The sequence below is a fragment of the Haematobia irritans genome, chromosome 5 (assembly GCF_050003625.1).
Source record: "Haematobia irritans isolate KBUSLIRL chromosome 5, ASM5000362v1, whole genome shotgun sequence".
NCBI lineage: Eukaryota > Metazoa > Arthropoda > Insecta > Diptera > Muscidae > Haematobia > Haematobia irritans.
This window is the reverse complement of record NC_134401.1, coordinates 39565417-39626364: the sequence shown is the minus strand read 5'-3', so window position 1 is coordinate 39626364 and position 60948 is coordinate 39565417. Positions and strand designations below refer to the sequence as shown.

At 31.8% G+C, this 60948-nt stretch overlaps 1 protein-coding gene across 1 annotated transcript; it reads right to left on the bottom strand.

Annotated features, from left to right (window-relative positions):
* Positions 1-4943: 4943 nt before the first annotated feature.
* Positions 4944-37403, bottom strand: LOC142238442 (sodium-dependent nutrient amino acid transporter 1). Its single transcript, XM_075310081.1, has 8 exons — positions 37239-37403; positions 24753-24886; positions 24389-24674; positions 12665-13161; positions 12460-12563; positions 5674-6140; positions 5329-5600; positions 4944-5265 (listed from the first exon to the last, which is right to left on the bottom strand). The coding sequence occupies exons 2-8, from the start codon at positions 24852-24854 to the stop codon at positions 5098-5100; spliced, it is 1896 nt and encodes a 631-aa protein (XP_075166196.1). The 5' UTR covers positions 24855-24886; positions 37239-37403; the 3' UTR covers positions 4944-5097.
* Between the last annotated feature and the right edge of the window lie 23545 nt (positions 37404-60948).

Sequence of the window (60948 nt, the reverse complement as noted above, 5' to 3'; positions counted from 1 at the left end):
CCCAGATTTGACCTCCGGTGCCTTTTGGAGAAGCAAAATTCATCCGATCTGCTTGAAATTTGGTACGTGGTGGTAGTATATGATATTTAACAACTATGCCAAAAGTGGTCCATATCAGTCCATAATCGTACATAGCCCCATATAAACCGATCCCGACATTCATCCGAGTGAGTTGAAATTTGGTACATTGTGCTAATATATGGTCGTTAACAACCATGCCTAACTAGGTCCATATCGGTCTATAGTTATATATGGCCCTCAGATAAATCGATCCCCAATCACACAAAAATAAGCGACCCCCATATTTCAATTCTGGCTCTCTACGTACAAAAAGTCCATATCGATTCGTAATTATTTGTAGACTTAACTATACATAACTTTTTTGTAATATATACCATGTGTGGACTAAATCTCAATTTAGAAAACGATGTTAAGAAGTTTTAAGATACCACAACCCAAGTAATTCGATTGTGGATGATAGTCTTTCGTAGAAGTTTCTACGCAATCCATGGTGGTGGGTACATAAGATTCGGCCTGGCCGAAATTGCGGCCGTATATACTTGTTTTTTTTTTTGAGTTTACATTCAATCTTCTATGATCGTAGTCATTAGGAAAAGAATTGGAATTATTTTAAATATTTGTTTAATGTCGTGGTGTTCCTGTGCCGTCGCTTTTTACAATTTAAAATTAATTGTAAAAAATATGACAAAAGACTAAATATTTCAATAAAAAATTTATCCCAGAAGTAGTTGGAAATCACAAACGAAACGTCGGATGTAAATATGAAATAAAGTCTTTTTATTTGGATATTGAGAGACCTTGAAAGCCCATTTTTGAACAGATCTAAAAATAACCAAAAAAATTTCTTTGCTTTAGGAAATTTTGTCAACATTTCTTTGCTATAGCAGTTTTATCTAAATTTTATTTGTATATGAATTATGTCAAAATTCCTTTGCTATACGAAATTTCGTCAGAATTTCTGTGCTATACGAAATTTTGTCAAAAAAAAAGTTTTTGCTATAAAAATTTTTTTCAAAATATCTTGCTATAGGAAATTTGTCAAAATTTTATTTCTATAAGAATGACTGTAAATTTTATTTATTGCTATAGGAAATTTTGTCCAAATTACTTTGCTGTAGGAAATGTTGTCAACATTTCTTTATAAGGACAATTTTATCAACATTTTGGTAGAGGAAATTTTTTAAAAAATTCTTTGCTATAGGATTTTTTTCAAAATTTCTTTGCTACAGGAAATTTTCTCAAGTTTTACTTTCTATAAAGAATTTTATCCAAAATTCATTGCTATAAAAATTAATCCTGCATTGTAATTATAGGATTTTAATCTTGTTGTGTAGGTACTCAATAAAATGAAATGAAAATTTTTAAAAAATTCTTTGCTATAGGATTTTTTTTCAAAATTTCTTTGCTACAGGAAATTTCCTCAAGTTTTACTTTCTATAAAGAATTTTATCCAAAACTCATTGTTCTAGGAAATTTTGTCAAAATTTCTTTGCTGTAAGATTTTTTTTAAATGTCATTTCTATAGACAATTTAGTCAAGATTTTGTTTGCTATAGGAAGTTTTGTCAAAATGTCATTGCTATGGAAATGTTTATCACGATTTCTTTGCTATAGGAAATTTTTCAAACATTTAATTTCTATAGAAAATGTTGTCAACATTTTTTCTTTACTACATTTCTTTACTACATGGAATTGTGTGAACAATTCTGTGCTATAAAAAATTTTGCTACAATATTTCTAAAGAAAATCTTGACAAAATTTCGTCGCTATAAAAATTTTTGTTGCTAAAGGAAATTTTTTGAAAACTTAATTTCTATAAGAGAATTTGTCGAAATTTTCTTTCTATAGTAAATTTTGTACAAATTTCCTTTCTGTGGGAAATTTTGTCAAAATTTCATTTCTATGGGAAATTTTTTCATCATTTTTATTTCTGTAGGAAGCTTTAAAAATGCCATTTATGGGAAAATATTTTTTTGCTAAAGGAAATTTTCTAAAAATGTAATTTCTATAAGAAATTGTGTAAAATTTCCTATCTATAGTAAATTTTATACGAATTTCATTTCTATAGGAAATTTTGTCAAAATTTCATTTCTATGGGAAATTTTGTCAACATTTTTATTTCTGTAAGAGCTTTAAAAATGCCATTTCTGTAGGAAAATTTCATTGGTATAGGAAAATATTTGTTTGCTATAGAAAATTTTCTGAAAATGTAATTTCTATAAGAAATTTTGTACACAATTCCTTTCTATAGTAAATTTTATACGAATTTCATTTCTATAGGAAATTTTGTCAAAATTCGTTTCTATGGGAAGTTTTTCCAACATTTTTATTTCTACAGGAAGTTTTAATAATGCCATTTCTGTAGGTAATTTCTTAAAAATTTTATTGGTATAGGAAACAATTTTTGTTGCTAAAGGAATTTTTCTGAAAATTTAATTTAAATAAGAGATTTTGTCGAAATTTCCTTTCCATAGTAAATTTTATACGAATTTCATTTCTATACACAGAAAAAAATATCACCAAAATATTTCCAATTAAAAAGTTAATTGAAGTTGAAAATTGTTTCAATTAATAAATTAATTGATACAATTAACTTTTTAATCATGGTAGAAACATTAAGTTAATTAAGTCAATGATGGAAAATTTTAAAATTTTTAATTAAAAAAATAATTGATACAATTAACTTTTTAATCAAATTCGGAAGACTAATTCAGTTAAAAACCAGTAAGGAAAGTCTAAAGTCGGGCGGGGCCGACTATATTATACCCTGCACCACTTTGTAGATCTAAATTTTCGATACCATATCACATCCGTTAAATGTGTTTGGGGCTATATATAAAGGTTTGTCACAAATACATACATTTAAATATCACTCGATCTGGAAGAATTTGATAGACTTCTACAAAATCTATAGACTCAAAATTTAAGTCGGCTAATGCACTAGGGTGGAACACAATGTTAGTAAAAAATAAATATGGGAAACATTTAAATCTGAAGCAATTTTAAGGAAACTTTGCAAAAGTTTATTTATGATTTATCGCTCGATATATATGTATTAGAAGTTTAGGAAAATTAGAGTCATTTTTACAACTTTGCGACTAAGCAGTGGCGATTTTACAAGGAAATTGTTGGTATTTTGACCATTTTTGTCGAAATCAGAAAAACATATATATGGGAGCTACATCTAAATCTGAACCGATTTCAACCAAATTTGGCACGCATAGCAACAATGCTAATTCTACTCCCTGTGCAAAATTTCAACTAAATCGGAGCAAAAAATTGGCCTTTGTGTTCATATGAGCGTAAATCGGGCGAAAGCTATATATGGGAGATATATCCAAATCTGAACCGATTTCACCCAAATTTGGCACGCATTGTTACAATGCTAATTCTACTCCCTGTGCAAAATTTCAACTAAATGGGAGTTAAAAATTGGCCTCTGTGGTCATATGAGTGTAAATCGGGCGAAAGCTATATATGGGAGATATATCCAAATCTGAACCGATTTCAACCAAATTTGGCACGCATAGTTACAATGTTAATTCTACTCCCTGTGCAAAATTTCAACTCAATCGGAGTTAAAAATTTGCCTCTGTGGGCAAATGAGTGTAAATCGGGCGAAAGCTATATATGGGAGCTATATCTAAATCTGAACCGATTTGGCTGATATTTTGCAAGTTTTTCGAGACTCATAAAATATTCGGATTCGAATTTGAGGAAGATCGGTTGATATACACGCCAATTATGACCAGATCGGTGAAAAATATATATGGCAGCTATATCTAAATCTGAACCGATTTTTTCCAAAATCAATAGGGATCGTCTTTGAGTCGAAACAGGACCCTATACCAAATTTTAGGACAATCGGACTAAAACTGCGAGCTGTACTTTGCACACAAAAATATATCGACAGACAGACAGACGGACAGACAGACAGACAGACGGACATTGCTAAATCGACTCAGAATTTAATTCTAAGACGATCGGTATACTAAACGATGGGTCTCAGACTTTTCCTTCTTGGCGTTACATACAAATGCACAAACTTATTATACCCTGTACCACAGTAGTGGTGAAGGGTATAAAAAGTGCTGATTGTTTTTTTAAATTTTTAATTAAAAATGTATTTCAAACAATCATTTGTTAATCCAAATAAAAACTCTAAGCCAATTCAGAAAGTAATTAAAAATAGTTACCTTTTTTAATTGATAAATTAATTGAGTTTTGCAATCAACATCAATTAAATTTTTAATTGAATCAATTAAAAAATTAATTGAAATTTGCTGAAAAATCAATTAATTTTTTAATCAAGAACTTTTTCTATGCCCAATTAAAACTGTGATTGATACTATCATTTTCGTGATTGAAGACATTTCAATTAAAAAATTAATTGGATCAATTAATTTGGTGATTGAATCAGAAAAAAAATTTTTGTGTGTAGTAAATTTTGTCAAAATTTCGTTTCTATGGGAAATTTTTTCAACATTTTATTTCCATTTCTGTAGGAAATTTCTACAAAATTTCATTAATATAGGAAACAATTTTTGTTGCCAAAGGAAAATTTAATTTCTATAAGAAATTTTGTCGAAATTTCCTTTCTATAGGAAATAATTTTCTGAAAATTTCATTTCTATAGGAAATTTCTGCAAAATAGATTTTTTTATGAAAATTTGCTTTTTATAAGAAATTTTCTGGAAATTTCATTCATTTAGTTTTATTCTTCTTGCTTGTTTACTTAATGCTTATAATTTAAAATTATCTTACATGAAAAAAAAAAATATTTTGTGTTAAAATATTTTTTTTTTAATAAGTTTTTATATCTACACATTTCTATATTAACATCAAATAAGTGTAACCTTAACTTAATTTTACTTATAACATCAAATAAATTTTAATTTAAACATTTCATGGGCATGAATTTAATACTTGTTGTTTTATCATAGGCTAGCATTTAATTTAAATGAGCTTTCAACTAAACAAAAATATATATAAATTTATTATCTAAAACTTAAAAAAAGTAATAAAAATATTTCTCTTATTTTATTAAAACACATTTTTCTAAATCATTTATATTGCCTTAATTAAATATATTATCATAAATTCTAGACCATATGGTTGTATGTTCTGCAATATTGTGACTTTCCTCCGAAGAGGGAAGATTTTTTCTAAATATTAAATATTCTTCTAAAAGTTTAGGATCTGAAGGTCCCCAGGATCTGGTAGGTCTCATAGAATTATAGATTTTCTAATAAATAAAAATTAAAATAATTAAATTATTAAATTAAATTATTTATTTAAGCTGACTCACCTCTTTTAATGTATGGCCTTTGGCTTTGTAAATGGTATATAAAGCCCATAAGGGCAATTGGGCAACACCTATGGCCCATAAAAGCCAAGCGAGACCATAAATTTTGTCCGGATAGCCCACACCATTGTAGGTCAAAGGTTCCAATGTTATAAGGGTATAGAGTAAAACACCAAACATTAAACCGGGTGTAATGAGGGCCCAACATACACGCCAATATAGACCAGTCTTAACACCCAACATAAATTCGATATCCTGGCACAAACGTTTGACTCCTAAAATTTATTATCAGTTTTTTTTTTAATTATGTATTAATAATTTCCCCCTTATAAATCATTCCGTACTCACCATACATCCATGCCACAGCAATTAATTCAGCTATAGCCAAGAAAAGAGCAATGAAAGAGCAACCAAAGAAATCCACCAAATTCAATATAAATTGTCCTCCAGGAGTCATGTAGATAATTCCGCAGAGAAATCCCACCACTGCTATTGTAGTGGCCAGCATCCAATGGGGTAGATGGGTAAAACGATCCTTTATCACTGTTATCACACATGAAGCCATGCCCACATTACTGCCCATGCCCAATACCAAAAGCATCAAAAAGAAGAGAACAGCAAAAATTTGTGGTAAAAATTTAAATTTTGCTATAGCCTCTGGATAAGAGATGAAGGCCAAGCCTGCTCCACCCTTGACCACACTCGAAATGTCTGGACTATTAGTCTCATAGGCCAAATTTCCAAGAATACCAAAGATAATACATCCGGCCAATATGGATGTAAACGAATCCACACTGGTAATAATAATGACATCTCTGAAATGTTAAAGAAAATGAGTTATGGTAATTATTACACGCAGAAAAAAATGTAAGTAATTTATATACGCCACACTGTGATTTAGTTATAAAATTTATATCTAACTGAATATGGGTCCGAGACCTATTCGAAGTTGTCTTGACACTACCAAGGTGAGTTCGAGGTTCTATCATCTTTTGGAAAATGTTATGCAATTAAATTTTTCTATATAGGTAAATCGGGATACTACCGCGGTTGCCAATCGAGCCAAAAATAATTTAACAAAATTTAGAGAAAATTTTGCCACAAAACTACCAAACAAAAAAAATTACTTTGCAAAATTTAATTTTATTTATATAGTGAATTTTAACACACCTTTATTTCTATAGAAGATTTTGTCAACATTTTATTTGTGTAGGACATTTTGTCATAATTTTATTTCTATTGTAAATTTGGTCAAAATTTTATTTCTGTAGAAGATTTTGTCAAAATTTTATTTCTAAAATTTCCATAGAAAATGTTTGCATAATTTTATTTCTGTAAAACATTTGGTCAAAATTTTATTTCTATAGAAAATTTTGTCAAAATTGTATTTCTATAAAAAATTTGGTCAAAATTTTATTCCTATAGAAAAGTTTGTCAAAATTATATTTCTATAGAAAATTTTGTTAAAATTTCAATTTTTATAGAAAATATTGTCAAAATTATATTTCTATAGAAAATTTTTTCAAAATTTATTTCTATAGAAAATTTTGTTAAAATTTTATTTTTTATTGAAAATTTTGTCACATTTTTATTTCTATAGAAAATTGTGTCAAAATTTTATTTCTATAGGAAAATTTTTCAAAATTTTATTTCTGTAGAAAATTTTGTCAAAAATATATTTCTATTGGAAATTTTGTCGAAATTATATTTCTATATAAAATTTTGTTAAAATTTTATTTTGATAGAAAATTTTGTCAAAATTTTATTTCTATAGAAAATTTTGGCAAAATTTTATTTCTATAGAAAATTTTGGCAAAATTTTATTTCTATTGTAAATTTAATCAAAAATTTGGTCTGTAGAAGAATTTTTCAACATTTTATTTGTATAGGAAATTTTGTCAAAATTTTATTTTTATAGAGAATTTTGTCAAAATTTTATTTCTACAGCGAATTTAGTCAAATTTTCATTTCTATAAAAAGATTTTGACAATATTATATTTCTATAAAAAGATTTTGACAATATTATATTTCTATAAAAAGATTTTGTCAAAATTTTATTTCTATAGAAAATTTTGTCAACATTTTATTTCTATAGAAAATTTTGTCAAAATTTTATTTCCATAGAAAATTTTGTCAAAATTTTATATCTATAGAAAATTTTGTTAAAATTTTAATTTTTGTAGAAAATTTTGCCAAAATTGTATTTCTATAGAAAATTTTGTTAAAATTTTAATTTTTATAGAAAATTTTGGCAAAATTTTATTTCTATTGTAAATTTGGTCAAAAATTTGGTCTGTAGAAGATTTTGTCAACATTTTATTTGTATAGGAAATTTTGTCAAAATTTTATTTTTATAGAGAATTTTGTCGAAATTTTATTTCTACAGCGAATTTAGTCAAATTTTTATTTCTATAAAAAGATTTTGACAATATTTTATTTCTATTCTGATTATTAATTTTAATTAATTAATTAAGAATAAACATAATATAGGTCAACAACACTCAAAAATATTTTTAATATTTTATTTCTATAAAAAGATTTTGTCAAAATTTTATTTCTATAGAAAATTTTGTCAAAATTGTATATCTATAAAAATTTTGTCAAAATTTTATTTCCATAGAAAATTTTGTCAAAATTTTATATCTATAGAAAATTTTGTTAAAATTTTAATTTTTGTAGAAAATTTTGCCCAAATTGTGTTTCTATAGAAAATTTTGTTAAAATTTTAATTTTTATAGAAAATTTTGTGAAAATATTATTTCTATAGGAAAATTTTTCAAAATTTTATTTCTGTAGAAAATTTTGTCAAAATTATATTTTTATCGAAAGTTTTGTCGAAATTATATTCCTATAGAAAATTTTGTTAAAATTTTATTTTGATAGAAAATTTTGTCAACATTTTATTTCTACAGAAAATTTTGGCAAAATTTTATTTCTATTGTAAATTTGGTCAAAAATTTGGTCTGTAGAAGATTTTGTCAACATTTTATTTGTATAGGAAATTTTGTCAAAATTTTATTTTTATAGAGAATTTTGTCAAAATTTTATTTCTACAGCTTTTGTCAAAGTTTTATTTCTATAGAAAATTTTGTCAAAGTTGTATTTGCATTGGAACAATAAGAAGGTATTTCTTTTTTAGCTTAATGTATACATTATAAAGAAGGTCATTAATTGTAATTGAAATGTAAAAATATGTATGTCATTATTATCAAATCCTAAACTAAATAACAATAAAGGTATATATTTATTAAATAATAAAATAAAATTTACAATCAATTTTAAAATTTGGTCTAGGTTATATGTAGTTTCAGAAATATGTAGCAAGTAAGAGAAAAACAAGTATATACGGCCGTAAGTTCGGCCAGGCCGAATCCTCCACGATGGATTGCGTAGAAACTTCTACGAAAGACTGTCATCCACAATCGAATTACTTGGGTTGTGGTATCTTAAAACTTCTTAACATCGTTTTCTAAATTGTGGGTTAGTCCATACGTGGTATATATTAGACAAAAAATGTATGTATAGGTAAGTAATATTGAAATATGGGAGTCGCTTATATGAGGGCTATATAGAATTATGAACTTGAAATTTTTGTGTGATTGGGGATCGATTTATCTGAGGGCTATATATAACTATAGACCGATATGGACCTACTTAGGCATGGTTGTTAACGGCCATATATGTTACTAGCAAAATGTACCAAATTTCAACTCGGATGAAATTTGCTCCTCCAAGAGGCTCCAAAACCAAATCTCGGGATCGGTTTATATGGCGGCTATATATGATTATGGACTGATATGGACCACTTTTGGCATGGTTGTTAAATATCATATACTACCACCACGTACCAAATTTCAACCTGATCGGATGAATTTTGCTTCTCCAAAAGACACCGGAGGTCAAATCTGGGGATCGGTTTATATGGGGCTATATATAATTATTGACTGATATGAACCAATTCCTGCATGGTTGGTGGATACCATATACTAACATCACGTACCAAATTTCAACCGTATCGGATGAATTTTGCTCCTCCAAAGGGCTCCGGAGGTCAAATCTGGGGATCGGTTTATATGGGGCCTATATATAATTATTGACCGATTTCGACCAATTTTTGCATGGGTGTTTGGTACACCACGTACCAAATATCAACTGAATCAAATGAATTTTGGTCTTCCAAGAGGCTTCGGAGTTCAAATCTGGTGATCGGTTTATATGGGGGCTATATATAATTATGGACCGATGTGGACCAATTTTTGCATGTTCTTTAGAGACCATATACTAACACCACATACCAAATTTCAGCCGGATCCGATGAAATTTGCTTCTCTTAGAGGCTCCGCAAGCCAAATCGGGGGATCGGTTTATATGGGGGCTATATATAATTATGGACCGATGCGGACCAATGTTTGCATGGTTGTTAAAAACCATATACTAACATCATGTACCAAATTTCAGCCGGATCGGATGAAATTTGCTTCTCTTAGAGGCTCCGTAAGCCAAATCGGGGGATGGGTTAATATTGGGGCTATATGTAATTATGGATCTATGTAGACCAACTTTTGCGTGGTTGTTAGAGACCATATACTAACACCATGTACCGAATTTGAGCCAGATCGGATGAAATTTGCTTCTCTTAGACGATTCGCAAGCCAAATTTGGGGGTCCGTTTTTATGGGGGCTATACGTAAAAGTGGACCGATATGGTCCATTTGCAATACCATCTGACCTACAGCAATGACAACTACTCATGCCAAGTTTCATGTCGATAGCTTGTTTCGTTCGGAAGTTAGCGTGATTTCAACAGACGGACGGAATGTTCAGATAGACTCAGAATTTCACCACGACTCAGAATATATATACTTAATGGGGTCTTAGAGCAATATTTCGATGTGTTACAAACGGAATGACAAAGTTATTATACCCCCATCCTATGGTGGAGGGTATAAAAATCAGCAATTTACAAAATATTGAAATACTTCAAACTTAAAACTGTTTTTTTTTAACATTGTCAAAAATTTATTCCTATAGAAAATTTTGTCAAAATTTTATTTGAATAAAATTTTTTTTTTCAAAATTTTATTTCTATAGAAAATTTGATCAAAATTTTATTTCAATAGAAAATTTGGTAAAAATTTTATTTCTATAGAAAATTTGGTATACATTTTTTTCTAAAGAAAATTTTGTCAAAATTTTGCATGAATTTATTCTGATAATTGGTTGATAGTTTTACTGCAAGTAGAGGATGCTGATGAGGAATGTGGTAATTCCGAAACGTGCGTCCATCCAACCATCTTGCAGTCTATAGGGCTTTGCCCAAATAAATTTGACAAACATTCTTTTCCTCTGTTGGTTAAGCTACACTTATAGTTTAGTCAATGTATGGTTTTAAGCTGAAATCAAAAAAAAAAAAAAAACACAAGAATGATTAAAGAACAAAAACCAACAATAACAAAACAAAACGAATGAAAAAAAATTATTTCTATGAAAAAATTTATTTCTATAGAAACTTTTGTCATAATTTCATGTGTATAGAATATTTAATCAAAATTTTATTTCTATAGGAAATTTTGTTAAAATTTAAATTTTTATAGAAAATTTTGTCACATTTTTATTTCTATAGAAAATTTTCTCACAATTATATTTCTATAGAAAATTTTGTCAAAATTTGATTTCCATAGGAAATATTGTCAAAAATTTGTTTCTATACAAATGTTTGTCAAAATTTTATTTCTATAGAAAATTTGGTCAAAATTTAATTTCTATAGGAAATATGGTCAAAAATGTATTTCTTTATAAATTTTTGTCAAAATTTTATTTCTATAGGAAATATTGTCAAAAATTTATTTCGTTACAAATTTTTGTCAAAATTTTATTTCTATAGAAAATTTTTTCCAAGATTTTATTTCTATAGAAAATTTTGTTAAAATTTTATTTCTATTGAAAATTTGGTCAAAATTTTATTTCTGTAGAAAATTTTGTCACAATTATATTTCTATAGCAAACTTTGTCAAAATTTTATTTCTATAGAAAATTTTGTCAAAATTCTATTTCTATAGAAAATTTTGTCAAAATTTTATTTCTATAGAAAATTTTGTTAAAATTTTATTTCTACAGAAAATTTGGTCAAAATTTTATTTCTATAGGAAATATTGTCAAAAATTTGTTTCTATAAAAATGTTTGTCAAAATTTTATTTCTATAGAAAATTTGGTCAACATTTTATTTCTACAGAAAGTTTGGTCAAAAAAATTTTTTTTCTATAGAAAAATTTGTCCAAGATTTTAGTTAGTTAGTCAGTTTAGAAAAATTTGTTAAAATTTTATTTCTATAGCACAGACAGTATGAAAATTGGCCCCTGGTAAATGTGCATAAAACGCGATCCCAAAATAAAATTAAGGATCATTTTATCTTTTGATTTGAAAGGCCGTTTGAAAATGAACCCTAACCGATGGAAAAAATATGGAATTTTAGGAAACAAATAAAATATGTGTTACTCAGTACGAATTTCTTAGGAATCGCGTTAGCCCCATGTTGGGCTCTGTCCAAAGGGGACATTTTTAAATTGGGGTTAATTTTCATTTGAAATGTTAGTGTTTATTTTCATAATCTAAACAGGGCTAAAAAATAAAATAAAGTTGCTCCCATAAAATGCATTAAGATTGGGTGTTGTTATTTTCCATATAAAGTTTACCGACTGAAAGTAGACACATTTTTTCTTTAATGGTTAACGGGGATATTCCCCTCTAGTATTATGGTTGTGCCACTTCGACACTTTTGTATAAAAAAAAAAAAATATCATCAACCCATTTATAATTAAAAGGCAGGCCATAGCGTTATCAAACAGACAATTCTGATGCCTGAAAATATGCCATGAAAATTTTCTGTACTAGGTAAACTGGGTTTTCCCATGAACTGTTAATTGCAAGGATTGATTTTTGATGTAAAGGAGATACAATGATCGTTGGGTTTAATTTGAAAAAAAAAAAACAAAAAAACAATGACTTCAGGTAGGTAGGTTTTTGAATAACATTTTCTCAGTGTATTCATAAAATTCCACAAATCCAAATAATGCATATGCCCACTACCATCTTCACCTCAACCAGTATAATTTTTATATATTCCTTTCACTTACCTATAAACATTTTTACGAAAATTATTAAAGGATGCATACATGACCAGCGTACCAAAACAGATGGCCAACGAAAAGAACATTTGAGTTATGGCATTATACCAAACCTGAAAACGAGAAACAGGAAGATGACAAAATGAAATGAAAATTCTCAAGGGCAAAAGCCAACAAATATTTGTTGCAATGGCTACCATGGGCTAAAACCTACTTGTGGATTTAACAGCTGATCCCATTGTGGTTTCAAGAAATACACAATACCATCCAAAGCTCCGGGAAGAGTCAGGGCCCTCCACAAAAGTATAAGCATTACGACGTAAGGAAATAAGGCCAGGAAATATGAGGCCTTGCCAGAACTACGAATTCCTTTGATGAGTATAATGGCAATTAATATCCAGGCAGCCAGCAAACATAGAACCAAATCCCAACTGGGTGAACCCAAACCTTCATTCAAATTTTCAGCTTCTCGCAAAACAGATTTGGTAAAAAATAATTCAGCTGATGAAACTCTCTTTATTGTTGCCGTATCGTTTAGTTCTTGTATAGTTTCAGATGTTGCTAGACAAGCCGCTCCCCATTCAGGACGACAATAGGTCCAAGGTAAAATTTCGGCAAACGAAGCAATCAAATATTTTATGGTAAGGGCCATGATACTGGCATAATATGTGGTGGCCACAGCTGTGGAATATACTTGACCATAAGCAATGCCTAAACGCAAATTAACAAAACATAAATAAATTAATGTATAAGATAAACTAAATAAAAATTAAATTATGAAAAACTTAAAAAAAAACTTAAACTTTTTATACCCTGCGCCACACTGTGGAACAGGGTATTATAAGTTAGTGCATATGTTTCTAACACCCAGAAGGAGACGAGATAAACACATGGTGTCTTTGGCAATAATGCTCAGGGTGGTTCCCTGAGTCGATATAACCATGTCCGTCTGTCCGTCCGTCCGTCTGTCTGTGAACACATTTTTGTGATCAAAGTCTAGGTCGCAATTTAAGCCCAATATCCTTCAAATTTGGCAAATGTTCCTTTTTTGGATCAGAATAGAACCCTATTGATTTTGGAAGAAATCGGTTCAGATTTAGATATAGCTCCCATATATATCTTTCGCCGATATGCACTTATATGGACCCAGAAGCCAGAGTTTTATTCCGATTAGCTTTACATTTTGCACTTTGCGTACAATTAGTATTATAGCCAAGTGTACAAAATTTAATTGAAATCGGTTCAGATTTAGATATAGCTCCCATATATTTCTTTCGCCCGATATGAACTAATATGGTCCTAGATGCCATAGTTTTGGCCAAATTTGGTTGAAATTTTGCACTAGGAGTACAATTAGTAGTGTAGTCAAGTGTGCCAAATTTTATTGAAATCGGTTCAGATTTAGATATAGCTCCCATATATAGCTTTCGCCCGATTTACACTCATATGACCACAGAGGCCAATTTTTTACTCCGATTTAGTTGAAATTTTGCATAGGGTGTTAAATTAGCTTTGTTGCTATGTGCGTCAAATTTGATTGAAATCGGTTCAGATTTAGATATAGCTCTCATATATATTTTATTCTGATTTTGATAAAAATGGTCAAAATACCAACATTTCCTTGTAAAATCGCCTCTGCTTAGTCGAAAAGTTGTAAAACTGGCTGTAATTTTCCTTAACTTCAAATACATATATAAGGAGTTATATATATAAATGTATGTATGTGGGACGAACCTTTAAAAATAGCACCCAACATATTTGACGGATGTGCTATGGTATCGAAAATTTATATCTACAAAGTGGTGCAGGGTATAATATAGTCGGTCTCGTCCGAGTTTAGACTTTCCTTACTTGTTTATTATTAGTTTTAATTTTTATTGTTATATTAAACTATGTTTTATTTATTATAACAAAATAAAATTTGTAATTAAAAATTTAAATTTCATTTTTCTACCCTGCGCCACACTGTGGAACAGGGTATTATAAGTTAGTGCATATGTTTGTAACACCCAGAAGGAGACGAGAGAGACACATGGTGTCTTTGGCAATAATGCTCAGGGTGGGTCCCTGAGTCGATATAGCCATGTCCGTCTGTCCGTCCCTCCGTCCGTCCGTCTGTCTGTGAACACATTTTTGTGATCAAAGTCTAGGTCGCAATTTATGTACAATCGCCTTCAAATTTGGCACAAGTTCCTGTTTTGGGTCAGAATAGAACCCTATTTATTTTGGAAGAAATCGGTTCAGATTTAGATATAGCTCCCATATATATCTTTCGCCCGATATGCACTAATATGGACCCAGCTGCCATAGTTTTATACCGATTTTCTCGAAATTTTGTACAAACATTACACTTAGTCGTATAGTCAAGTGTGCAAAATTTGATTGAAATCGGTTCAGATTTAGATATAGCTCCCATATATATCGTTCGGCCGATATGGACTTATATGGTCCCAGAAGCCAGATTTTTGGCCGAATTTGGTTGAAATTTTGCACTAGGAGTACAATTAGTAGTATAGTCAAGTGTGCAAAATTTGATGGAAATCGGTTCAGATTTAGATATAGCTCTCATATATATCTTTCGCCCGATATGGACTAATATGGACCCAGCAGCCAGAGTTTTATACCGATTTGCATGAAATTTTGTGCAATCATAACACTTAGTCGTATAGTCAAGTGTGCAAAATTTGATTGAAATCGGTTCAGATTTAGATATAGCTCCCATATATATCTTTCGCCCGATATGGACTAATATGGTTCTAATAGCCAGAGTTTTGGCCCAATTTGGTTGAAATTTTGCACTGGGAGTAGATTTAGCTATGCGTGCCAAATTTGATTGAAATCGGTTCAGATTTATATATAGCTCCCATATATAGCTTTCGCCCGATTTACACTCATATGACCACAGAGGCCAATTTTTTACTCTGATTTAGTTGAATTTTTGCACAGGGAATAGAATTAACATTGTAGCTATGCGTGCCCAATTTGGTTGAAATCGGTTCAGATTTAGATATAGCTCCCATATATACGATTTTCTGATTTCGACAAAAATGGTCAAAATACCAACATTTTCCTTGTAAAATCGCCACTGCTTAATCGAAATGGCTCTAATTTTCCTAAACTCGTAATACATATATATCGAGCGATAAATCATAAATAAACTTTTGCGAAGTTTCCTTAAAATTGCTTCAGATTTAAATGTTTCCCATATTTTTTTACTAACATTGTGTTCCACCCTAGTGCATTAGCCGACTTAAATTTTGAGTCTATAGATTTTGTGGAAGTCTATCAAATTCTGTCCAGACCGAGTGATATTTCAATGTATGTATTTGGGACAGACCTTTATATAGCACCCAACACATTTGACGAATGTGATATGGTATCGAAAATTTAGATCTACAAAGTGGTGCAGGGTATAATATAGTCGGCACCGCCCGACTTTAGACTTTCCTTACTTGTTAAATTTAAAATTGTAATTGTAATTGTAATTTTAATCTTAATTTTATTTTATTATTAATTTTCCTTTTATGTTAGTTTTAAATTTAACTCTAATAAAAATTTAATTCTAACAATTTATTTATGTTTTTTTAAATAAAAATCTAATTGTAATTTTAATATTCATCTTAATTTAATTCATATTTATTTAATTAAGTTTAATTAGTTTAACTTAATTTAGTTTACTTTTTTTACATATCAATTAAACTGCGTATTTTATTTAAATTAATTATTATGTTAAATAATGATCAATTATTTTAAAAACAAAACTATATTTTAAACTAAAATTTTATTTTCAAATTTAAAATTATTTTTAATTAAAATTTTAATCTTAATTTAATTTACTTTTATTTTATTTTCCAAATTAAAAATATAGCATATTATATTTGTAAATTGTAGCTATGTATAACCAAATCCTATTTACAGGCAAAAGTTTACTTTTCAATTTTGAATTACTTTAATAATTTTGACTAATATTTGAATTCTAATCATAATTTTATTTTATTGTAAATTTTAAATTTTGTTTTATCTCCAATTTTATTTTAAATTTTATCCGTAGCCTTATTTTATTTTGAGGTTCAATTTTAATTAAAAAAAAATATTTCCATTTTAATTTTGATCCTAATTTTTTTATATTTCAATTAAATTTAAATTTAAATTAAAAAAAAATAATTTAATTCTTAATTTATGAATTAAATTAATTTTGACAAAAATATTAATTTCTACTTTGAGTTTTTATACCCTCCACCATAGGATGGGGGTATATTAACTTTGTCATTCCGTTTGTAACACACGAAATATGTAACACGAAATATTGATCTAAGACCCCATAAAGTATATATATTCTGGGTCGTGGTGAAATTCTGAGTCGATCAGAGCATGTCCGTCCGTCCGTCCGTTTGCCGAAATCACGATAACTTCCGAACGAAACAAGCTATCGACTTGAAACGTGGCACAAGTAGTTGTTATTGATGTAGGTCAGATGGTATTGCAAATGGGCCATATCGGTCCACTTTTATGTATAGCCCCCATATAAACGGACCCCCAAATTTGGCTTGCAGACTCTCTAAGAGAAGCAAATTTTATCTGATCCGGCTGAAATTTGGTACATGGTGTTAGTATATGGTCTTTAACAACCACGCAAAAATTGGTCCACATCGGTTCATAATTATATATAGCCCCCATATAAACCGATCCCCAGATTTGGCTTGCGGATCCTCTAAGAGAAGAAAATTTCATCCGATCCGGCTGACATTTGGTACATGGTGTTGGTATATGGTTTCTAAAAACAATGCTAAAATTGGTCAATATTTGCCCATAATTATATATAGCCCCCATATAAACCGTTCTCCAGATTTGACCTCCGAAGCCTCTTGGAGATTCAAAATGGTGCTAGTATATGGCTGCTAACAACCATACCAAAATTGGTCCATATAAGTCCATAATCATATATAGCCCCCATATAAACCGATCCCGAGATTTGGTTGTGGAGCCTCTTGGAGGAGCAAATTTCTTCCGAGTCAGTTGAAATTTGGTACATTGTACTAGTATATGGCCGTTAACAACCATGCCCAACTAGGTTCATATCGGTCTATACCCAGCAAAAAAGAGCTTCCAAAAAAGTAGTTTGGATTCGTAATCTGTGATCCGGAAGTAGTGCAAACTTGGATCATCTCCAATGAATTTTACATGGGCTTGTCATAGGACGGAAGTACTCCCTTTTTGGATCCTTTGCATTGCTTTAGAAGTTGTGCCCTGGAAGTTAATTTGAATGAAGAAATTTAAAAAGCGAAAAAAAAAAACAATTTTTTTTCAACCAATTTCACTTTTTTTCAACCATATTTTTTATTACACAATTATTTTCCTATTATCTAATTTTTACAATTTGAAAAACTTTTTCGCTCCGTCCAGGGGTTGAACCTGGGTTTGCTGGCACCATAACAGAATGCCTTAGCACACTCAGCCACAAACGCCATTGAACATAAAGCGCCGAAAGGTCAATTCAAATGTTTGTGATGTGATCGTAATACGCACCAAAGAATAACATTGTAATTGCTTCTCGAGATGTTCTTTATTAGTATGAACGAAAAAATAAGAAACACAGGTTCAAATCTCACCAGCGGCAATTTTTTATAAAATATTTTTCTAAAAAAATATTTTTTATGTCATGCATCGTTTTTATTTTTTATTTTCGGCATATATTTTCGTATAAATATATTTTTCCATTAAAAATCAACAAAAAAAGAAAATAAAAAATTATCGTAATTTGCAAAACCTTCTCGAAAGAACTTCCATGGAAGCGAAAAATTCAAACGGCACAGGTTCAAATCCCAGCGGGGATGAAATTTATTTTTTTATTATTTTTTTACTTTTTTATTAATTTTCTATTTTTTTTTAGTTTTTTTTATTAGTTTTCTCTTTTTTTTTTTGTAAAATTTAATTGTCCAAAAATTTTCACTTAAAAGAGCCTGATTGCGTTCTTTCTAATACTTGTACACAAGGACTGCATCGGAAATAGAAAAAAAATCATTGGGGTTCCCAAGATGCGCTTTAGAAGAAATGTTTGTGGACTTGTCCAAAAGGACTGCATCGGAAGCGGAAAAAAATCATTGGGGGATCCCACGATGCGCTTTAGAAGAAATGTTTGTGGACTTGTCCAAAAGGACTGCATCCGAAGTTGAAAAAACTCGATGGGGGATTCTGGGATGGGCTTTAAAAGAAATGTTTGTGGAACAACTTCCAATTTTTTGGCTGGGTAGTTATATATAGATAAATCGATCCCCAATCACACAAAAAGTGGTTCATATCCAGTTCATAATTGTATATAGCCCCCATATAAGCGACCCCCATATTTCAATTCTGGCTCTCTACGTACCGTGCAAAAGTCCATATCGCTTCGTAATTATTTGTAGACTTACCTACACATACCTTTTTGGTCTAATATATACCACGTACGGACTAACTCATAATTTAGAAAACGATTTATGATACCACAACCCAAGTGAATCGATTGTGGATGACAGTCTTTCGTAGAAGTTTCTACGCTATCCAAGATTCGGCCTGGCCGAACTTACGGCCATATATGTTATACTTGTTATACCCTCCATCATAGGATGGGGGTATATTAACTTTGTCATTCCGTTTGTAACGCATCGAAATATTGCTCTAAGACCCCATAAAGTATATATTCTGGGTCGTGGTGAAATTCTGAGTCGATCTAAGCATGTCCGTCCGTCCGTCCGTCCGTCTGTTGAAATCACGCTAACTTCCGAAAGAAACAAGCTATCGACTTGAAACTTGGAACAAGTAGTTGTTATCGATGTAGGTCGGATGGTATTGAAAATGGGCCATATCAGTCCACTTTTACGTATAGCCCCCATATAAAGGGACCCTCAGATTTGGCTTGTGGAGCCTCTAACAGAAGCATATTTCATCCGATCCGGCTGAAATTTGGTATATGGTGTTGGTATATGGTCTCTAACAACCATGCAAAAATTGGTCCACATCGGTCCATAATTATATATAGCCCCCATATAAACCGATCCCCAGATTTGGCTTGCGGAGCCTCAACGATAAGCAAATTTCATCCGATCCGGCTGAAATTTGGTACATGATGTTGGTATATGGTCTCTAACAATCATGCAAAAATTGGTCCACATCGGTCCATAATTATATATAGCCCCCATATAAACCGATCCCCAGATTTGGTTTGCGGAGCCTCAAAGAGAAGCAAATTTCATCCGATCCGGCTGAAATTTGGTACATGATGTTGGTATATGGTCTCTAACAACCATGCAAAAATTGGTCCACATCAGTCCATAATTATATATAGACCCCATATAAACCGATCTCCAGATTTGGCTTGCGAAGCCTCAAAGAGAAGCAAATTGCATCCGATCCGGCTGAAATTTGGTACATGGTATTGGTATATGGTATCTAACAACCGTGCAAAAATTGGTCCACATCGGTCCATAATTATATATAGCGCCCATATAAACCGATCCCCAGATTTGGGTTGCGGAGCCTCAAAGAGAAGCAAATTTCATCCGATCCGGCTGAAATTTGGTACATGATATTGGTATATGGTATCTAACAACCATGCAAAAATTGGTCCACATCGGTTCATAATTATATATAGCCCCCATATAAACCGATCCCCAGATTTGACTTGCGAAGTCTCCAAGAGAAGCAAATTTCATCCAATCCGGTTGTAATTTGGAACATGGTGTTAGTATATGATCTTTAACAATCGTGCCAGAATTGGTCCATATCGGTCCATAATTATATATAGCCCCCATATAAAACGTTCTCCAGATTTGACATCCGGAGCCTCTTGGAGGAGCAAAATTCATCCGATCCGGTTCAAATTAGGAACGTGGTGTTAGTATATGGTCGCTAACAACCATACCAAAATTGGTCCAATCACACAAAAATTGGTCCATATCTTTATTTATTTGTATAGAAAATTTTGTCAAAATTTTATTTCTAGAGAAAATTTTGTTAAAATTTTATTCGGTTCATAATAAAATTTTCATCATTGTCAAAATTTTAATTCTATAGAAAATTTTGTCAAAATTTTATTTCTATAGAAAATTTTGTTCAAATTTTATTCGGTTCATAATCATGGTTGCCACTCGAGCCAAAAATAATCTACCAAGATTTTATTTCTATACAAAATTTTGTCAAAAGTTTATTTCTATAGAAAATTTTGTTAAAATTTTATTTCTGTAGAAATTTTTGTCAAAATTTTCTTTCTATAGAAAATTTTGTCAAAATTTTTATTTCTGTAGAAAATTTTGTGAAAATTTTATTTCTATAGAAAATTTTGTTAAAAATTTATTTCTGTAGAAAATTTTGTCAAAATTTTATGTCTACTTTGTCAAACTGAATTATATACGTATTGGATCGATCTTTTTTGATTTAATATATACCACGTATGGACTTACATACAATTTAGAAGATGGTGTCAGGAGGTTTTAAGATACCTTGCCATCGGCAAGCGTTACCGCAACTTAAGTAATTCGATTCTGGATGGCAGTGTTTAGAAGAAGTTTCTACGCAATCCATGATGGAGGGTACATAAGCTTCGGCCTGGCCGAACTTACGGCCGTATATACTTGTTTTTTTTTTTCAAATTTCATAAAATTTTAAATTAGAACAAGTAAGTAAAGTAGAAAGTCGGGCGGGGCCGACTATATCATACCCTAAACCACCATTACAGAATTAGTAATCATAAGCATTTGTGGGGTAATATATAGGTGTGGGAGATAAACCGCAGTTGCATATTTAAGAAAATTAAGGGGTACATGTCTATGGGTGCTTTGTGCCAATCTGACTATAGCTCATAGTCAATGTTGCCAGGGAAAATGTTCGGTTTATCCTACAAGGACGAAAAAAAAGTTCCCTACTTTCCCAAACAATTTTCCCTACCATATTTTCCGTTAAATTTAAAAAATTTTACAAAACAAAAATTGTTCTAAGTACTTTATTATCTTAAAACATGAATATGCAACGTATATAACTTCGAATATAAATTTGTATTACCACCAAGGTTGCCACAGTTGGTAGAATTCTACCAAAAATAGTAATTTTTTTGTTAAATCTCTATAAAAATAAAATTTTGGAAAAAGTTTCTATAAACAAATTTTTGTGAGAAATTTTTCTATAGAAATAAAATTTTGACAATAAATTCTATAGAAAAAAAATTTTGAGAAAAAATTCCACAGAAATAAAATTTTGAGAAAATTTTTTATAGAAATAACATTTTGAAAAAAATTTCTATAGAAATACAATTTTGACAAAATGTTCAATAGAAATAAAATGTTGACAAAATTTTATACAGGAATAAAGTTTACCACACATTGTTAAAGATCAAGCCTTGCCGGTTCTAATTTCCTCCTCTAGAGCCACCAAAATGTAAAAATTATTACAAATTGTGTTGAGTGAAAATGTCCTACATTGTGGCCCTACGTCCCTACAAGACGCTAAATATTAGAAAAACCCTACATATAGGGAACTTCCCCTACTTCTAGCAACACTGGCTGTGTTGATATTGCACCTACGGAGTTAGTATGCCACTAATATTGAGCCTATTATTAAAAAATAGAAAATCGTTAAATTAGTGTGGGTAATAAATACAAATTTATAAAAATCGAGCAATATTGTTATGTAAGAGCTACAAGTACGTATAAGTACGGCGAATACATCAAAATTTGAAATTTGAGTAACATTGGTTAATAAATAAGAGTACTATGGCCAAATTTGGGAAAATCGAATGATGCATCTATATGGAAGCTATATTTAAATCTGATCCAACTTGCATAATATTTTGGGGGTTTGATTAATACCACAAAAGGTTACCTTGTGCAAGATTTGAGTAAGATCAGTTAAGAAATGAGGCCTGTATGGTCAAACATAAGCTTATTAGGGGCGAATTTTTCAAACTCGGGTGATACATATATGGGAGCTATATCTACATCTGAACATAAGCGTAGGAAGGCCTCTGGGGAGGGGGCTTAGACCCCCCCAGAAAAAGTTTAGCCCCCCCAGAATTTGAAAACCTATTTACGATTTTCCATTTTTATAAAAATTAAACAAGTATATACAACCGCACAAAGTTACGCTAAAGACTTTCATGCACAATCGAATTACTTGGGTTGTGGTAGCAGTTGCCGATGGCAATATTTGATGTCTGATATTTATGAAATAAAGCTGTGGTTGTGATTTAGTTTATTATTTATTATTTTGTTAATCTGATTTAGTCAATTTAATTAAAAAAATAGTAATTGATAATAAAAATATTCTTTCATAAATTAATATCTTAATAATGCTGCAAAAAACCACCACCAAAAAGAAGCGAAAATGTTCTTTTTGGGCCCGGTAGTGGTGCAAAATTGGCGTAGAAGCGATGAATGTAATATGAATTTGTCAAAGGAGGGATGTCCATCGAACAGCCGTTGCAATTGATTTGCATCACTTCTTAGGGTGTAATCCGAATTCAGTGTTTTGAATGTGAATTCAAAAATTGTGTGATATTTTCCCAGCTAAATAATTTTTATATTTTTTATAATTTTTAATGCATTCCAAACCTTGATTGAAATATTTTCCCTCTAATATTTTCAAAAAGTATTGATTTTTCTATAATGGATTTGTCATTTTTGTGGCAAAATTTGAATAATTTGTACTACTTTATTTATTCTTACTCTTTTTTAAACTATTTGAAAAAAAAAAGTAAATAAAATAATTAACTTCTTTGTGGAAGTGCTTTTAAAGTTGTGCCTTTAGAACAACTCCCATTTTTTTTTGCTGGGAAAAGTTTGGAACTACTTTAAGTTGCTTTATTATAAATTAATTGTCGAGTTATTTTGATGTCTAATTTTTTATTAATTTTTATGAAATAAAAAATTAATTGAAGTTATAAGTTCAGTCTATAAATTTTTAGTTAAGGGGGCTATAGCCCCGCCTAGGAAGATTGTCTAGCTACGCTAATGCATCTGAACCAATTTCGATGAAATTTTGCACATAATTAATACTATAGAAGACTGGATCTAGCCAACTTTGAGTAAGATCGGTTAATAAATAAGGGTTCTATGGCCAAATTTGGAAAAATCGGGCTATATCTAAATCTGAACCGATTTCGATGATTTTTTGCACATATAGTTAGTGCTATAGAAGACTACATTTAGCTAAATTTGAGTAAGATCGGTTGATAAATAAGGGTTTTATGGCCAAATTTAGAAAAATCGGGCGGTACATATATATGGGAGCTATAGCTAAATCTGAACCGATTTCGATGATTTTTTGCACATATAGTTAGTGCTATAGAAGATCATATTTAGCCAACTTTGAGTAAGATCGGTTGATAAATAAAGGTTTTGTGGCCAAATTTGGGAAAATCGGGCGATACATATATATGAGAGCTATATCTAAATCTGAACCGATTTGGATGAAATTTTGCAGACTTGAAGGGCGATGGAAAAGATTACCTTTGCCAAATTTGGTGACGATCCGTTTGAAAAAAAAAGCGCAACGTGACCCCATTTGTCGAAATCGGGCGATACATATATATGGGAGCTATATCTAAATTTGATCCGATTTCTTCCAAATTCAATAGCGTTCGTCCTTGTGCTCAAAAAACTCCCTGTACCAAATTTCATCAAAATCGGTTAATAATTGCGACCGGAATCCTGTGAACAACAAATACATGGACAGACGGACGGACGGACGGACACCAAGCGCTAGATCGACTCAGGAGGTGATTCTGAGTCGATCGGTATATATTTTATGGGGTCTAAAATCAATATTTCTGGTAGGCACATTTTCTGGCCGATCAAACTTATTATACCCTGACCACTATGTGGTTGAGGGTATAAAAATTCATACAAAATTATTTTAGACTTCCCTTAACTGAAATAATTACAATTAATTGACATTTAATTTTACTTACCCTTCATTAGCGGCACCATACCAAAGGCTTTGACACAACCACGACTGGAGAACTGACCCAAAATTACCTCCATATAATACACTGGTCGTCCTATCAGCAACAATACTATCACATAGGGTATCACAAAAGCCCCACCACCATTGGCCAATGCTATAAAGGGAAAACGCCAAACATTACCCAAACCCACTGACAGGGCTATGCAAGAGAACAAAAATTCTATCTCATTGCCCCATTTGTCACGGATTGTTGAACTGGTATCACTACTTTCCAACTCGGAAGTGGAAATCTATTCGAGAACAATGGAAAAAGGCAAATCTATGAGAACAAATAAGAGCCTCTGACAATTGCTTCTTGCGATACTTACATTATCCTTGGAGTATAATATACTGTGTTTAGCTTCATCGCCTTGCTCCACCTGCAGAATATTGATTTGCTTTTGTCGAAGTTTATCATAGGAGGTATTCATGATGACCTAAGCAAAATCAAATAGTTGCTGGTCTAGAAAATTTAATAAGAAAAATTTTGTTTGAAAAAAATAATATTTGAAATTTATTTTGAAATAAAACACAACTAGACAAGCTCTTTGAAAGGGTCATATGTTCTGGTTTTGGATAAAAACATCGAGCCGATTTGTTTTTTAATTTTTTTACCTTGTCAATTTTTTCAAATTTCTCGTAGCGTCTTACACAGTCTGGAGCCCAGATTGTAATGTGAATCCAGCATGTTCCAAAACTTCGTTTAGTTTTTATATTTGGCTTAAAACCATTTTATTTAATTTACGCTTGAAATTGTTCTATATTAAAAATATTTCTTCTACACAATTCTACACATACACAACGTATTTTACATAATCGCATATGTATCGAAGACGTCTCGCATAAAATATTGATAGATATTTCGATTGTTTTTACAACGATGCCATTATGAAAAGATGTGTTATTGACATTCGCGATTGACCATCACAAAAAAAAAACAGGCATTGCCATTAAATGTTGATAAGATTTTTTTTTTAAATAATTTATTGTAAAGAAGGCGCTAAAAATAAACAAAGTCTAGCATTGTAGAGTTGAGAATTAATAAATAAATCGATATTACAGACAATAAACAAAATTTGCAATTAACAATAGTCTCAAAGTCAATTTTCGTGATTGTAGACATTCGCGGGAGAGATTTCGTATCAGTGAACCGCTAAAAATATTGTGAATGAAATTTAAATAGATATTTGTTTATAAAAAAAGTAGATTAGAATAAAATTCGAATTTCAGCAACTTTTCACAAAATTTAACCAAAATGTTAAGAAACAAAAACAACAACAACAAAACTGGGTCAATGACTCTTTGTCTTATTTGTGAAAAACTGCATATAATTTTAATCTATGATTTTTGATAAGAAAATGACATTTTATCTCCTGAAAAGTTCACAGATATGAACCACATCGAATCGTAAGTAACCGTTTTCAGTGTTGCCAATAATTTCCCCCATTAATTGCAGATTTTTTTCGGGGCTGGACACGAAATTTTTAAGTTGGAAAGTCGGCGATTTGATGGTAGTGTTGTCACTAATGGGGGATGTCCCCCTCCCAATTGGCGATTTTTTCGTGGGTGGGAACGAAATTTTTGAGTTGGAGACTTGAAGATTTGGTGAAAGTGTTGCCACCATTGGGGATTTTTCCCTACAAATTGGCGATATTTTCCTGGATGGACACGAAATTTTTGAATTGGAGACTTGAGGATTTGGTGAAAGTGTTGCCACCATTGGGGATTTCCCCATTTAACTTGGAGATTTTTTTCGTAGATGGGGACGACATTTTTGAGTTGGAGACTTGAGGATTTGGTGAAAGCGATTTGATAGTAGATAGATAGATTTGATAGTAGTGTTGCCACTAATGGGGGATTTCTCCCTCCAAATTGGAGATTTTTTCCTGGATGGACACGAAATTTTTGAATTGTAGACTTGAGGATTTGGTGAAAGCGGTGCCACCATTGGGGATTTTTCCCTTCAAATTGGCGATATTTTCCTGGATGGACACGAAATTTTTGAATTGGAGACTTGAGGATTTGGTGAAAGTGTTGCCACCATTGCGATATTTTCCTGGATGGCCACGAAATTTTTGAATTGGAGACTTGAGGATTTGGTGAAAATGTTCCCAACATTGGGGATTTCCCCCCTCCAAATTGGCGATATTTTCCTGGATGGACACGAAATTTTTGAGTGCTGCCACTAATGGGTGATTTCCCCCCTCCAATATGGAAATGTTTTTTCGTGGATGGGCACAAAATTGTGAAGTGGGGATTTCCCCTCCAAATTGGAAACGTTTTTCGTGGGTGAGGACGAAATTTTTGAGTTGGAGATTCGGCGATTTGATGGTAGTACTTCCTCTATTCGGGCATTTCCCCCTTCAAATTGGAGATTTTTTTCGAGGATGGGCACGAAATTTTTGAATTGGAGACTTGAAGATTTGATGAAAATGTTGCCAATAATGGGGGAATTCCCCCGTCCAAATTGGAAATGTTTTTTCGTAGATGGGCACGAAATTTTTGAATTGGAAACTTGAAGATTTGGTGAAAGTTTTGCCACTAATGGGGCGTTGGAGATTCGGGGATTTGATGGTAGTGTTGCCACTAAAGGGGGATTTCTCCCTCCAAATTGGCGATTTTTTCTGGACGGGCACGAAATTTTTGAATTGGATACTTAAAGATTTGGTGAAAGTGTTGCAACTATTGGGGCGTTTGGAGATTCGAGGATTTGATGGTAGTGTTGCCACTAAAGGGGGATTTCTCCCTCCAAATTGGCGATTTTTTCTGGACGGGCACGAAATTTATGAATTGGATACTTGAGGATTTGGTGAAAGTGTTGCCCCCATTGGGGATTTCCCTCTCCAAATTGGAAATGTGTTTTCGTGGTTCGACACGATTTTGATTTGGAGATTCGGCGATTTTATGGTAGTGTTTCCTCTATTCGGGCATTTCCCCCTGCAAATAGACGAATTTTTTCCTGGATGGGCAAGAAATTTTTGAATTGGAGACTTGAAGATTTGGTGAAAGTGTTGCCACTAATAGGGGGTTTGGAGATTCGGAGATTTGATCGTAGTGTTGCCACTAATGGGGGATTTCCCCCTCCAAATTGGCGATTTTTTCTGGATGGACACGAAATTTTTGAGTTGGAGACTTGAAGATTTGATAGTAGTGTTGCCACTAATGGGGGATTTCCCCCTCCAAATTGGAAATTTTTTTCGTGGATGGGCACAAAATTTTGAATTGGGTATTTCCCCTTCCAAATTGGAAACGTTTTTCGTGGGTGGGGACGAAATTTTTGAGTTGGAGATTCTGCGATTTGATGGTAGTGTTTGCTCTATTCGGGCACTTCCCCCTGCAAATTTGAGATTTTTTTTCGTGGATGGGCACGAAATTTTTGAATTGGAGACTTGAAGATTTGGTGAAAGTGTTGCCACTATTGGGGCGTTTGGAGATTCGGGGATTTGATGGTAGTGTTGTCACTAATGGGGGATGTCCGCCTCCAAATTGGCGATTTTGTCGTGGATGGGCACGAAATTTTTGAATTGGAGACTTGAAGATTTGGTGAAAGCGTTGCAACTATTGGGGCGTTTGGAGATTCGAGGATTTGATGGTAATGTTGCCACTAAAGGGGATTTCTCCCTCCAAATTGGCGATTTTTTCTGGACGGGCACGAAATTTTTGAATTGGATACTTGAGGATTTGGTGAAAGTGTTGCCCCCATTGGGGATTTCCCTCTCCAAATTGGAAATGTTTTTTCGTGGTTGGACACGATTTTGATTTGGAGATTCGGCGATTTTATGGTAGTGTTGCCCCTATTCGGGCATTTCCCCCTGCAAATAGGAGATTTTTTTTCCTGGATGGGCAAGACATTTTTGAATTGGAGACTTGAAGATTTGGTGAAAGTGTTGCCACTAATGGGGCGTTTGGAGATTCGGAGATTTGATCGTAGTGTTGCCACTAATGGGGGATTTCTCCCTCCAAATTGGCGATTTTTTCGTGGGTTTCCTGGATGGGCACGAAATTTTTCATTGGATACTTGAGGATTTGGTGAAAGTGTTGCCCCCATTGGGGATTTCCCTCTCCAAATTGGAATTTTTTTTCGTGGTTGGACACGAAATTTTTGATTTGGAGATTCGGGGATTTGATGGTAGTGCTGTCACTAATGGTGCGTTCCCCTCTGCAAATTGGAGATGTTTTCGTGGATGGGCACGACATTTTTAAATTGGAGACTTGAGGATTTGATGAAAATGTTGCCAATAATGGTGGAATTCCCCCGTCCAAATTGGAAATGTTTTTTCGTGAAAGGGGACAAAATTTTTGAATTGGAGACTTGAAGATTTGATGGTAGTGTTGCCACTAATGGGAGATTTCCCCCTCCAAATTGGAAATGTTTTTTCCTGGAAAGAGACGAATTTTTGAAGTTGGAGATTTAAGGATTTGATGGAAATGTTGCCACTAACGGGGTATTTCCCTCTCCAAATTGGAGTTTTTTTTCCGTGGATGGGGACGAAATTTTAAAGTTGGAATCTTAAGGATTTGATGGAAATTTTTTAACTTGGGGACTTGATGGATTTTTTTTCTTTTTGTAGTTTGCACCAAGAAGAGATAGGGAGACTTTGATAGTATGGCCTAAAGCAAAAAAAAACTTTCTTCAAACATAATAATTCCATGAGCTACAATAAAGTTAAATTGGCTTTAGTGAAGTAGAGATTTCACTTTTTGTTGAGTACAGTTTAAACAAAATAATTTTTTTTCACTTGAAACATGTTCGGGGTGATCATATACCTTATCTGGTTGTAGAAAAGGATTTCTGGATGTATATCAAAATGAATGACCTATAAACAAATTCCAATTTTATATGCGGGGTTGTTAAATTCTTTTAATCTTAGTCCCGGGCATTCAACTAAGTAGATAAAAAATTTCTTTAATTGCCCAAGATATATTGCCCTTTTAACAATAGCTGTTAAAATTTTTTGCATAACATTCTTTAAAATATGGATATCCATTGTCATTATACCATATAACCCTGCCCAAAGCTCATTCTTTGTTTTATGACCTGCGTTTCTATGTGCATATCTCTGACTTATCATTGCCAAAAAAAAAAGATTCTTTAAAGATAAACAATTGTAATTTACTCTAATAATAATAAAGATTATTATGTTCCAAAACGCAGAATAATTATTTATAAATCAAGAGCATCTCATGAACTTCTCGCCATTTTTGTCTAAAGTTAAATATTAAACAAAAAGAAAAAAAACAAAAATTAGATCTGTTTAAAATAATATAAAATTTGTAATTTGTCTATTTGTTTTGCCAAGAATGTTCACGGATTAAGAAATTCATATAACAACATCACTTTTATAATAGTTATAAAAAATTATTATTAAGCTAAATATACAAAATATTTGCTAGAACATATACGAATTAAAAAATACTGTCATTTAAATTCCAAAGGTTTTTAACGCATTACTTGATTAAGGACGGCAGCTCTGATAAAATTACGATTTCTAGAAGCTCAAGAAGTCAAATCTGAAGATGGGTTTATATAGAGGCTATACCAAAATATGGACCGATACACATTGTGTCTGGCAAACCTTTTTATGGACCTAAACTGCCTCTGGCGTTTGTATTTCATGCAAAACTGATAAATATTAAAGTGTCCACAAGTTCACAAAGTCAAATCTGGCGATCGGTCTATATGGGAATTATACCTAAACATGGACCTATTACACACAATATTCGGTACGGCTATCTGTTGACCTAAAATACTTTTAGTTTATTAATTTCATGCAAATCGGATGAATACTGTGATTTCTAAATTCCCAAAAAGTCGGTCTATATGGAGGCTATACCCAAACATGGACAGAAAAACGGACATCGTTATGTAGTCATAGACATGACAAACCTATCGTCTTAGGAATGACAAACCCACGGTTGCCACTCGAATCGGGAGAAATTTACCAAAAAACTAGCATACAAAACAATCTTATTTTGCAAAATTTTATTTCCATAAAAATTTTGTCAAAATTTTATTTCCATAAAAATTTTGTCAAAATTTTATCAACATAGTATTTCTATAGAATGTTTTACCAAAATTGTATTTCTATAAACAATTTTGTCAAAATTGAATTTCTAATTATATTTGTTTAATTCGGCTAAAGGTCATGTAATAAAAACAAATATTGTTGTTTTTTTTTTTTTATCCTCCAATATTTCGAAATTTCTTTAAACAAATAACAGAAAAACATTTTACACATTAATTAACAAAAATATATATCAAGCTCGTAAAATACTGATTATTACATTCAGAAGTAAATAACCATGAACTGATTCGCAAACAAGTAAATATACAACTATAATAAAATGTTGCCAAAATTTTATTTCTATACAAAATATTGGTCAAAATTTTATTTCTATAGAAAATTTTGTCAAAATTTTATTTCTATAGAAAAGTTTTCTAACTTTTATTTCTATAGAAAATCCTGTCAAAATTTTATTTCTGTAGAAAATTTTGTTAAAATTTATTACTATAGAAAATTTTGTCAAAATTTTATTTCTATAGAAAAGTTTTCTAACTTTTATTTCTATAGAAAATTTATTACTATAGAAAATTTTGTCAAAATTTTATTTCTTTAGAAAATTTTTTCAAAATTTTATTTCTATAGAAAATTTTGTCAAAATTTTATGCCTATAGAAAATTTTGTTAAAATTTTATTTCTATAGAAAATTTTGTTAAAATTTTTTTCTATAGAAAATTTTCTCAAGATTTTATTTCTATAGAAAATTTTCTCAAAATTTTATTTCTATAGAAAAATTTTGTTAAAATTTTATTTCTATAAAAAATTTTGCCAAAGTTTATTTCTATAGAAAATTTTGTCAACATCTTATTATATTTCTATAGATAATTTTGTCAAAATTTTACTTCTATAGAAACATTTTGTTAAAATTTTATTTCTACAAAATAATTTGTCAAAATTATTTTTCTATAAAAAAGTTTATCAAAATTTTATTTCTATAGAAAATTTTGTTAAAATTTATTACTGTAGAAAATTTTGTCAAAATTTTATTTCTATAGAAAAGTTTTCTAACTTTTATTTCTATAGAAAATTTTGTCAAAATTTTATTTCTATAGAAAATGTTGTCAATATTTTATGTCTATAGAAAATTTTTGTCAAAATTTTATTTCTATAGAAAATTTTGTCAAAATTCTATTTCTACAGAAAGTTTTGCCAAAATTTTATTTCTACCGAAAATTTTGTCAAAATTTTATTTCTATAGAAAAGTTTTCAAAGTTTTATTTCTATAGAAAATCCTGTCAAAATTTTATTTCTGTAGAAAATTTTGTCAAATTTTTATTTCTGTAGAAATTTTTGTCAAAATTTAATTTCTGTAGAAAATTTTATCAAAATTTTATTTCTATAGAAAATTTTGTCAAAATTTTATTTTTATAGAAAATTCTGTCAAATGTTTATTTCTGTAGAAAATTTTGTCAGAATTTTATTTCTATAGAAAATCTTGTCAAAATTTTATTTCTATAGAAAATTCTGTCAAAATTTTATTTCTTTAGAAAATTTTGTCAAAATTTTATTTCTATAGAAAATCTATCAAAATTTTATTTCTATAGAAGGTTTTATCAAAATTTTGTTTTTATAGAAAATTTTGTCAAAATTTTATTTCTATAGAAAATTTTGTTAAAATTTTATGTCTATAGAAAATTTTATCAAAATTAATTTCTATAAAAAATGTTGCCAAAATTTTATTTCTACAGAAAATTTTCTCCAAATTTTATTTCTATAGAAAAGTTTTCAAAGTTTTATTTCTATAGAAAATGTTCTCCAAATCTAATTTCTGAAGAAAATTTTGTCAAATTTTTATTTCTGTAGATATTTTGTCAAAATTTTATTTCTATAGAAAATTTTGTCAAAATTTTATTTCTATAGAAAATTCTGTCAAAATTTTATTTCTTTAGAAAATTTTGTCAAAATTTTATTTCTATAGAAAATCTATCAAAATTTTATTTCTATAGAAAATTTTGTCAAAATTTTATGTCTATAGAAAATTTTGTCAAAATTTTATTTCTATAGAAAAGTTTTCAAAGTTTTATTTCTATAGAAAATTTTCTCCAAATCTAATTTCTGTAGAAAATTTTGTCAAAATTTTATTTCTATAGAAAATTTTGTCAAAATTTTATTTCTATAGAAAATCCGGTCAGAATTTTATTTATATAGAAAATTTTGTCAAATTTTTATTTCTATAGAAAATTTTGTCAAAATTTTATTTCTACCGAAAATTTTGTCAAAATTTTATTTCTATAGAAAAGTTTTCAAAGTTTTATTTCTATAGAAAATTTACTCCAAATTTAATTTCTGTAGAAAATTTTGTCAAAACTTTATTTCTATAGAAAATTTTGTCAAAATTCTATTTCTACGGAAAATTTGGTCAAAATTTTATTTCTATCGAAAATTTTGTCAGAATTTTATTTCTATAGAAAATCTTGTCAAAATTTTATTTCTATCGAAAATTTTGTCAACATTTTATTTTATCTAAAATTTTGTCAACATTTTATTTATATAGAAAATTCTGTCAAAATTTTATTTCTGTAGAAAATTTTGTCAAGATTTTATTTCTATAGAAAATTTTGTCAAAATTTTATTTCTATAGAAAATTTGGTCAAAATTTTATTTCTATCGAAAATTTTGTCAACATTTTATTTCTATAGAAATTGTTGTCAAAACTCTATTTCTATAGAAAATTTTTTTTGCTATAGAAGGTTTTCTCAAAATTTTATTTCTATCAAATATGTTGTCAATTTTTTTTCTATGAAAATTTTGTCAAAATTTTAATTCTATAGAAAATTTTGTCAAAATTTTATTTCTATAGAAAATTTTGTCAAAATTTTATTTATATCGAAAATTTTGTCAAAATTCTATTTCTATAGAAAATTTTCTCCACATTTTATTTCTACAGAAAATTTAGTCAATTTTTTCTATATAAAATATACAAAATTATAAAAAATTTTAATCCTATAGAAATACACTGCACTGAAAAAGATACTGTCGAGAGGCCAAAGACTTACAATGCGCATTCGAATTGTGCTTAGCATAGAAGACGCATTTCGCTGATATAAAAATTTTCCCATTGCCCAAAAGTATATAAACTTTTCAATTGATAATTCTGCAAAATTCTTTAAAATTTATTAAATCATCTTAGAATTTTTGTAACTTGACTACAGCAGAAAAATGTTCAAAACTAAGAGATGGTTTTCAATACTTTATTTCAAAAAGTCTGAATTTAGAAATTAAAGTTGTTTTTTTTAATACATTTTTAAAGGTCTTTGATAGCAAATGAAGAAAAAAAAACTGAAAAAAAAATACAAAAATTAAAATGTGTTTTGGACCCTCAGTGTGTGATCCTTTAATCCGTCCTCAGTGTGTGATCCTTTAATCCGTCTCCTTTCCCTCTATTACTAGCGCAATATAATGACTAATCAACAGTAACCGTTTACGAGTATGTGGTCCATACGATAGAGAATTTTTCTTCCAATAATCTGGCATCAAGTAATAAGTTTAAGTACTTATCAAACAACCCTCGTATCCACAACGTTTGTCAGTAATTAAAACGTAAACTTTTAGTATTTTTAACGCATTATTTAAAAATATGCCTTTCATTTTTTTTAAATAGGTGTTACGAATTCTATATCGTTTTATTATTGTATTAGTCATGGGATAATTACATATACTTTCTATGGGCAAATAATAAAGTGAGAAAAAAGGGCATTTTAGCACTTTTTTCTAAACTTTTTATTTTTTATAAAAATAAAATAATTTTAGATTTTTTTTTTTTGTGTTTTCAAAGTTGTAAAATTTCTTTAAACCATGTTTGTAGTCTCATTATAGTCGAACTATTTTTGTCAATCATTTTATAACGATATATAACTTTCAAAATATAAAATAGCATTATTTTCTTTGATATTTTTGCAAAACTAAAAATATTTTTATTTTGGCGAAATTTTAGATTTTTATACCCTCCATCATAGGATGGGGGTATATTAACTTTGTCATTCCGTTTGTAACACATCGAAATATTGCTCTAAGACCCCATAAAGTATATATATTCTGGGTCGTGGTGAAATTCTGAGTCGATCTAAGCATGTCCGTCCGTCCGTCCGTCTGTTGAAATCACGCTAACTTCCGAACGAAACAAGCTATCGACTTGAAACTTGGCACAAGTAGTTGTTATCGATGTAGGTCGGATGGTATTGAAAATGGGCCATATCGGTCCACTTTTACGTATAGCCCCCATATAACGGGACCCTCAGATTTGGCTTGTGGATCCTCTAACAGAAGCATATTTCATCCGATCCGGCTGAAATTTGGTATATGGTGTTGGTATATGGTCTCTAACAACCATGCAAAAATTGGTCCACATCGGTCCATAATTATATATAGCCCCCATACAAAACCGATCCCCAGATTTGGCTTGCGGAGCCTAAAAGAGAAGCAAATTTCATCCGATCCGGCTGAAATTTGGTACATGGTGTTGGTATATGGTCTCTAACAATCATGCAAAAATTGGTCCACATCGGTCCTTAATTATATATAGCCCCCATATAAACCGATCCCCAGATTTGGCTTGCGGAGCCTCAAAGAGAAGCAAATTTCATCCGATCCGTCTGAAATTTGGTACATAGTGTTGGTATATTATCTCTAACAACCGTGCAAAAATTGGTCCACATCGGTCCATAATTATATATAGCCCCCATATAAACCGATCCCCAGATTTGGCTTGCGGAGCCTCAAAGAGAAGCAAATTTCATCCGATCCGGCTGAAATTTGGTACATGATGTTGGTATATGGTCTCTAACAACCATGCAAAAATTGGTCTACATCGGTCCATAATCATATATAGACCCCATATAAACCGATCTCCAGATTTGGCTTGCGAAGCCTCAAAGAGAAGCAAATTGCATCCGATCCGGCTGAAATTTGGTACATGGTATTGGTATATGGTCTCTAACAACCGTGCAAAAATTGGTCCACATCGGTCCATAATTATATATAGCGCCCATATAAACCGATCCCCAGATTTGGGTTGCGGAGCCTCAAAGAGAAGCAAATTTCATCCGATCCGCCTGAAATTTGGTACATGATATTGGTATATGGTCTCTGACAACCATGCAAAAATTGGTCCACATCGGTTCATAATTATATATAGCCCCCATATAAACCGATCCCCAGATTTGGCTTGCGAAGTCTCCAAGAGAAGCAAATTTCATCCAATCCGGTTGTAATTTGGAACATGGTGTTAGTATATGATCTTAAACAACCGTGGCAGAATTGGTCCATATCGGTCCATAATTATTATAAATTAGGAACGTGGTGTTAGTATATGGTCGCTAACAACCATACCAAAATTGGTCCAATCACACACAAATTGGTCCATATCGGTTCATAATCATGGTTGCCACTAGAGCCAAAAATAATCTACCAAAATTTTATTTCTATAGAAAATTTTGTCAAAAGTTTATTTCTATAGAAAATTTTGTTAAAATTTTATTTCTGTAGAAATTTTTGTCAAAATTTTCTTTCTATAGATAATTTTGTCAAAATTTTTATTTCTATAGAAAATTTTGTGAAAATTTTATTTCTATAGAAAATTTTGTTAAAATTTTATTTCTGTAGAAAATTTTGTAAGAATTTTATGTCTACTTTTTCAAACTGAATTATATACGTATTGGATCGATCTTTTTTGATTTAATATATACCACGTATGGACTTACATACAATTTAGAAGATGGTGTTAGGAGGTTTTAAGATATCTTGCCATCGGCAAGCGTTACCGCAACTTAAGTAATTCGATTCTGGATGGCAGTGTTTTGAAGAAGTTTCTACGCAATCCATGATGGAGGGTACATAAGCTTCGGCCTGGCCGAACTTACGGCCGTATATACTTGTTTTTTATAAAATTAATAAAATATTAAATATCTTTGATTTTATTGTTCCAGAATTTATTCATTCACAATAGTTTAAATAGTTTTATTTTTCATTCACAATAGTTTAAATATTTTTCCCGAAAAAAATTTCCGCTAAATTTAAATTATTTTTATTCAAAACGAATTTGTAGTGGAATTTTATTATTATTTTCGAAATTTTCCATTCACAATAGTTTAAATATTTTCATTCACAATACTTTAAATATGTGTGCCGAAAAATTTTCCGCTAAATTTAAATTATTTTTATTCAAAACGAATTTGTAGTGGAATTTTATGATTATTTTCGAAATTTTCCACAGTCCAATGAAATTTATCTGTTTTAAAGTATGTCCCAAACATTTTATGAACTAAACATAGGTATAAAATTCAATGATCGTACACACATAAGTTCAATATGATTCCCAAAAATAGTAAGAACGATCTACAGTATGATTAAAATGGTTATGATTTGGCACCAATGATTTTTCTTTCTTTACTTTTAATTCATTTCATGGAAATCTCAAAATGTGGAGTATAATTTAATTCAATTTTCGGACGACGTAGTTCATTCATGTTTACTTTTTTCTGTGGGGATATTTAATTAAAAAAAATTTAAAAAACAAAACATTAATTTTTGGATTCCTAGTTTTTTTCTTTTCTCGCATGTCTTTAATTCACAATTTTTTTCTTTTTCTATTTGTAACAATCTTAATAATTTCTTAAGAATATCTTAAGCACAAACACACACTTTTTTCCTTCCAATTATTTTATTATCATAAAATATAAAAATTTATACTTTTATTAATTTTATTATTTCCATTCTTTATATTTTTAATTTTTATTTCATTTTGTAAGAACTTACAAAAATATTTCAAACTTCCGCGATCAATAGAAACACACAACGTTACTTTTTTTTTGCCTTTGCTTATTGTTTTCAATTATAAGTCTCAGATCCTTAAACGAATAATGTCTTTCTATGCGAAATCACGAGAATTATGCGACCAATCAAGAATTCCCTTTCTATTTATCACGGCTAGAACTCTTCAACTGAAAAGATTTATATGAGTTGAGATGATAACAGTTCATGACAGACCAACCATTTTCGCGTTTCATTTCCCTATTCGTCCCCCCTAAATGTTATTCTGAATGACACCGATGCTGGAGAGATGCTCTTCAAAAAATTCACTGCAAATGTCTGTTATAGTTAATCCAGCGTACGAAAACAAACAAAACGTTTCCAATTGTTTCGTTTCGTACAATCCACATGTCCAAACCTGACATAACGGCACTTGCCTTTCGTTTTGTATTGTTTTTGTTCGTGAGTGGAAACCAAACCTAAACTGAAAAGTACTGTGGTGCTTAGTAAAATGTAGGAAACAAAACGGTACACATTAGGTTAGGTTAGGTTAGGTTAAAGTGGCAGCCCGATTAAATTTCAGGCTCACTTAGACTATTCAGTCCATTGTGATACCACATTTAACTAAAAGTACCTATTACATATGGGCACTTCTAGTCTTAACCACTGAACCTTCTCTATTATTTACTTTTGTGGAACCAACCAGATTGCTCCAAAAACATTAACAAACTGCTTAAGTTAACGTTTCCCAGGTCCACCAGTAATCTAAAGCTATATGCTCCTAAGATTCGCTTACGCCTTACACAAAAAGCAGGACACTCACACAAGAGGTGTTTAATTGATTCCTTTTCCTCCACATCATGACAGCTTATACAATAGTCATTATACTTCGCGCCAATAGCTTTTGCAAAATCGCCTATCAGACAGCGACCCGTTATAGCAGATATCAGGAGTGCTATCTGACGCATTGAGAACACTAGCATATCTAGTGTGCGGTTTAAGTTTAAATGGGGCCATATTTGCTTGGTGTCGTTACAACCCTTGCAATTCTCCCATCGAATATTTGCCATCATAACAGCCTTCTCACACAGTAAGAGCTTGCAGGTGGCCAGAGGCATACCAACAGATTCTAGTTCCCCTGGAATATGTAAGGTAGTTCCTAGCCTTGCTAACTCATCTGCTTCGCAGATCCCCGGTATGTTCCTATGGCCAGGCACCCATATTAGGTGAATATTGTACTGCGTAGCCATCTCGTTTAGAGATTTGCGGCAGTCTATGGCCGTTTTCGAGTTAAGGAACATAGAGTCCAAGGATTTTATTGCAGGTTGACTGTCTGAGTATATATTAATGCCAATATTTGTTGGAACATTACTTCTCAGCCAATTCACCACCTCTCTTATTGCCAATATTTCAGCCTGAAAAACACTACAGTGATTAGGTAATCTTTTCGCTATTCGAATTTCCAGATCTTTAGAATATACTCCGAACCCCACTTGTCCATTCAATTTGGAGCCATCAGTATAGAAATCTATATATCTTTTATTCCCCGGGGTCTGTGTACACCACGCCTCACTGTTGGGAATTAGAGTTTCAAACTTTTTGTCGAAAAGTGGTTTTGCCAGGGTGTAATCCACTACGTTAGGCACATCTGGCATTACTTTGAGGACCGAACTATGACCGTACATTTTTTCCGACCACAGCGATAGCTCGCGCAACCGCACAGCCGTTGTTGCAGCTGACTGTTTGGCCAAAATGTCTAAAGGCAATAGATGTAGCATGACATTAAGGGAGTCTGTTCCTGTCTTACTAAATGCACCTGAGATACATAAGCAGGGCTGCCATTTTTGCCGATTTATCAGCACTTTGACGATTTTTTACTCAAAAAATAGCAAATGCCGATTTTCCGATTTTTGCCCCAAAAATGACGATATTAGCTCGGTTAAAAAATTTGGACTAGAAGCGGTTCGGTTACACAATTAGAGCCAGCAAAAGAGAGAATTTATTTGACAATAGTCAGAAAGAGAAATTGCAAGTTTTTGCTAGAGATTTCATGCATGTAGGAGCTATACCTCATTTAACATCTACAGTCGTAGCATCACGTTTGCCACTCTTGCCAAAAATAATCCAACAAAATTTGAAGAAAATTTTAACAAAAATCGAAAGAAATGGTTTATATGGAATTTATAGAAAATTTTGTTAATATTTTATTTCTAGAGAAAAAGGTGCCAAAAGTATATTTCTATAGAAAATTTTATCGAAATTTTATTTGTATAGAAAATTTTGTCAAAATTTTATTTCTACAGAAAATTTTGTCAAAATTTTCTATAGAAATAAAATTTTGACAAAATTTTCTATAGAAATAAAATTTTGACAAAATTTTCTATAGAAATAACATTTTGACAAAATTTTCTGTAATTTTGTCAAAATGTTATTTCTATAGAAAATTTTGTCAAAATTTTATTTCTATAGAAAATTTTGTGAACATATTATTTCTATAGAAAATTTTGTCAAAATTGTATTTCTATAGAAAATTTTGTCATCATTTTATTTCTATAGAGAATTTTGTCAAAATTTTATTTCTATAGAAAACTTTCTCAAGCCTTTATATCTGTAGAAAATTTTTCGCACATTTTTATTTCTATAGTATATTCTTGAAAACATTTATTTCTATAGAACATTTTTGGCAGTTATTTTCTATAGTAAATTTTTGCAAAATTGTATTTCTAAGAAAATTTTGCAAAATTTTATTTTTAATAAAATTTTGAAAAATTTTATTTTTAATAAAATTTGTGCAAATTGTGAAATTTTGGAAAATCGGGCAACACATATGTAAATATTAAAGATTTTTATTTTTATTTTTAAATAAAAAACTTACTGAAGGAAAACTATATATTAAATTTTTTTTATATTATTTTTGGAATTGCATAGCATAGCATTGCATAAAAATGTTTTTTTTATTTTATTTTTATACGAGACTGAATTCATTATGATTTTGTTGTTGAAATGCATAGTTGTGTTAATTTTCTGTTCTTTATGTGAAATAAATATTTTTGTTTTTAACCAAAAATTTAGTTTGGTTTTAATATTATTAACATTGCAGATTTTTTGACGATTTTTAAAATGGAAGTGACGATTATGACGATTTTTTCGGAAAAAAGTGACGATTATTCTTGAAATTTTATTGGCAGCCCTGTACATAAGCTTGCCATACGCTGAACTTTATCTAAACAAGTCGGTTTCTGAAGTGCCGGCCACCAGACTACAACACCATATACACCCTCAAAAAAAATCGCTTCTCTAACATATGTTCCAAACATATTTTGCAGGAAGCATATATATTATTGGATACTGCCGAAACATTAATATGTTTGTCTTATGTGAACATATTGTATGTTTGGAAGCATTTTGACCCCAAAAATTTTATATGCTTGGAAGAATTCTCCCCAAAGAAGATTGTGCTCATTCCCTCACATAATTTTCATTTCCACGAAATTTTTTAGTTCTTGGCACCCTTTTCTGTAATACAAATAATGTTGAAGAAATTATTCAATTTTATAATTTTCTTAATTGTTACCATTCTCCTGGACGGAGAATCGAACCGAGGACCATACAGTTTGTAAGCCATCACACTATCTACTGGGCTACGTAGCTGTTATTGCCATCAATAGACAATTATCGTTATAAGTTATATTTATGTAGCATAGTCTGCAGCGCCGACGAGCCGATGCAAACAAAACATTATTTAACAGAAACATACATTTGTTTGCCACGTGGAGCAATGGTTAGCATGTCCGCCTTTCATGCAAAGGGTCGTGGGTTCAATCCCTGCTCCGACCGTACACCAATTTTTTTTTAATTTACACATTTATATTTATACTATATTAAATTTTTATAATGAAACTTCGAAATGTGGGTTATTAACAGTCAGAAACAGTGCTTGATATAAACGAAATGGACTGAGCTTTTGGATAAAATATTATTTTTTTATTGGAAAAATTTTGTAATAAAAAACTGTTTTTGGTACAAAAGTTTGAAATTTTGGAAGGAATCCAAAAACTCTAACAAAAGAAGAACGTGGAGTCGAGTATAAACATACATAAATAATTTTATAATATACACATAAATTTATTTAGGGGTGTACAGTTTTTTACATGCTGTTTTTTTTTTTTCAAATGTCTATTCTCTTTACTCCGAATACTCATTCTAATATTCAAATTAAATAATATTTAGACTTAAGCATATCAAATTTTTGGCCTTGTCATAAAACAGTTTTCCGAAACAACATACAAACAATTTCACACAAGTTGCTCTCTTTTGATTCTCTCGCTGTGTTATGTTGATATCTTTCGTCAACCCTCCCGGTTTCCATTTCTATTTCTTTCTCTATACTTTCTCTCTCTCTGTCGCTCTCTGAATAAAATATCACAACATATATATGTTTACTCGAAATTTGTAAATGTATATATGTTTACATTCACACATATTATTTTTATGAAACATTCATGCCCCAAACATAATATATTCTAACATACTAACATATGTGTCCCAAACATTTAGAGTTAATTTAGGAACATTGCATGTTTGCACTTAAATATATTGTGTTTAAAAATTGTGCCCGAAACACTTTTTGTTTATATCGGAACATATGAAAAACATATTTTTCTAACAGTGTAGCATTATAGGTCTAACTACTACCGTGTATAGCCAATGCACAATTTTTGGTTTTAGTCCCCACTTTTTCCCTATTGCCTTTTTGCACGAGTACAAAGCTACCGTGGCTTTTCTCGCCCTTTCTTCAATATTAAGCCTAAAATTCAGCCTCCTGTCCAAAATAACTCCAAGGTATTTTGCACACTCACCAAAAGGGAATTTCAATACCCCCTAAGGAAATGGGCCTAACCGTGGGAGTTTTGCGATCTTTGCAGTACATGACTAGTTCTGTCTTTGCTGGATTTACCCCAAGACCATTATCTTTCGCCCATTTTTCAGTCATCCGGAGAGCTCTCTGTATAATATCTCTGATTGTAGATGGGAATTTTCCCTTGACTGCTAGCGCCACATCATCTGCGTATGCCACCACGGTACACATTAAATGCAAACGTTTCGCAAACGTTTGCTCATTCGTTAAGTCCGTACAAGAAGAAAAATCTTGAATTTTATTTTTATACCCTTCACCACTACTGTGGCATAGGGTATAATAAGTTTGTGCATTTGTATGTAACGCTTTGGTAACGGATTGGTCTCAGAAAAGTCTGAAACCAATCGTTTAGTATACCGATCGTCTTAGAATGAAATTCTGAGTCGTTTTAGCGATGTCCGTCTGTATATCCGTCCGTCTGTCTGTATATGTAATTTTGTGTGCAAAGTACAGCCCGCAATTTAAGTCGGATCGTTCTCAAATTTGCCACAGAATTTCACTTTGGCTCAAAAACAATCGCTATTGATTTTGAAGGAAAAAAATCGGCTCAGATTTAGATATATATATCTAAATCTGAGCCGATTTTTTTCCTATATATATATGGCAGCTATAGCTGCCATATATATTTTTCACCGATCTGGTCATAATTGACGTATTTATCATCGTCTTTTCTTAAAATTTCGGACAGCCAATTCGTTTGCGGCTCTCGTAAAATATGCAAAATATCAGCTAAATCGATTCCGATTTAGATATAGCTCCCATATATATCTTTCGTCCGATTTGCACTTATGTAGCATCAAAAGCCAGAGTTTGCCCTAATTTGCTTCAAATTTTGCACAAGGCGTACGGTTGATAGTTCCGATTTAGATATAGCTCCCATATATATCTTTCGCCCGAAAACAAACGAAACGATTGAGGTACGTATCATTTAAAGTCACAAACTTTTCAATTTTCGTCAATCGTTTTGTACGTAGTCACAAACAAAACAACAAACATTTCAAAAGCAAAAGAGACGAAACGGAACGATTGCTTTAATGCTCTTTGGATTTGTGTCGTTTTGTTGTTTCGTTCGGTAACGAAACGGCAATAAAACGTTTGCAAACGTTTGCTGAGCGAAACGATGACAACAACGGGACATAACCAATACGTGAAATCAGTGTACTCCGTGTCTTCGTACGATCGATCATGCCGCGTCCTAAAAATGATATATTACGACAACTATTTGAGTATGACAATTCAAATAAAACATTTATATGTAACAATGAAGACTGCCATAAAACTTTATGTGGGCATGCCGGTAATTTGGAGCGTCATCTTAAAAATACGCACCCCGATATTTTTGAAAATTACGTACAGAAGAAAGGTGAAAAAGCACTTAAGAATGTGAACAGCAATTCTTTAAAAGTTACATGTGTACGGGAGCTATATCAAAATCGTGTATGGGAGCTATATCAAAATCTGAACCGATTTCAACCAAAATAAGCATGCATATCCAGAACCTTAATTTTACTCCCTATGCAAAGTTTCAAGTAAATAGGGGTAAAACGTCTAAATCGGTCGAAAGATATATTCGGGGGATATATGAAAATCTGAACCGATTTAAACAAAACTTAGCAAGCGTAGTTAGAATGTTAATTTTACTCCCTCTGCAAAATTTCACGTAAATCAGAGTAATGTAGCACCAAAACTCTGGCTTTTGATGCTACATAAGTGCAAATCGGACGAAAGATATATATGGGGGCTATATCTAAATCGGAATCGATTTAGCTGATATTTTGCATATTTTACGAGAGCCGCAAACCAATTGGCTGTCCGAAATTTTAAGACAAGTATATACTGCCGTAAGTTCGGCCAGGCCGAATCTTATGTACCCTCCAACATGGATTGCGTAGAAACTTCTACGAAAGACTGCCATCCACAAATTTCAACTCGGATGAAATTTGCTCCTCCAAGAGGCTCCAAAACCAAATCTCGGGATCGGTTTATATGGGAGCTATATATGATTATGGACTGATATGGACTACTTTTGGCATGGTTGTTAAATATCATATACTAGCACCATGTACCAAATTTCAACCAGATCTGATGAATTTTGCTTCTCCAAAAGGCACAGGAGGTCAAATCTGGCGATCGGTTTATATGGGAGCTATATATAATTATGGAGTGATAGGAACCAATTCCTGCATGGTTGTTGGATACCATATACTAACATCACGTACCAAATTTCAACCGAATGGGAAGAATTTTGCTCTTCCAAGGTGCTCCGGAGGTCAAATCTGGGGATCGGTTTATATGGGGCCTATATATAATTATTGACCGATATCGACCAATTTTTGCATGGGTGTTTGAGGCCATATATTAACATCACGTACCAAATTTCAACTGAATCAGATGAATGTTGGTCTTCCAAGAGGCTCCGGAGGTCAAATCTGGTGATCGGTTTATATGGGGGCTATATATAATTATGGACCGAAAGGACCAATTTCTGCATGGCCATTAGAGACCATATACTAACATCATGTACCAAATTTCAGCCGGATCGGATGAAATTTGTTTCTCTTAGAGGCTCTGCAAGCCAAATCGGGGGATCGTTTTATATGGGGGCTATATATAATTATGAACCGATATGGACCAATGTTTGCATGGTCATTAGAGACCATATACTAACATCATGTACCAAATTTCAGCCGGATCGGATGAAATTTGTTTCTCTTAGAGGCTATGCAAGCCAAATCGGGGGATCGGTTTATATGGGGGCTATATATAATTATGGACCGATGTGGACCAATTTTTGCATGGTAGTTAGAGACCATATACTAACACCATGTACCGAATTTCAGCCGGATCGGATGAAATTTGCTTCTCTTAGAGGCTCCGCAAGCCAAATCGGGGGATCGGTTTCTATGGGGGCTATATATAATTATGGACCGCTGTGGACCAATTTTTGCATGGTTGTTAGCGACCATATACTAACACCATGTAGCGAATTTCAACCGGATCGGATGAAATTTGCTTCTCTTAGAGCAATCGCAAGCCAAATTTGGGGGTCCGTTTATATTAGGGCTATACGTAAAAGTGGACCTATATAGACCAATTTTTGCATGATTGTTAGATACAATATACTAACACCATGTACCAAATTTCAGCCTGATCGGATGAAATTTGCTTCTCTTAGAGCAATCGCAAGCCAAATTTGGGGGTCCGTTTATATGGGGGCTATACGTAAAAGTGGACTGATATGGACCAATTTTTGCATAGTTGTTAGATACCATATACTAACACCATATACTTAACCAATGTGGTATCACAATGGACTGAATAGTCTAAGTGAGCCTGATACATCGGGCTGCCACCTAACCTAACCTAACCTAACACCATGTACCAAATTTCAGCCGGATCGGATGAAATTTTCTTCTCTTAGAGCAATCGCAAGCCAAATTTGGGGGTCCGTTTATATGGGGGCTATACGTAAAAGTGGACCGATATGGACCAATTTTGACATGGTTGTTAGAGACCATACATTAACACCATGTACCAAATTTCAGCCGGATCGGATGAAATTTGCTTCTCTTAGAGCAATCGCAAGCCAAATTTGGGGGTCCGTTTATATGGGGGCTATACGTAAAAGTGAACCGATATGACCCATTTGCAATACCATCCGTCCTACATCAATAACAACTACTTGTGCCAAGTTTCAAGTCGATAGCTTGTTTCGTTCGGAAGTTAGCGTGATTTCAACAGACGGACGGACGGACGGACGGACGGACGGACGGACATGCTCAGATCGACTCAGAATTTCACCACGACCCAGAATATATATACTTTATGGGGTCTTAGAGCAATAGTTAGATGTGTTACAAACGGAATGACAAAGTTAATATACCCCCATCCTTTGGTGGAGGGTATAAAAATGAATAACAATATAGGCATCAAAATAACTCAACAATTAATTTATAATAAAGCAACTGAAAGTAGTTTCACACTTTTCCCAGCAAAAAAATTGGGAGTTGTTCTAAAGGTACAACTTTAAAAGCACTTCCAAAAATATCCTCATAAAGAAGTTAATTATTTTAACTACACAGGAAGTTTTTTTTACTTCATTTTTTTCATATTTTAATGCGTAATTTTTTGTTTTCTTTAAAAAAAAAATAAGAATAAATAAAATGGTACAAATTATTCAAATTTTGCCACAAAATTTCTAAATTCATTATAGAAATTTTTATAGATTTTTTGAAAATATTCGAGGGAAAACGTTTCAAACAAGCGTTAGAATGCATTAAAAATCATAAAAAATATAAATATTAATTATTTGGGAAAATATAACAAAATTTTTTAATTCACATTCAAAACACTGAATTTGGATCACAACTTAAGAAGTGATGCAAATTCATTGCAACGGCTGTTGAAACGGTGGACATTCGTTTTATGACAATTTCATATTACACACGCAGAGAAGGAATATGATCACCTCAACCATGTTTCAAGAGCAAAATATTATTTTTGGATAGTGACCACGTAACATGTATATCGCAAAAATGTTGTTTTCTCGCCCATCATAAAATACTTTCTGAAAACAGATACATAATTGCCGAGAAAGTAACATGGTTGCGATAAAAATGTTACATGGTCACCATCCAAAAATAACATTTTGCTCTTGAAACATGTTTGAGGTGATCATATTCCTTCTCTGGGTGCATACACCGCTTCTCCGCCAATTTTGCACCACTTCCGGACCCAAAAAGAACATTTTCACTTCTTTTTGGCTATGCTTTTTTTCTGGGGGGGTCTAAGCCCCCTCCCCAGAGGCCTTCCTACGCTTATAATGGGAGCTATATCTAAATCGGAATCGATGTAGGTGATATTTTGCATATTTTACGAGAGCCGCAAACCAATTGGCTGTCCGAAATTTTAAGAAAAGACGATGATAAATACGTCAATTATGACCAGATCGGTGAAAAATATATATGGCAGCTATTTTTTATTTTATTTTTTTTTTCTTCGAACGATCCATCGCCCACTTTCCCACCCCTTCCGAACGTGAGGGCCTCGTCCTCATGACGTAGGGACAGCCTACACACCATGATCCGGACCATGGCGGGGTGGAGGCAGAGGGATTTGACCAGCTACAGAGAAGGACTCATCAGCCGGGTATATTAAAACACAAGATCAAATATTAGGTTATTCAATAAAACTAATGTATTAGTTATCCAAATATGCTAAAATTCTAGACTTCATCATATCAATACTAAGGTTAGTGTCAACTAGATGATAGATTGAATTAAAAATAATATACATCCCACGAATAGGCTCCACAGAAGCATAATTCGAACGTTGAAAATCAATGTAAAGAATTTGGTAATTCCTAGATGCCCTAAAAGAAACATTTATCCTAATCCTAGATATCAATTCCGAACATGGAATATCCCCACTAACTAACCTATACACCATCATGGAGCTCAACATCGTCCGTCGGCTCCTATGAGTAGGCAAATTAATCAGCCTCAATCTATAAGTGTATGAAGGAAGAACAAAGTCACTGTTCCAATGAAGATGTCTCAAAGCGAACAACAAGAACTGCTTCTGAACCGATTCTATCCTATCAATGTAAACTTCATACTGAGGATCCCACACGATAGAACCATACCCTAGAATGGGTCTAACAAGGGCAGTAAAAAGCCTCTTTGTAACATAAGGGTCCGAAAACTCCTTCGCCCAACGCTTTATGAACCCTAGAACCCCACACTCAGAAAACAAATTTGTTGTGCCAACCAAATTATTCGGTCCCATCTACTACCAGAATATAACTGACAAAATTTGTCAAAGCAACCAAGTGTTGTCTTGCACAACAGTATATCAAATTGTTTGGATAACTAAAATTTGGGCACATTATAAGTCTAATTGGTAATCCCAACCAATAAAATTTTATTCGTTTGTTGAAACAACTATTTATTATTTTCGGACAACCAATGCTTGAGAAATTAAAGAAACCATTTGGTGAATTAATTTTAGTCTGTATTTAATTTTAATACATATTAATATTTTTATTGACTATTGACCTAATAAAACGTCGTCATCTTTAGAACCTTTTATGAACCGATCGTGACTCACGCATGGACCTTGAAATGTTGTTATGTCTTTGCACCAGAATCTTTCTTCAGTTCCGATCAATTTTAAGTTCGATGGCGAGGTAACAAATCTATATATTTACCATTCACATCCTCGGAAATCGTCACATTTCTTAAAATATCTCTAGTAGGGAAGAACGTAAGTGAGTGAGTGGTACTAATTTCATTTGATGATTATGTTACTCACCACTTAAGAATGCAGCTACCGAATTAAAAAGAATTTTCTCTAATATTGGGTACTCGACATGAAAAATTTGAATTGTATTGAAATTTTGAGAATTTAGAGTTTATAATTAATGAAATCAAACAACAACTTATTTGTTGTCATATTTATGTAGTCCATAGCAACAAATTTCTTTATAACTATAAAATTTGTTAACACAACCACCTTATTGGCTAGGCGGACTTTCAGTTGGGTTTGGTGACACATTGGCAAAACAAATCAGTTATCACAACAGGGTAGAATAAATTGAAATGGTTAGTTACTTCAATGTATAAATAACGACCAATATTTGGTCGTGTGTATTAACTTTTGGTCACACCACCGTTATATTGATTATATAAACTATCAAACAAGAGAAATAATTAACAATTATTCCACACAATTAAAAATTGTGGGTCTCCACTATCAAACTGTCGTCGTAATCGAATTCCAACCAATCATTTCTGTGGGTGCATACGCCTTACTCACCATCGAATCAATATGGCCATTAAAATTTAGCCTACGATACATAACAATGCCAAGATCAACAAAAGAATCAACCTCTTCCAATAACGAGCCCCGTATAGTATACCGAACATCAATAGGCCTAGACCTAAAGAATCGCATAAAACTTGAATTTCCTTAAGTTCAAATTCATCAGATTTTCCCTACACCAATCATCAAAGCTATCCAAATCACCTTGTAATAAATGCACCTGATCAGAATTATCAAACGAGGAGAATAATTTAACGTCATCAGCATACATCAAAATCCTAGAGTTAACCACGGACTGAGGTAAATCGTTTATAAATAACAAAAATAAGACAGGCCCCAAATGACTACCCTGAGGCACACCCGATGGGACACCAAAGCACCTTGAATAGGAATCACTAAAAGACACAATCTGCGTACGGCAATCAAGATACGACGAAATCCAAGCCAAAAGTGCACTGGCCAATCCTATCCAGCTTATATAACAAGGGCTTATGATTCAACCGGTCAAAAGCCTTACTAAACTCCGTATAAATAACATGAGTCTGATTCCCAACAACAAACTGATTAATAACATGAGAAGTAAATTCCACCAAGTTCGTAGTAGTCGATAGGCCCTTACGAAAACTTACGTTTCATCCTAACAAATTCATAAAAAGACCTCGGGTTACAATGAATGTCACATCTAACCCTATCAATGTAACGAACATAACACGCTCTTGATTCCATATTATAAATAGACCTAGCGACAGAGTACCGAGCATAATCAATATCAGATCCCGTTCTCTTATAACGTCTAAAACATCTATTCCTATCATTCCTGAGTTTCGTCAACAAAGGAGAATACCATGGCCGATTCCTAGGGAAATCCACCCTTCGCCTAGGTACAGTCCGTGACACAAAACCGTCGAAAACCTTGTAGAAATTATCAACAGCCATATCGATATCAGACAAACGATCACATCTACAAACAGAGCTCCAGTCAACACCCGAAAGAAGCGAATTCAACAAATCGAAATTCGTCTTCTTAAAACATAGTGAAAATATCTCATCCCGAGCAGCAACAATTTGAGACTCACGAGCAACATCCAAGAGGCAAAGAGAGAAAGCAGGGTGATACCTATCCTCAGGATAAGAAACAGGATCACATCTGGAAATGTGAAATTCATAACTCCATTTATATGACCAAAACCAGCTATATTTAAATCTGAACCGATTTTTTTTTTCAAAATCAATAGCGATTGTTTTTGAGCCAAAGTGAAATTCTGTGCCAAATTTGAGAACGATCCGACTTAAATTGCGGGCTGTACTTTGCACACAAAATTACATATACAGACAGACGGACGGATATACAGACGGACATCGCCAAAACGACTCAGAATTTCATTCTAAAACGATCGGTATACTAAACGATTGGTTTCAGACTTTTCTGAGACCAATCGTTACCAAAGCGTTACATACAAATGCACAAACTTATTATACCCTATGCCACAGTAGTGGTGAAGGGTATAAAAATAAAATTCAAGATTTTTCTTCTTGTAAGGACTTAACGAATGAGCAAACGTTTGCGAAACGTTAGCATTTAATGTGTACCGTTTTGTTTCCTACATTTTACTAAGCACCACAGTACTTTTCAGTTTAGGTTTGGTTTCCACTCACGAACAAAAAAAATACAAAACGTCAGGTTTTCGTTTTGTTTCGTTTTGGACATGTGGATTGTACGAAACGAAACAATTGGAAACGTTTTGTTTTGTTTGTTTTCGTACGCTGACCGAATGATTAGCCAGATAAGCGATTTCTTCCAGTCAATTGGGAGGCATTTACCTTCTGCAAGTCATGCATTCAGACCCAGCAAAAAAAGCGTCGCCAAAAAAGTAATGAAAATGTTCTTTTTGGATCCGGAAGTGGTGCAAAATTGACGCAGAAGCGATGAATTTAACATGGGCTTGTCATAGGACGGAAGTCCTCCATTTCAACAGCCGTTGCACTGAATTTGTATCACTTCTTTGGATGTGATCCGAATTCAATGTTTTGGATCTAAATTAAAAAATTCTGTGATATTTTGTCAAATGAATAATTTTAATAATTTTTTTATAATTTTTAATGGATTCTAACGCTTGTCGGAAACGTTTGACCTCAAATATTTTCATAAATTCTCAATTTTTTCAAATTGGATTTAGCATATTTTTCGACAAAATTTAAATGATTTGTACCATTTTATGAATTCTTACTCTGTTTTTAACCTATTTGAAACAAAAAAAGTTAAAATTACTCATTAAAAGTATGAAAAAACCAAGTTATAAAAAATTGAATTAAAAGAACTTCCTGGGTAGTTAAAATAAAGAACGTCATTGGGAGTGCATTTTCTGGAAGTGCTTTTAAAGTTGTGCCTTTGGAAGAACTTCCAAATTGTTTTGCTGGGAAGTTATGTATTTTTGTTTGTTTTGTTTTTTTTTATACCCTCCACCATAGGATGGGGGGTATATTAACTTTGTCATTCCGTTTGTAACACATCGAAATATTGCTCTAAAACCCCATAAAGTATATATATTCTGGGTCGTGGTGAAATTCTGAGTCGATCTGAGCATGTCCGTCCGTCCGTCCGTCCGTCTGTTGAAATCACGCAAACTTCCGAACGAAACAAGCTATCGACTTGAAACTTGGCACAAGTAGTTGTTATTGATGTAGGTCGGATGGTATTGCAAATGGGCCATATCGGTCCACTTTTACGTATAGCCCCCATATAAACGGACCCCCAAATTTGGCTTGCGACCGCTCTAAGAGAAGCAATTTTCATCCGATCCGTCTGAAATTTTGTACATGGTGTTAGTATATGGTTTCTAACAACCACACAAAAATTGGTCCATATCGGTCCACTTTTACGTATGGCCCCCATATAAACGGACCCCCAAATTTGCCTTGCGATTGCTCTAAGAGGAGCAAATTTCATCCGATCTGGCTGAAATTTGGTACATGGTGTTAGTATATGGTCTCTAACAACCATGCAGAAATTGGTCCATATCGGCCCATAATTATATATAGCCCCCATTTAAGTCGATCCCCCGATTTGGCTTTCGAAGCTTCTCAAAGAAGCAAATTTCATCCGATCCAGCTGAAATTTGGTACATGGTGTTAGTATATGGTCTTTAACAATCATGCGAAAATTGGTCCACATCGGTCCATAATTATATGTAGCCCCCATATAAATCGATCCCCCGATTTCGCTTGCAGAGCCTCTAAGAGAAGCAAATTTCATCCGATCTGGCTGAAATTTGGTACTTGGTGTTAGTATATGGTATCTAATGACCATGCAAAAGTTGGTCTATATCGGCCCATAAATATATATAGCCCCCATATAAACCGATCCCCAGATTTGACCTCCGGAGCCTCTTAGAGGAGCAAAAGTCATCCGATCCGATCAAAATTTGGTACATGGTGTTAATATATTGTCTCTAACAACCATGCCAAAATTGGTCCATATCGGTCCATAATTAAATATAGCCCCCATATAAGCCGATCCCCAGATTTGACCTCCGGAGCTTAATGAATGAGCAAAATTCATCCACTCCGGTTGAAATTTGGTAAGTGGTGTTAGTATTTGGTCTCTAACAACCATGCAAGAATTGGTCCATATGGGTCTATAATTATATATAGCCCCCATATAAATCGATCCCCAGATTTGTCCTCCGCAGCCTCTTGGAGGAGCAAAATTCATCCGATCCGGTTGAAATTTGGAACATGGTGTTAGAATGTGGTCTCTAATGACCATGCAAGAATTGGTCCATATCGGTCTATAATTATATATAGCCCCATATAAATCGTTCCCCAGATTTGTCCTCCGGAACCTCTTAGAGGAGCAAAATTCCGATCCGGTTGAAATTTGGAACATGGTGTTAGAATGTGGTCTCTAAGAAACAAGCAAGAATTGGTCCATATCGGTCCATAATTATATATAGCCCCCATATAAACCGTTCCCCAGATTTGATATCCGGAGCCTCTTGGAGGAGCAAAATTCATCCGATCTGGTTGAAATTTGCAACGTGGTGTTAGTATAAGGCCGCTAATAACCATGCCAAAATTGGTCCGTATCGGTCTATAGTTATATATAGGCAATTCCCAATCACACAAAACTTGGTCCATATCGGTTCATAATCATGGTTGCCACTCGAGCCAAAAATAATTTACCAAATATTTTATTTTTATAGAAAACATTGTCAAAATGTTATTTCTATAGAAAATTTTTTCCAAATTTTATTTCTATAGAAAATTTTTTCCAAATTTTATTTCTATAGAAAATTTTTTCCAAATTTTATTTCTATAGAAAAATTTTTCAAAATTTTATTTCTATAGAAAATTTTTTTAAACTTTTATTTCTATACAAAATTTTTTCTAAATTTTACTTCTATAGAAAATGTTGTCAAAATTTTATTTTGTCAAAATTTTATTTCTATAGAAACTTTAAACTTATTTATATACATACGTATTTAATCGGCCTTTTTTAGTTTAATATATATCACGTATGGACTATGTGGTATATATTACGGTGTTAGGAAGTTTTAAGATACCTTGCAAGTGTTACCGCAACCCAAATAATTCGATTGTGGATGACATTCTTCAGTAGAAGTTTCTACGCAATCAATGGTGGAGGGTACATAAGCTTCGGCCTGGCCGAACTTACGGCCGTATATACTTGTTTTTTTTTTTTTTTTTTTGAAAAAATATATATTTACTTTTTTTGTTTTTCACTGTTTATTGTTCTTAATCCACAATAGTCGATCTATTTTTTTTTTGTAAATTAAAAATGTTAAAATATACTTAGATTTTTATAAAACTAAAACTATTTTTATTTTTTTTTCGCATATCATTAATTTTTATTTTGGTATACATAAATTTAGTACCTCACTTAGCCAAGTGATACTATGACAGTGTCCAATTTCAAACATTTTTTACCACCAATTAAACACTTTAGTAATTTTGGAAAAATTTGAGATTTTTAAATTTTTTTACAATAAAAAAATAGAACAAAGATTAATTTATTTAAAATTTTTTGTGTAAAACCTTTTACTTTTTTCGCATACTTTTGGGTTTATTGTTCGAAAATTCTCCATACGCTTCTTTTAATTCACAATTTTTTGTTACACATTTTTATCAAACATTTTCTTATACTTAAAAACCTTAAGGTTTTTTTTTTTTTTTTTATAAAATTAATAATATATTTAATATCTTTGATTTTATTGTTCTAGAATTTATGCATACTCTGTTTTTTCATTCACAATAGTTTAAATATTTTTGCCGAAAAAAATTCTGCTAAATTTAAATTATTTTTATTCAAAACGAATTATCTGTTTGTAGTGGAATTTTATTATTATTTTCGAAATTTTCCACAGTCCAATGAAATTTATCTGAACTAAACATAGGTATAAAATTCAATGATCGTACACACATAAATTCAATATGATTCCCAAAAATAGTAAGAACGATCTACAGTATGATTAAAATGGTTATGAATTGGCACCAATGATTTTCTTTCTTTAATTTTTTATTCATTTCATGGAAATCTCAAAATGTGGAGTATAATTTAATTCAATTTTCGGACAACGTAGTTCATTCTTGTTTAATTTCAAAATGTAAAAAAAAAACATTAATTTTTAGATTCCTAGTTATTACTTTTCTCGCATGTCTTTATTTCACAATTTTTTTCTTTTCCTATTTGTAACAATCTTAACAATTTCTTAAGACAATCTTAAGCACAAACACACACTTTTTTCCTTCCAATTATTTTATTATTATAAAATATAAAAATTTATACTTTTATTAATTTTATTATTTCCATTCTTTTTATTTTTAATTTTTATTTCATTTTGTAAGAACTTACAAAAATATTTCAAACTTCCGCGATCAATAGAAACACACACACACGTTACTTTTTTTTGCCTTTGCTTATTGTTTTTAATTATAAGTCTCAGATCCTTAAACGAATAATGTCTTTCTATGCGAAATCACGAGAATTATGCGACCAATCAAGAATTCCCTTTCTATTTATCACGGCTAGAACTCTTCAACTGAAAAGATTTACATGAGTTGAGATGATAACAGTTCATGACAGACCAACCATTTTCGCATTTCATTTCCCTATTCGTCCCCCCTAAATGTTATGCTGAATGACGCCGATGCTGGAGAGATGCTCTTCAAAAAATTCACTGCAAATGTCTGTTATAGTTAATCTCCATACGCGCGCATACAACAGATAAACAGACAAAAACGATCTAGTAACTCTCGCCCATAATCACACGAGACATACTTGCACACACTTACATAGATATGTAGATAGATAGGGGAGATGCGATAGATGTATGCATTGTTATATGGCATATCCATATCAACGGCGACGATATGCTGAGTGCACTGAGGTGTACTCTTTGAAATCATACCGAATGATTAGCCAGATAAGCGATTTCTTCCAGTAAATTGGGAGGCATTTACCTTCTGGAAGTCATGCATTCAGAATTATGTATTTTTGTTTGTTTTGTTTTTTTTTCTTTTTATATAATTTACAGAATAAAATTAATTTTTTCTATCATAATTCTCTGTTTGTAAGGAGAATGGGGGGGAGCATTGTCATTGAGAATTTTTAAAAAGTAGCACACACCAGTGTTTTTTTTTATAGAATTGCCAAAATAACTTTTTTTCATGTAGATCCTCACCAACCTAACAATCATTTTATCTCCATTTCATTGAAATATAGTACATACAGTTCCTAGACTGACACATTCTGGTCTAAAAATCTATACAGGCCTAGCCATACATGTTTCAACACAGGCGAAGGTGAATTTCCTCTTGAACCAGAATGTGTCTCTTGATTTAGATTGATTCACTAATATACACAATGAAGCAAATGGGGGATTACCTATATATTGGAGATATACACAGTCTCACACAAGTTTACATACATTTAAAGAATAAAAGAAAATAATTTAATTAATTTGAAAAATAAAGTATTTGTTAATTTTCAAAAATATTTTTTTGGTGTGGTTTATAAACAACAAAAAGAAACATATTTAGTTAAGAGGTGAAAAAAATCGGGGGTATGTAAACATGTGTAAGACTGTGTAGCTCAATTCAATCCAAAAATGTTATATATTTCATAAAAATTGATACTTACGGAAGAACGCACACTGGGAATAAGGGACTTTATAGCACTTATTTTTTTCCAAATTGTATTTCTATAGACAATTTTGTTAAAATTTTATTTCTTTAGAAAATTTTGTCAAAATTCCATTTCTGCAGAAAATTGTCTCAAAATTTTATTTCAATAGAAAATTTTGTCAAAATTTTATTTCTATTTTTATATTAGCAATAAGAGTGGTGGCGAATTGGCTGAGCAGTAATGTTCAAACAAATGTTGGCATTAGTACGAGTAACATATATACTCAGACAGCCAACTTACAATAAAATCCTTGGATTCTGTGTTCCTTAACTCGAAAACGGACATCGACTGCCACAAATCTCTCAACGAGATGGCTGAGCAGTACAATATTCACCTAATATGGGTGCCTGGCCATAGGAACATACAGGGGAAGTGCGAAGCGGATGAGTTAGCAAGGCTAGGAACTACCTTACATATTCCAGGGGAACTAGAATCTGTTGTTCGGCTTCTGGCTAGCTCTTGCTGCCTGAGAAGGCTGTTATGATAGCAAATGTTCGATGGAAGAATTGCAAGGGTTGTAACGACACAAAGCAAATATGGCCGCATTTAAACTTAAACCGCGCACTAGATATGCTAGTGTTCTCAAGACGTCAGATTTCGCTCCTGATATCTGCTATAACGGGTCGCTGCCGGATAGGCGTTTTTGCAAAAACTATTGGCGCGATATGAGCTGTCATGATGCGGAGGAAAAGGAATCAATTAAACACCTCTTGTCTGAGTGTCCTGCATTTTGTGTAAGGCGTAAGCGAATTTTAGGGGCATTTATGTTCTAGTCTTATAAAGAACTTTTATTGAAAACATTTGGTTTTTTATTTTATTTACACTTTTGTACGTTACTGAATTTTTTTCCCATTCCGCCGTAATTGCAAACTCCAGTTCTTTGGGTGTTGTATATTGCTTGGACTTCGCAAATACCTTAGCGGATAATATGTCCCAGAGATCTTCTATAGCGCTGGCCAGTCCAGTAAAGGTATATCACGAGACTTAAAAAAAAAAGTTTTTTGTGAGGCGTGCACTATGAACGGAAGCATTATCTTGTTGGAAAGTCCAAACTTCACCATATAACTCATCTGCAAAATCTATTAAATTGTTGTCCAATAAATCGACATATATCTCAGCGTTCATTTTAGTGGGGACAAAACATATTTTAGATTTTCCTCGTGCCCCAAAAGCTGTCCATACCATTGGAGATTCACCCCCGCGGGTGCGTTTATACACGCAAAAAAATAATTCTTTCCTCCCAAACGAAATTTTAGACAAACAAAGTTCGTTTCTCATTTGCTTTTCGTTGAAAGGAAGTGTATTTGGAAGAAAAGTATATACTTTTTGTCATAAACGTTTATTCTTTTCCAGGATGTAAAAAAATTTCATAAAGACTACCTCAAAAAAAATTTTTTCTAGCTAATTGCATTTTCCCTCACATCTTTCTCACTTCCACGAAGTTTTTTAGTTATTAGCACCTTTTCCTGTAATACAAACAATGTAGAAGAAATTATACGATTTCATAAATTTTAAATTTTTTTTTTACCTTTCGCCTGGACGGAGAATCGAACCGCGGACCATGCAATTTGTAAGCCAACTATCCACTGAGCTATGTAGCCGTTATTGTCATCAATAGACAATTACCCATATAAGTTATATTTATATAGCATAGCTTGCGGCGCCCAGGAGCCGATTAAACAAACTTTATTTAACAGAAAAATACATTTAGTTGGGCACCGTGGAGCAGTGGTTGCTACGTCCAACTTGCATGCCAAGGGCCGTGGGTTCGATCCCTGCTTCGACCAACATTACATTCTACTATATTAAATTTTTACTATGAACTGTAAAATGTGTCTTATTAAAGACCTAAAGGCAGAAAAGAACAGTGTTTGATATAAACGAAATGGACTGTGTTGTTGGTTCAAAAATAACTTTTTTTATTGAAAAAATAAAAATTTTGTAACAAACGAATTTTTTTGGTGATAAAAGTGTATACTTTTCGAAGCAATTCAAAAAACTCTAACAAAAAAAAAAACGTTTTCGGTACACGTTTTCCAAACGTTTTTTTCTTTGCGTGTAGCAAGTTTAACGAGGGTGCCGAGAATCTCGCCAATATTTGTGATGGCCATCAGAACCATCCAAATTGAATTTATTTCCGTTTCGAACTTTTCGTCCCAAAACTTATATTTTTCTGCAAAAGAAATACGAGCATTTGTATGGTGTTTTCTTAACCGCGGAATTTTATTTTCGTATTTTAGTCCTATATCATGCCTTGATAATTTGCTGTATTCGTTGTCTAGTCACATTCAGGCGCAATTCTACTTTTATTTCTCTACAGCTCATATTTTCATTGGCAGCAAGTTGGTGAATATATCGCTTTGTCCTTTGCTCAACGGTTGCAATGCGACCACTGCGTTTAGCACAACCATAGATTGGGGGATTTTTTAAAAAATTGCTAATCGTATTGCGGTGTCGATTTGTCGCCGATGCAATTTCTCTAATTTTTTTTGCCGGCTAGGTCCATTCCGATAATTTTTCCGCGTTCTTCCTCTGATAGTTCACTTCCTCGAGACATTTTTCACTAAAGATTAAATTTCGTCTGAATAGATAAACTAACTCATCCACAATCTATATTTATTATTCACAACGAAACTGTAATGAGCCTGTACACTCTTCAGCGAAAAAACTGTAAATGATGTACAATGCACATATAACTATTTGCTATTGAACTTCTAATTTTCATATAATGGTACATCGAATTGGTGTCTATCGACAAAATTGCTAATGATAATCATAGGACCGGGAAAACGTTAACTTAAGCAGTCTGCTAATGTTTTTGGAACAAACTGGTTGGTTCAAGAGAAGAAAATAATCGAGAAGGTTCAGCGCTTAAAACTAGAAGTGCCCATATGTATTAGCTACTTTTAGTTAATGTGGTATCACAATGGACTGAATAGTCTAAGTGAGCCTGAAACTTAAACGGGTTGCCACTTTAACCTAACCTAACCTTTATTTCAATAGAAAATATTCTCACAATTTTATTGTTATAGAAAATTTTGTCAAAATTTTATTTCTATAGAAAATTTTGTAAAAATTTTATTTCCTTAGAAAATTTGTCAAAATTCTATTTCTTTAGAAAATTTGTCAAAATTATATTTCTGCAGAAAATTTTCTCAAAATTTTATTTCTATAGAAAATTATGTCAACATTTTATTGCTATAGAAAATTGTGTCCAAATTTTATTTCTATTTGTAAAAATTGTATTTCCTTAGAAAATTTGTCAAAATTCTATTTCTTTAGAAAATTTGTCAAAATTATATTTCTGCAGAAAATTTTCTCAAAATTTTATTTCTATAGAAAATTATGTCAACATTTTATTGCTATAGAAAATTGTGTCCAAATTTTATTTCTATATAAAATTTTGTCAAAATTTTATTTCTATAGAAAATAGTATCAACATTTTATTTCTATACACGCAAAGAAAAAAAAAACGTTTGGAAAACGTGTACCGAAAACGTTTTTCTTTTGTTAGAGTTTTTTGAATTGCTTCGAAAAGTATACACTTTTATCACCAAAAAAATTCGTTTGTTACACAATTTTTATTTTTTCAATAAAAAGAGTTATTTTTGAACCAACAACACAGCCCATTTCGTTTATATCAAACACTGTTCTTTTCTGACTTTTGGTCTTTAATAAGACACATTTTACAGTTCATAGTAAAAATTTAATATAGTAGAATGTAATGTATAAAATTTTTTCGGTATCTTCCGACCATATCTGGAATATATGTAAAAAAAAAAAAAAAACTTTGATCGAAGCAGGTATCGAACCCACGACCCTTGGCATGCAAGTCTGACGTAGCAACCACTGCTCCACGGTCCCAAACTAAATGTATTTTTCTGTCAAATAAACTTTGTTTAATCGGCTCGTGGGCGCCGCAAGCTATGCTATATTAATATAACTTATATGGATAATTAGCTATTGACAATATTTACAAATTGCATGGTCCGCGGTTCGATTCTCAGTCCAGGCGAAAGGTAAAAAAAAATTAAAAATTTATAAAATCGTATAATTTCTTCTACATTGTTTGTATTACAGAAAAAGGTGCTAAGAACTAAAAAACTTCGTGGAAGTGAGAAAAATGTGAGGGAAAATGAAATTAGCCAGAAAAAATTTTTTTGAGTTAGTCTTTATGAAATTGCTTTTACATCCTGGAAAAGAATAAACGTTTATCACAAAAAGTATATACTTTTCTTCCAAATACACTTCCTTTCAACGAAAAGCAAATGAGAAACGAACTTTGTTTGTCTAAAATTTCGTTTGGGAGGATAGAATTATTTTTTGCGTGTAGAAAGTTTTATCAAAATTTTATTTCTATAGAAAATTTTGTCCAAATTTTATTTCTGTAGAATATTTTGTCAATATTTTATTTTTAGAAAAATTTTGTCAAAATTCTATTTCTGTAGAATATTTTGTCAACGTTTTATTTTTATAAAAATTTTGTCAAAATTCTATTTCTGTAGAATATTTTGTCAACGTTTTATTTTTATAAAAATTTTGTCGAAATTCTATTTCTGTAGAAAATTTTATCAACATTTTATTTCTATAGAAAATTTTGTCAAAATTTTATTTCTATAGAAAATTTTGTCAAAATTTTATTTCTATAGAAAATTTTGTCAAAATTTTATTTCTATAGAAAAGTTTTGTCAAAATTTTATTTCTATAGAAAATTTTGTCTAGATATAGATAGAAAACTTCTATAGAAAATTTTCTCAAAATTTTATTTCTAT

What these genes read in the sequence shown, in the direction of transcription:
- LOC142238442 (XM_075310081.1), bottom strand. Translation starts at nt 24,854, where the DNA reads ATGAATACCTCCTATGATAAACTTCGACAAAAGCAAATCAATATTCTG. An exon ending in ATCAGCTGTTAAATCCACAA is followed by an intron (nt 12,564 to 12,664) that starts GTAGGTTTTAGC and finishes TCTCGTTTTCAG; the next exon opens with GTTTGGTATAATGCCATAAC. An exon ending in TGCTGTGGCATGGATGTATG is followed by an intron (nt 5,601 to 5,673) that starts GTGAGTACGGAA and finishes AATAAATTTTAG; the next exon opens with GAGTCAAACGTTTGTGCCAG.